At 61.9% G+C, this 67,791-nt stretch overlaps 3 protein-coding genes across 7 annotated transcripts; all 3 read right to left on the bottom strand.

Moving 5' to 3' along the window:
• Positions 1–26,247: 26,247 nt before the first annotated feature.
• On the bottom strand, positions 26,248–53,072 carry IGF2 (insulin like growth factor 2). Of its 5 annotated transcripts, none has more exons than XM_036875787.2 (5): positions 52,820–53,072; positions 43,326–43,458; positions 31,591–31,753; positions 29,738–29,886; positions 26,248–29,376 (listed from the first exon to the last, which is right to left on the bottom strand). In XM_036875787.2, the coding sequence occupies exons 3-5, from the start codon at positions 31,751–31,753 to the stop codon at positions 29,137–29,139; spliced, it is 552 nt and encodes a 183-aa protein (XP_036731682.1). In that variant the 5' UTR covers positions 43,326–43,458; positions 52,820–53,072; the 3' UTR covers positions 26,248–29,136. The 5 variants fall into 5 exon arrangements, with proteins under 5 accessions (XP_036731682.1, XP_057362717.1, XP_057362719.1 ...); XM_057506734.1 differs by lacking the exon at positions 52,820–53,072 and adding an exon at positions 44,657–44,816; XM_057506736.1 differs by lacking the exons at positions 43,326–43,458; positions 52,820–53,072 and adding an exon at positions 36,806–36,935.
• A 1,176-nt stretch (positions 53,073–54,248) lies between these two features.
• On the bottom strand, positions 54,249–55,136 carry INS (insulin). Its single transcript, XM_036875789.2, has 3 exons — positions 55,099–55,136; positions 54,702–54,904; positions 54,249–54,420 (listed from the first exon to the last, which is right to left on the bottom strand). The coding sequence occupies exons 2-3, from the start codon at positions 54,886–54,888 to the stop codon at positions 54,293–54,295; spliced, it is 315 nt and encodes a 104-aa protein (XP_036731684.1). The 5' UTR covers positions 54,889–54,904; positions 55,099–55,136; the 3' UTR covers positions 54,249–54,292.
• A 2,313-nt stretch (positions 55,137–57,449) lies between these two features.
• Positions 57,450–64,631, bottom strand: TH (tyrosine hydroxylase). The gene is made up of 13 exons (XM_036875902.2): positions 64,542–64,631; positions 62,691–62,903; positions 61,819–61,993; positions 61,441–61,529; positions 61,132–61,199; positions 60,851–60,901; positions 60,501–60,646; positions 60,285–60,420; positions 60,071–60,140; positions 59,439–59,495; positions 59,126–59,221; positions 58,721–58,854; positions 57,450–57,841 (listed from the first exon to the last, which is right to left on the bottom strand). Exons 1-13 carry the CDS (start codon positions 64,629–64,631, stop codon positions 57,682–57,684), a joined length of 1,485 nt encoding a protein of 494 aa, XP_036731797.1. The 3' UTR covers positions 57,450–57,681.
• Between the last annotated feature and the right edge of the window lie 3,160 nt (positions 64,632–67,791).

The following is a 67,791-nucleotide window of genomic DNA, read 5'->3' as shown; positions in this document are numbered from 1 at the left end:
GGCCTTCCGAAATGTTTACTACATCAGGAAATTAATTCACTACGCACGGGCTTCGGTGACGAAGAATGAAAACACACACACGCTCACTTGGGACAGATTGAGTCCAGGCCTGGTCAGCCCTTGCCTGACCAGGGGAGGCGGGAAGGCTCGGGCCCGCCATGGTCACAGGCCATGAGCCAGGGGTCAGGCTGGGGGCCAAGGGCAGGACAGCGTCCTCCCCACCCCACCCAGGCCCCGCCAGAGCTGCCCGGGCTGCCCTGAGCTGTCACCATTACACAACTGCAGACTCTTTCTTCATTAGTGCCCCACTGAGGGGGCCCCCCCTGACCCGCGGCCTCAGGAATGTGTCTCCCGCTAGCCGGGAGGCTGCTGCACATGGACATGCCGGCTGGGGTGAGCGTGCAGCACTGGGGGCCACGGCGCCACCCACACTGGCCATGCTGGTGCAGGCTGAGGCAGGGGGTGACCAGCTGTGCTCACACAGGGGTCCAGGCAGGCTCTGGACCAGCAGCTGGGGCATGGGGAGCTGATGGGGATGCCAAGGAGGGGACCTGAGCCAGAGGGTGCGCAGACCAAGGGCAGCACCACCCCCTTCTGCCCCCATTGGCTGCTACCTGTGTGAGTCTGCTCCATAGGCCCCCCGTCAGTGGCTTACGGCTCCCGCTGGGCTGTCCACAGGCTCGGGCACGCACCCTGCCCGCCTTCTCTTCTGCTGTCCCAACACATCCACCCTGTATGCTCCCTCCTGCCTCTTGTATCTGCTGTCCCAGCCTTCCAAAATGCCCCTCCCCGGTCCCCAGTGAGGGCCCCCCAGCGAGGGCTACCCCCCACCATGGCACCCCTGGCTGCATCCTCAGGAGGCCAGTGCTCCTGGGGCTTCAGGCTCACGGCAGCCCCTGGAAGAACAGACAGGGAGCCACCTGCCCGGCCGGTAAGGAACCAAGGCGCAGCAGAAACAGACTCACCAAGTTGCTGTAGCCAGGGATGCTCAGCATCCTACCGGGGCCCCATCAGCCCTGGCTCAGGAGGTACCCGCAGCCTGCTGACCGAGCCTTGCCCCCATGTCTGATGGCATGGGTGATCTTTCTGAAGAACTGAGCCAATCACAGCCCTCCCCTGCCCCAACCTTGTCTGCCAGCTCCCAGGTGGCCTTCACCATAGACTCCTGCCTCCACATCTATCCTGCCCCTGACAGTCGCCCATCTCGGGGTCCCTGGCGCCTGCTTGCCCCTGTGCCAAGCCATCTCACAATGCCTGGGACCATATATTTTTGCCTGAGCTATAAGCTCCAGGGCTGAGGCAATTCACAGCCCCCATGCGGCCAGCAGTGCAGACCCACTGTGGTTACCCAAGAGGTGAGAGGCCTACTGGGGACCGTCCCCATGCTCTGTGGGTGTCAGAAGCCACAGGCTGTGCCCTGCAGGTGCAGGGACCCCACAGGAGGATTCACATGGCTCTAGCGGGAGCTGCGTGGCCCAGCCCTTCCCCGCCACGGCCTGCGGGGCCGGCAGGGAGGAGCCCAGCACTGAGCTGGTGGGGGAGCCTGGTGTTCACAACCAGACAGGGGCAGAGAGGATGCCACCAGCCTCGAGCGGGCAGGACTGGCCTCCATCTGTGGGTCCTCCCACCTGCCCACCACAGGCACGCCCAGCCAGCTGTGGAGGGAAGAACCAGGTGCAAAGGCATCTAGGCTGGTTGGAGGGAGGGGGGCATGTGTCCAGGCCCCCTGAGGCCCAGAGGCCCTTGGGAGCTCTCTGGAGGACCGAGTGGAGCAGAGGCATCAGCTCTCCCAAGAGACACGTGCCCCCTGCCTTCTCCACTTACCAGCCAGATGCTGGGGGTGGGCCTGGGGCCCAGGGCCGCACAGGGAGTGGCCTCCCTCTGCCCCCTGTGGACTGCCCGCCCCATCTCGGGTTCCAGCCCACCTCCCACCTTTTCATTCAAGGCCTGCCAACCCACCTCGGCTTTCAAGTCTCCCAAACTCCAACCTGCCTACCCACTGGAGGCCCTGCAGTGCCCCCCCAGGGCTTCAGGAAAATGGAACTGGTTTGTTTTTGGTGCTGAGGCGGAATCAGCCTTCTGGGTCAACCTGGCTGTGGTAGGACTGTCCGGGCTGGGCCGGACAGGCTGACCGAGAAGCACCTGCCAGGGTGCATGGCCTGCCACCGCCTGTGTGGGGCTGTCCCCAGCTGCTCCCAGTCAAGCAGAGCTGAGTGAGCCAGCGCAGCTGGGCACGCATGGGCCGACAGCTGGAGCCCAGCAGCGCCTGGTGGACCTGACACATGCCCCTGCCAGACACCCCTTTCCTCTCCTTGACCCCGTGGCTTCCTGCTGTCTTGGCCCCGCAGCCAGCCCAGCCAGCCGGCAGCCTGAGGCTCCCCGCTCTGCCCAGGCTGCTCAGAAAGCCGTCACCATGTTGGGAAATGTTCCAAAGCCCCAAACACTGGCTGTGGCCCTGTTTACTGCCCCCACATGCCAAGGGGCCCAAATGTGGCACAGGTCCACCTGGGGAGCCCCACAAAACATCTGGAGAGTCATTTGCAAGTGAAAAAAGGAGGTGTGTGTGTGAGTAACGTCTTCACTGCAGACACGACCCACGGCCCACGTCACACGCCCCGAGCAGGGCCACACAGTGATTCACGTGCATCATCACAGGCCAGCCAAATGGGGCCGTCCTCAGCCAGAGCATGGGGAGAGGCCACCCACCCATCCAGGCCTCACCTCTGCCCCACTGGCCGCCTGCCGCCAGACGCGCCCACCCCTTGCCATCCTGCCCACGCCAGGCTCTCTGTTTCAGGCTCGTGACCCGTCCCTCCTCCCTGGCCCAGGTCCCCAGACTTCAGGACACTCCTCCCCTCCTGGAGCCAGCTGGGTCCTGCCCGTGGCCAAGCCTCGCCCTCTGGTGGGTCTCCACCTGGCCCGGATGATCCCAAGAACGAACTCAGCCCCTGCCCTCTGCCCGAGGACCTCCTGTGGCCCCCGACTCCACCAGGGTCAGGCCTGACCCCTTGCCGGGACCGCCCACAGGCACCCCTCCCTCGAGGCTCAGGCCACATCCTGCCACGGGGCCTCCACCACAGGGAGCCACCCATCTAGAGCCCCTGCCCCTGTTCCTCCAGGGCCAGCACCTTCTGCCCCCCACCTCTCAGCTTGGGTCCTGCCTTCTTGAGGGGGTAGCCTCTTGGCCGCCATATTTCCTATGCAGCCTGAGCACCCTGGGCAAGTGGCCCAGCCGCAGTTTCCCCATCTGGGAAGTGGGAACACCGCCCCCTAGAAGAGTTGGGCTGGGGGTCGTATGAGGGAACAGAGGGCACCAGTGGCCCCATTGGACATGCAGTGAGAGGCAGGGGGCCCCAGTTATTCCCATGCCTGTGGGGCCGCAGCTGCCTGGGTGGGGGCATCAGGAGGAGGTGTGTTGGACAATGGGGCAAAAGTCAGCCAAGGAGGCAGGTGTCCAAGGCTGGGGACTAGCCCGCATTTCTGAGATCCAAGGAGTGTCCGGTGCAGGCCGGTCCAAGGGCCCGGAGAGAGACCCTGCCCTGGAAAGGGCTGGTGAAGGCACACCCCCCAGAACCAGGGACCCAAACCAACGGTGCCCTGGGCCACAGCCCCCAGATGTGTGGCCGGGAGGCCAGAGGGGTCTCTCCTCAGCGTGGAGCTGGCCCGGCTCCCATGGGGCCCAGCAGCCGGGGCTTCCCTGCTGGCCCTCTGTGGGCAGGACCCTAGGCCCTCAGCAGGACAGAAGCACAGGTACCGGCAACCGTCTTTGAGGCTCCCAACAAGCCCAGGAATGGGAACTCAACTTCCCACAGACCCTGAGCACCAGGGCTGGCTTGGAAGACCCTCCCCTCCTGGGAGGCACAGTCAGGGAACCTGGGGGTGGGAGTGGAGGGCCTGGCACCCCTCCCCAGTCCCCCTGGCCTAGTCAGGGGCAGGAAATCTCCCTAGCCCCGCGCCCGCGAGCCTCCCTTGAGTACCTCACAGCCACCAGCCGGAGTCCCGCCCAGCCCCCCCATTCGTTCCTGATGGTGGTGGCCCCTGCCCATACCCCAGCCCCAGAGGGTGATTTGTGTGCATGCCCCCCTCCCGCACCTGCCGTCACCCTGCCCTTGCTGCCAGAAAAGCCCAACCCTTTGTGAATGCTCTGGGCTCTGGGGAGCAGCTTGACTTCCCAGAGCCGAACCTGCCCCCGCCTGGCTGTCATGCCCTTTACCTCGGGGTGTTGGGGCCCTCTGGAAAGTCTGCCTCCCCCAGGGTGGGGCCCGTGGCACTCCCCAACACTTGGCCCCATGGGCATGGCCCCATACTTACCACTTTCCTTGCAAAATGTGATCGAACATCCCCACGCTGCCCTCCCAGCCAGCACAGGACACCTCATGGGGCATGGCCTCTGGGCGCCAAAGGGCCGTTTGGTGCCAGGCTGCTGGGCTGGGAATGCCCTGGCACACTCCTCTGCCCACTCACCTGCTGACCATGGCCCTCCCCAAGCACCTGAGGAGAACGTCAGGCCTGGCAGCCACATGTGCATCTTGCCTGAGCTGGTACCAGGCAGCTCGTTTGGCTACAGTGCCAGCAGGTGCCCACTCAGCTCTGTGTCCTCCCAACCAGTGCAGGAGCATGGGGCGGGGATGGGAAGGGAGCCCAGACTCCCAGGGCAGGTGTGTCCAGGCCACAGGACAGTCCATGACACCAGCGTCACTTCGAAGACCTGCCTGAGGCCGAGGCTGGCCCGACAGGGCTGGCGATGGGGTGCAGCCCTGCCCCCCAGCTCTGGGTGTTCTTTCCCAGGGCCCTGGTGCCTGACCTGTCATCAGCTTGCCCTCCACAGAGAGGCCCAGGCCCCAAGTTCCCCTCTTGCCCCTCACGGTCTCTACAATTTGCTGCTTTTCCTTAAGTGGGGACCCACTAAATCAGGCCAATCTTCACTGTTTTATACATACATTTACTGGCAGCTTCTGTGTGCTAGGCTCCAGGTCTTGTGGGCTAATGACCAGTGACAGCTTGGGCCTGGCACAAAGCAAAGGGTGCCAAGGGCAGAGCCCACGCCACCCAGGTACCTGCAAACGTGTTTTCCTCAACCCAGCCAGAAGCCTTCCCAAGGTCAGCCTTCCTGGAGTCAGGTGGCCTCCGTTTCCATGCAGCCCAGACAGATTGCAGCCTGAATGTGCGGAGCAGGTGCCAGCGCCACGCCTTGTCACCTCAGAAGCTGACATCACCGTCTGCAGGGGGCAGCAGGGGGTCACTTCCCGGAGCCAGACAGGAAGCCCGCCCAGCCTAGGGCGGGAGGTGCCGCCAGGCCCATCTCCCAGTCCACTCAGCCTGCAAAGCCAGGGGCCACCATGGTGTGGCTGGGCCCTGCCCACACCCCTCCTAGTATTATAAGCCACGTCATGGCCACGAAAACAGCTGCCGGCCCCACGTGCCTTATGAGCCCCCTGAATCTAGGTTTGGGGGAGCAGTTATCCCTGGGCCATAGGTCAGGGGTCCTTTTGGATGCCTGTGACCACCAGGTGGAGACAGGCACTGGGGGCTGCAATCTCTCGGGATGGCATGGGGGTGTGGTGGAAGGGGGCAGACTGTGCAGACACAGGGGACAGACAGGCAGGAGGGTCTGAGCGGCCTGGGAGGCTGGCGGGGGGGTGGCTGGGGTCTGACAGAGGGGCTCAGGACAGACTCTGAGCAGATGGTGCCCTTCAGAACCAGGGAGAAGGATCCGGAGCCTTCCGGAAGCTGGGCACACTGCCTTGGAAGGGGTTGCCTGGTGCTTGGAGCTGGGCTCCCAGACTCATAGCCTCCTCTCATGGGGCCCTGCCCTCTGACAGCCACTGCAGGCTGTCTCCCTGACCCCCACCCTCATAACCAGCTCCTCTGGCCAGCCGGCTCCCTCCTGCTCCCTCCTCCAAGAACCCCACCTTGGCCCACCCCTTAGCCTCTACGGGTTCCCAGCTACAGTTCTTCTACCTGGCCTGGGAGACCCGTGGGCTCCACTCAGCATACCCACTCCCTTCCAGTCACAATCACAGCTGTTCCAGGCCTGGGCATAAATTGCATGCCCATTCCAGCCACATCCAACTCCCTGCACACCCAAAATGCCAGTGCCTCTTCTGTTCCCTCTGCCTGGAATGCCCTTCCTGCCTCCATACGGCAAGCTTCTATTCATCCCTCAAAACCTATTCGAATAGGTTGAGCTCTCAGTACCACAACTATATAATTTATTGTCCAAACCAACATTCTTGAAAGTTAAGAGGGGACCCATAAATGCTTATTCTGGGACAAGTGACATAAATTTGGCTTGTTGGCCACCTAGCTGAGATCCAAAGCTCTTTCTCCCTCTAACATTCTCTAGAGAGTTCCAGGAGTTGGAGCACTGGAACTGGAGCCTGGGGAAGAAAGATTCCCTTTCTGGAAGGGGCTCCCTGGAAACAGGGCCCCTGGCTCAGCCACGCTCCACGGACAGACTTGGTGTTACCATTACAGCTCCCCCCTGGCACACGGGAAGTGCTGAATCAGGCAGATTCCGTCTCTCACTGGGCCTCACAGAGGTGTCAAAAACCCACTGGGCACAGGAGCAGGCTGGTACTAGGGGTGCTCCCTGACAGTCACGCAGAGCTGCAGAGGACCCTTCCCCCCCTGGGACCCCAGCTGCCATGTATGCTTCTGTCATCTGTGTCGTGGAAAACAGAAGATCTTGATGGGACAGTCCCCATGTCCTGGCCCTGGTCTCAGACGTGACTCATGATGGTTCAAGATCTACAAGCCACAGAAATGAGGCAGCATTTTGTTGCTTGGCCAAGGAATTTATTCAAGAAGTCTTCTTGGCAATGAGCTCCCAATTATCAAACCAAGATGCTGCGAAACTGTGATGGAAAGGCCGGTAGATGAATGGATAGATGGCGGCTGGATGAATCTATGGACGGAGGGGAGGGTGGGTGGGTGGGTGGGTGTAGTAATGACAGTTGTGGACATGAGTGGGAAGGTGGGTAGATGAGGGTTGGTGGGTACATGGGAGGACAGATGGGCAGTTGGATGGAGGATCAAATGGATCCTTGAATGGCATTTTCTTTGGCTAAAGGGTTATAACTTTGAGTCATGGAGAGGCTGCAAAGGAACCCTCCACCCTGTGAGTCCGTGGTTCTGCGCTGTGACTCCCGGAGCCACACACGCAGTGTGGCTTCTCAATCCCCAAATAAGGTGGACAAAGTCCACTCTGGCAGCCCAGGGGCAGGAAGCCGGGTGGGGTGGGAGGCCCTGCTCCCGGAGCTGAAGTCAGTTCCTTCTCTTCTAAACAATGGGCCTGGCCTGATCCTTGCCCTCCGCCGCCCTGCTCCACCCAAGCTGCCCCCACCGCCGATGGGGTGCTGGGGCCCTCAGAGCTGGATGCCGGGGAGCAGGGGCACTGAAGGCCCAGGGGGCTGCAGGGCCTGTGGAGCGCCCAGCTTTGGAAGCTCCAGCCTGGCCCCAGCTGCCTGGGCCGCCCCCAGGGCTTCCTGAGGAGGCTGGCCTCTCTGCAGGGGGCCAGAGGGGGCGGGGGATGCCTCCATTCCCCCAACCCCACTCCCCACCTCGGCCAGCGGGGACTGTTTCTTCCTGCAGGCCACTGGCCAAACAGAGTGAGTTCAGGCTGCCCACCCAGATGCCAGGGAGGGCGGCTGGTGGGAAAGGGGAAGCCAAGTCAGCCCTTTGCCCATGGCTCCCCACCAGCAGCCCCTGTGTTGGAATGCCCACCTGGGAATCTCTCGGGCCTGAGTCAGGCCAGTGTGGAAGCCCCGCCTCTGCCATCCAGGTCACGGCTCCTGGGGGGCTACCTGCTGCTGGGGGCCCATGCCCCAGGTCCCCAGGACGCCATCCCAACACAGGCAGAGGCCAAGCCCCCAGCAGGGTAGGGGTCCAGGTGCTGGTCCAGAAGAGCAGCAGGGTGAGGAGGCCACCTGCCCAGCCCAGAGCAGGCCCCCTGGGGGCAGGGGTCACAAATGAAGTATCCTTTCCAGCTCCTGCTGCCTGGGCACACACTGCCAGGGCGACCCCCCAGACCCACGGCCCCTGGGAGATGGCAGCCCTTCCACACTGCTGTTGAGGGAGTGGATGGTGGTGGGTGGAAGGAGGCAGGTGGGCAGCTGGACACACAGAGCTGCCTGGGAAGCAGAGTGCAGAGGAACGCCCTCCCCACCCCTCCCTCCTGCATTCAGGTGCACGCACACTCACATATACACACACCATGCACACACACCTCACAACCCACACAATGCACGCACACATCCATGCACTCCCACACGTGCACATTCACATGTGTGCATATCCACTCAGTTATGTGCACACTCATGCACATGTGCATGCACACATGCAGTGAGCCTCCCTAGTCAAGGCCCTCAGAGCTGTCCTTCCTCGGAGCATCAGCAATGGGGCAGCCCCAGGGTCCAGGGCCCCAAGCGAGAGTGCCAGAGTCCCTGAGCTCCCCCAAGGGCCACGGGGGTTTCCTGCTTGCCCCAGCAGGGAGCCGCGCAGCCCTCACGCACATGGCCTCCTGCACCTGCTAATCTCCTCTGATCCTGACAACTTGAGGCGAGGCCAGGGCAGCCACAGAGACCCCATGCAGCCAGAGAGGGTAAAGGAAGTGGGTCCAGGGCAGGCCTTGCTCTGGGGATGACCCCACCCAGTGCCAGAACCTGAGAGCCCAGGCATGGCAGTGGCCAGGCCCCCCAGCACAGGGTCTATGGGCCTGCTTGGCACCGCCACCCCCACCGCACCGTCACATGGCTTCAGGCCCAGCCTGTTGCTAGGATTAGCTCCCGGATTAGCCCACCGAGTTTCCAGAACCCCGTGTGTCAGGTTCCCGGTGCCATAGAAACCTGGCTGCACTCAGTGGGTGGGTCCAACTCCTGTGTGGGTGGTCCCTCTGGGCCAGCCTCAGGCCCCTCCTTGGGAAGGGCCCAGGGTGCAGGGGCAAGGCCCGCTCTGGGCTGAGCCCCCCATCCCAGCCCTGCGGATGCTCTGCTCTATAGAGCTCTATGCCCAGGGAAGTTTCAGGTTTCCAGAATCAGCTGTTTTCCAAATACTATGCCTGAAATGGAAAAGTGGAACGTTTTCCTATCCCTCCCCTCACACTCCTTAACGCAGGAAACGTAGGAGCTGATTTATCCCAGGGACTACCGTGCTCCTTGGAACTTTCCTACCCAACCCAGCCCCAGAGCAGCCTACACAAGCCCCTCTTCCCACAGCCTGTGCCCTGGGCAGTGCGTGGGGCCGGCATGCTGGCAAGGCAGCCAGGACGCAGGACCATCAAGGCCGAGGTTCTGAGAGTTGATGCAAATACCCAGGAGGCTGGCCTGAGGAGGGGATGCCCACGGCCTGAGGGACAGAAGCAGCCACCTGTCCAGGGACGGTTCTGTCTGCCTATAGTCCCCTTGTCACAGATATGCCAGGCCATCACGTGTGTTCCAGGTCCAGCCCTGAGCCCCGCTGTACCCTCCAGAGCCCACTACACCTGCTGCCTCTTCCTCCACTCTGTCAGAGCAACTCCATCTTTCCAGGGGCTTGGCACTGACCTGGGAGCTGTCCTGGGTCCCCTATTCCCTCAGCAAATGATCTCAGCTCCACGTTCAGCCCCACTAGGGAGCCGACCACCACCACCTCCTCAGCATCCAGAGGGTCCTTGAACACTCTGCTCCCCTGTCTGGAAGAAAAAGCCACATCCTTCTCAGAGCTTGCTGGGCCCTTATGGGGCCAGCTCCCCACGGCCTCTAGGACAGTCCTCCAGGCCACTCCTCCTTGCTCATGCTCCCCACCACACACCCTCTTCACCACTCCCCAGGGACACTGCACTGCTGCCTTACACAGCCTCTGCACTGATGCTGTGGCCACTGCATATTGTCTCCCCAGAAGTCCACATGGGCATTTGCCTGGGGATGGGCAGATGGATGGATGGGTGGATGGGTGGGTGGGTGGGTGGGTGGATGGACGGATGGGTGGATGGGTGGGTGGATGGGTGGGTGGATGGATGGATGGGTGGATGGGTGGGTGGATGGGTGGACAGATGGATGGATGGACGGATGGACGGATGGGTGGATGGGTGAATGGGTGGATGGGTGAATGGATGGGTGGACGGATGGGTGGATGAATGGATGGATGGATGGGTGGGTGGGTGGATGGATGGATGGGTGGATGGATGGATGGATGGGTGGGTAGATGGATGGGTGGGTGGGTGGGTGGGTGAATGGATGGGTGGAGTGATGGATGAGTAGATACATAGATTCATCCTGCCTCAGGCACCCTGACTTCACACCTCCATCATCTCCAGCTCTCTTCTCTTTGGCTGCACACCTGCCTCTGGCTTCCTAACCTCTGGAAGCTGCCCCCAGGTTGGCCACCTAGAGCACTCTGTTTAGCCCCTTCCCCATATCCCCACACACAGACCCAAACCTTTAGAAGACGCAGACATATCCTGCGCTTCTCCAACTTCCTTTCTCCCCTACCTGTACCACATGCTCAGCTCCTGAGATAAAGACCCAGACCCTCACGGAGTCAGGCAGGTCCACTTCCCTGCTCGGGAGACCCCTCCGCCCTCCGAGCCCCACTGCAGGCGCTCTCTCCTCTGCTCACCTGCCCCAGCCGCGTCGCACGGGGCAGCGCTGTCTCTCCGTGCTGATTCAGGGAAGCGGCAGTGATGGGGATGGGGTCTCACGCCCTTCTGCCTCTCAGAAATACCCCCCGCACCGCTGGTCACACTGACCGTTGCATGAGTGTGAGACCTGCTGGTCTTGCCCCTGACTGAGCGTCCAGCACTGGGAGAGAACAAGGCCTGTGTGGGGTCCATGCTGGATGGCGTGTTGATGAGAGAAACAGCCAGATCACCATCAGCTCAAGGCTGCTCTCTGGCACCGGGAGCTCCCCCTGCCATGGGGCCCTCTGGGGCTCCTTGGGCCCTTCCTTCCTCTCCCGCTGGTCCTCCCCACCCTCCTGCCCTGCAGCCCTGTCTGTCCCCTGCCCCCTGCCCCCTCCACTGCCCTTCCTGAACCAAGGGTGAGACCTCGCTACCCTGCCCAAACACACCCTCTCTGTCATCCGTTCCCTCCCACCCCTGCCGCTGATGACCCTTCCTACCCTGCCTCCATCCTGGAGATGGGCTCACTTCTCCCCAGCTCAGGGGAGTCCACACTCTAAGCTCTGGGAGCAGGGCCTGCCAGGGGCTCTGTTAGGAGGTGGCAAGTTTTTCAGGGTGCCCCCTAGACCCTGAGTCCCTCCACTCCCTGTCCTCCCTTCTCCCCCAGCCCCACCACTTTGGGCATTTACCAACTGTGGGGAGGAGGGAGTCCAAAAGTCCCTTGGCAGGATGGAGAAGGGCCTTGCTGGGGGGCCAGGACATCGTGGAAGGGGGAGTCAGGCATCAAAGGCCATGGTGCTGCATGGGCAGCTGCTCCCCTGCTCCTTGGCTGGGGGGACACCCCTTGGCTAGCACCTCAAGACCTCAGGCCCAGCTGCCGAGGCCTCTGAGGGAGTGGTGTCTGGCAGGGGTCTCTTCCCTACCTGTCCTGGGCTTGGGCCCCTGGAAGAGGCTGACACTGGCTGGCTGGCCTGGAAGTCCAAGCATCCAGCAGCCCCCAGATGTGCTGCCAGGTTTTCCCCTCCCCGAGCCCACCTGGCATTTGAGGCACTTCTCCCAGCACTGCCCCATGGCTGGGGGCCTGCTGACCAGGCAGTGGACGGAGAGGGCAGCTACCCCCCAGCCTGGCGCTCTGGCTCCCCCGAGGGCCAGTGCCGTCCCTGGGCCAGGCAGAGCCGTCATCACGGCCCCACTGCCCTCCCCCGGGAGCTCCTGGGCCGGTGCTGCCACGCATAGCGTTTAAAAGTGACGCCTGTTATGGCCCCGGGGCCGGACTGAGCAGGGTCATTTTTTTATTAAAAAGCAAAACCTAAACCAAGAAAACAAAGTGATTAAGTTTCTCCTGGGAACAGCAGGCCCCGCAAAGATGGGAGCGTCCGGCTCACTGGGTGCTTCGACCCTCAACCACGCACAGGAAAACAACCGAATTACTGACACAAACAGGATACAGCTGGTTTTCCCCAGCCGAGAGGGCTGGGCTGGGGTCCCCAGGGCACTGGCTGCGGAGCCACTGGGGCTGGAGCCAGGCACTCTGCTGGGTGGGCTGTTGGGTCCTCAAGGAGACTGCCAGGCAGGACCCCTGGGCTCAGGCCTGGCTGGCAGAGACGAGGGTGTCCCGGGAGGTTGGAGCTCCCAGACACAGCGTGCCCACCCCTGTGGGGCTTCAGTCAACCCTGCCGGCTGCTGTGACCCGGCTAAGAGCACGTGAGTTTAAGCAGGGGTTCCTCATGGGGCCTGGAGAGGGAGTGGCTTGGCAGGTCTGAGGCAAGCGTCCTGCAAGCCACTGGGGTCCTGGGGCCTGCAGAGCTGGCAGGGGTCTGTGAAAGGCTGACACCCCCTCCCCAAGATAACCCCTCCTACCTGCCTGCCACTCCGTTATATCCAATTCTAGGCCTGAAGAGGTGGGTTTCCACCCTCCCAACCGTGGGGTTCTGGGGTCTCTGTGGAACACTCAGCTGAGGAAGGAAGGAAGACTTGGGGGGCCCTCGCAGCAGACATGTGCTCCGTGGGGGAACCTACCAGCTCCCACCCCCAGGGAGGCTCCAGCTGATATGAAGGGGACACAGAGGGGTTCCAGGAGGAGGGCCAGGTGAGGGCTGGTAGGCAACCGTCAGCCTTGGGCAGTAGTGAGTTCCCCATCAACCGGAGCATGCAAAGAGAGGCTCACATAGAGAGGCCCTGGGGAAGCTGGGCTCTGCTCACTTGTGAGTCCCCCACGGCCCCCCTCGAAGCCTCATGAAGCACAGGCTGAGGTTTCCTAGCAGAGACCCTGGAGACTATGCGGCGCAGCTTGCTGGACACTTGGCCCTGCATGGGGACAGCTGGATGGACGAGCAGCCCGAGCCCTGGGGAGGGACTAAGTCTACGGGGGTGAAGGGCAGACACGCCTCCCTATTGGTTACACTTCAGTTGAAAAGTTAAAAAAAATGGAAAAGGGCTGCTCCCGTGAGATGGGGCCTCAGGCTCAGAGGGTGAGTCCCCTGGTGCCTGAGAGCCAGGGTCTCCTGCAGGCCGGGGGTGGCCGGGGGGCAGCAGAAGGCTTTCAGGCTCCTCTGCCCGGGGAGGGAGTCCCCGCAGCTGCCCGGAGGCCCCGCGCCGGGGAGCGGTCTTCCTGGATATTCCCACCAGGCCACGGGGCACCATGGGAGTATCCACGGCAGTGCCCACGCCAGCGGCTGCTTAGGATGTGGGTGTCTGCACCCCAGCCTGACTCCCCACTCTGAATCTCAGGGTCACAGTGGGCTGGGGACCCCGACTCCACCCTGGTGGTACTGCAGGGGAGGGGTCTCTCCGAACTGGGTTTGGGAGACAAGTGTCTTTAAAACCAGGGTGAAATAGGAGAGGTAAGTTTACGGGAACGTTGTCAAGCAGAAGAGCAGAAAGAGGCTTACGCTGCCAGATGTGAGAACACATCCTAGAGAAACCAGAGCTGCAACCACATGGCACTGATACAAGATGGAGCTTTTGTTCAGTGGGGGATGCATGGAATCAGGTCATAGACCCAAGTGCCCTTACAAAGAGCATTAAAACTGCAGAGAAAAAGAACATGACAAATTTAAAACAACATATGACCCAAGGAGCCCTTCCAGTAAAGGGATTAAAAAGGAATGGAATGACCTTAAACACTATCTTGGGATAATTGTTGGTAATTGGAAAGGAAATCAGAGAGAAAGACCTATGTCCATGGAAAGACACACAGATGTTTACAGCAGATTTATCCATAACAGCCCAAACCTGGAAGCAACCGAGGCGTCCTCCACAGGTGACGGACGGACTGTGGACCAGCCCAACGACGGGTGTTATTCGGCACTAAAGAGAGACGGACGCGCCATCGGGCCAGGAGAACACATGAGGGCCCTCCCACGCACAGGACCATGGGGGAGAAGCCGACCTGGGAAGGCCACGCGCTGTGAGCCCCTCTGTGACACTCTGGAAAAGGCAACACTGTGGGCGGTGGGGGGTCAGTGGTGGCCAGGGGCTCACAGGAGGGTGGGGATAAGGGGGCAATCTTCTGTAAACCTAACTGGTTTTACCCTGGTCTGAGGGCTGTCACGTTCTTGATGTCATTGCCAACTCCTGTCAAGGCATGGACTGCCCACACTGCCACTCTACATGACCTGCACGCTCCTACTGTCGGCACCCAAGCGTGCCAGGGTGGGAACCTGGAGCTGGCTGCTCCTAAGCCCAGGCTCTGGGACCTCCGCCCCCCAACATTCTGCATGGGACCCCTTTATACCTAAACATAAATGAGGATCCCAAAGAGCATTGTTGACGTTGGCTTGTAACCACGGAGGTTTCCCATGTTGGAAATGAAAACTAAGACAGTAAAATTTTGTAAATATTTTAATTTTTAGAAATTAAAAAAAATATGTTAAATGAATCAAGCCACAGCAACAATAAGATACTGCTTATTAACATAAATTATTTTTTATGAAAAATAACTGTGTTTCTCAAAATAAAACTCAGGGACCAGAGACGCATGCCTTACATTCTGCAAACCTCTGCGGATGGCTGGAAGGCACAGGTTGTCCGGGGGCATCTGCGTTTGGCCACCGTGGTGCATCCTTCCTTAGGCATCCGTGAGGAATGTGCCCGTGAAGCTGGAAAGAGGAGGGGCATCTGAAGGGCCTCAGACGCATGTGGGTTTCCTTCTGGTCCTACATTAAAGCTCGCCAAGGGGCAGCTTCTTAAAAGTGAGATGAAGTGTGGGAGCTGAAGCCTCATCTAAGGACCCAGATGCTGTTTTACTGAAAGCCATCCGCGCAGGAGATAAAGGAGAAAGACAAATCGATGCAACATGGGGTACTGGACTGGGGGCAGAAGGAGGACGGGGACAGGAGCGTTGGTGAATCCGGACGAGGCCTGGAGTCCATCTGAGGCCCTGGGCCCATCTCACAGACACCCGGTCCACACTATTCGTCATCATGATTAGAACTCAGGCATGTCGCATCCCCACCTGGCTTATCAGAAAAGTCTTCAAGGATTGGAATGCTGTCCGTTCTCCAAGGTTCTGCTTTTCACCTGAAGCTTGAACATGGCCCCAGCAGAGAGCCCCCTGGCTGCTCCTGGAAGTATCAGGGCGGCCTCGCTGCCTGGAGCCCCTCTGGAACTCGCCCCGGCCCTCCTTCCTGGGGCACCACTCTTCACACAGAGTATTGGAGACGGGCTCCAGGGTTGAGACTTTGTGGGCCTGGTATAGTTTATGGCTTCACAAGGACCTTGTTGAGTGACACTGGCGGCCTCAGTCACAGCACCGGGGCTGCTTCTAAGAGGGGAATCCCATGTGCTGGGAGCCCGGGCTCCAGCCCCACCCCAGCCCCTGAGCCTGCCAAACTCCCCTTTTGTAAAGGGTCCTAGTGGGGGAGCTGTCCCGGCTCCCCGCAGACCTGTCCTCTTCTCTGTGCCCTCCCCACCACCTCCTGATCCCGGTTTGGTTCTCCATCCCTAAGGCCCCTTCTGAGCCTCTCCTCCTTCAGGGAGCCCTCCCTGAGCAGCCCCGCCCAGAGGAACCCACTCTCTAGAGCTTCTAGACCCCAGATGTCCCTGCCCCCCAGCTGTGAACTTCTCTGGGGCAGGCCATGCCCCCACAGCAGGGTCATGCCCTGGCAGCCCTTCCCTCCTCACGGTCCGTACTGGGGGGGCCTCCCAGGGTCTCCCACGAGCCCTACCCGCGGGCCCCTCTACCTCACACCTGTCAGTAGAGCAGCCCTGTGCTTCTGGGAATTCCTTTGACCCCCTGGTGAACCACTGAGAGTGAACACTCGCCCGTCTGCTAATTACGAGCAGAGCACGGTGGCAACATGTGGCTCCACGCTGCGCTGGGCCCAGCCCAAGTTTTTCTACTGTGCAACACTCAGTAATGAACTTCCTAGAATGTCACCAGGAATTAGACCTGGGGGAGGCGTTTCCATGGACCCGTGGCAGGCAGTCTCCAGGATTAAGGGGCCACAGCCCCCAAGGGCTTCCTCTCCCAGGAGGCCTTTGGCGGCACGCTCCCCGGGGACCCTTCTGGCTGGAAAGGGGATCAAATGCTCCAGAGTGGGCCCCCCAAAAGCAGCCCCTTCCCAATGTGGGGGCAGGCACCCCACTGTGCCTGGAAGTGGCTCCTGCCAGGGCATCTCCCAGACACGCAGGACCCGACCGTGTGATGCAAGCAGGCAGGACCTGGTGGGGGGGGGCCTGTCCAGTGGAGAAGACAGACTGAGCCCTGCCCCAGGGCTGGGGGCAGACCCTCCTGGTGAGCTGTCTCCCTTTACAGCCCCCTTCCTCCTTTCTGCCCCAGGCAGCCCCCCGGCAGAGGAGAAGGGGACCTGGACACAGAGGCATACGACTCCCTCCTTCTGCAACCCCTTCTCAAGGCTCCTGGCAGTGTTTCCTGGCCCTGCCTGCAGCTGCCTGGAGAGGGAGGGGAGCAGGGCCCCGAGCAGTCTCTGCGGTGGTACCTTGAGTACTATGCTGCCCCCTCTCCTGCTCCTGATCCCAGTCTTCTCACCTGGACAAGGGGGCAGGTAACCCCAAGCCTGCCTAGGGTGTCAGAAGCACTGAAGACAGCATGCACAGGGGATTGGGGAACAGCTCTGGGCCACCCAACCCCACCTGGTGAGCTTGGGAAATGTGATGATAATTCTCACTCTTCATATGAGGGGTCGGTGAGGGGCTGGAGGAACAGGCAGTGGGTTCTGTTCACCTCCACATCCATGGCAGGGCCACCACTCAAAGCTGGAAGTGAGGCTGGCCCGGCAGGGCCTAGAGATCCCACCCCCATCCCCAATCACTCAAGCCCATGGACCTGCCCTGTGCTTGCAAAGAGACCCAGATTGAGAGCCAGAACTGAAGCCTGAAGCCCCTCGACCTTGGGTCAGCACAAGGGAAACGTGCCGACCCCAGAGTTTCATCTCAGGGCACCTTTCTGAGGTTGCGCTGCCAGTGGGCAGAAGGGAGTGAAGCTGCCACGCTCTGCCTGCACCTGGTGGAGGAGGGAGACATGTCTGTGGGCTGCATCTCTGGCCACCTGAAGAGACTGACCCACAAACATGCCTCGCCTTGGCCCAGGGATGTGAGAGAACATGGGCCTCCCCTTGGTGCCAGGAGCCCAGGGAGATGGTAGACTTGGTGGTGCATGAGCTCCGCGAGTCTCTGCAGCCTGTATTTAAGTAATCCCCTTGATGGTTGCCAGCCTTCCCTCCAGATGGGGAGCTCCCAGGGGAAGGCAGCTTGCCAGGCTGCGTGACGATACATAGCACATGCCCAACACAGGGCACTCAGAAGCAGATGAGGACCATAGACGGGACTCTGCTCCTTCCAGTTAACCATCTGTAAAGGGAGGAGTCGGGCTCCACCTCTGAGGATTAAATGATGGCACAGGTGCACACAAGGAGCAACCGAGCAGCCGAGAGATCATTCCTCAAGGTGGGGAGCCTGGAGGAAGGCCACGTTTGGGATGTGAAGAGTTTGGGGAGGAAGGGGGTAACCTGAGCAGACATGGGATCCATGCTCCCAACCTGGGGCAAATGGAACAAGGCATCTGTGTTTGGGGTTCTTCACGATGTATGAGCTGCCAGAGCTGTGGGGAAGAGGCCCTTGTGCAGGAAGGAAGGGAGGGGGAAAGGTGCCCAGCTCAAGGCAAGGCACACCAACACTTACAGGAAGAAGACCACAAACCCCCAAAAACATGGGCAGGGAAAATGGACTCCTTGGCCACAGTAGCCAAGAGGAAAACATGTTTGAGGCCTTGAAAAATGTTGTTCCATTGTCTGCTGGCCCCATAGTTCCTGGTGAGAAGTCTGTCATTTTTGATCCATCATTTCCTGAGATGTGAAGCCTGCTTTTCTCTCTTTAGGATTTCCCTTTTTAATATTCATTTCCATCAGTTTGACTTTGATGAGCCTAAGCATTATTTTTTTCAAATTGATCCTATTTAGGTCTTGCTGAACTTCTTGACACTGCAAGTTTATATTTCTAATCAATTCAGGAAGTTTTTGGTCATTATTTATTCCATATTTTTTCTTCACTATTCTCTTGCTCTGCCCCTTCTGGGGCTCAATTACCCATATGTTAGACCTTTTAATATCACACATATGACCCTGAGTTTCTGTTCTTTATTTGTTTGTTTTCCATCTTTTTCTCTCTCATCTTCATGTTGGATAACTTTTATTCACCTATCTTCAGTCTCACAGACTTTCTTTGGTCATCCCCATTCTGCTACAAATATCATCCAGTAGTTATTTTTTATAACAGAGATTGGATTTTTTCAGTTCCAAACATCCTATTTAGATCTTTTCAATATTTTCTGTATGTTGAAATTTCCTTTGTTTTCATTCATTGCAAACGTTTTCCTTTATTTTCATGAGCATAGTTATCATAGCTCATTTAAACTCCTTGTCTGTTAATTCCAACACCTGAGTCACTTCAGAGTTGGCATCAGTTAATTGTTCCCTTGAGTGGAAAATGCATTTTTCTGAAACATCCAAGAGGTGGCTGAAATCTCAATTCAGACTTCCTTTAGGAACCTGGGCAAGTAAATACATAAAATTCGGGATGCTCCCCCTCTGGCTCCTTTTGAGATACCCATCCCATTCTCCAGTGACCTAGATTACCCATGGTTCCTCCAGCCTAAAAAATGGCAAGGTTTCTGTTGGGATTTTAGCTTCCCACACCATACTGTGGCCACTTTTCCAAAAATGTCCTGCTTCCACTAACTCTCTAGAACCCTTGGAGAGTTATTTGTTTGTTTGTTGACCAGGGTTTATAGTTGTTATCTGTGGGAGGGCTGGTTTGTTAGAAACTTACTACTCCATACAGGAAGCAGAACCAAGAGAAGTTTCAGGATGGGTGTGTGGGTAAGGGTTGGTAGCAGCAAATGCCCCTGACAGGTCATATCTGATAAAGAAAGAAGTGTCTGTTGAATTTGGCTATAAGAATGTTGGTGGTGCTGATGAAAAGTGATGGGATGGCAGTGGGGGATGAAGGGTGGTAGGGTGACCAGTAAATATCTCCTCTTGTGTTAGGGAAGCTTCCTTTTATTCACAGCCTTTTGTTCACAATTTTGTCCATCTTCTATGCTTGAAAATTTTTGTATAGTATAGGAACGATCTTAAGTATAAAAAAAAAACTTGCCCATAAAACTCTATGGAACAGACATTATAACTGGGAATGCATGTTAGATTTTTTTTTCCATGCTCAGCTGACAATTTATTCAAACCCTAAATGTCAGTCCATGTTAGATTTTATTAAATATGGTTTTGGCACCTATCAATATTATCATATGGTTTTTCTTCTTTTGGCCTATCAACATGATGATATTAATGGATTTCTTAATGATGAGTCATCCTTGCATTCCCAGAAATAAATTCCACTTGGTCATGGTGTATTATTATTTTAATTCAATACACTGCTGGATTTAATTTGCTGATTTTTTTTTTTTTTTACAATTTTTGCGTCTATCTTCACAAATGAACTTGGACTGTGGGTTTTTTTCCTTTTTTTTTTACAACCATGATTGGACTTTGGTATCAGGGTTATGCAAACATAGAAAGTAAATTGGAATTTTGTCCATCTTCTATGCTTGAAAATTTTTGCATAGTATAGGAATGATCTTAAGTATAAAAAAAAACTTGCCCATAAAACTCTCTGGGCCCTGTGCCTTTTTCTAAGGTAAGATTTTATGACTTTCAGTCAACAAGCTTTTTATTGACATTTTCATGTTTTCTAGGTCCTCTTGAAACAACTTCCAGATATGGGTTCACTTAAACAACACCTTTAAATTCCATTTAATCAACATAGCTTTCAACCCCTATTATGTTTCAGACTCTAAAAGCAGAATATATTACTATCTGCATATAGAATTTTTATGGGAATAGATATCCCATACATTTCAGTCTCTTTGCTCTCCTCCCTCATCCCCCACTAAGACTCTCACAAGTGAAAACACAGGTAGATATTTGTTGACCTACACTTGCTTTGTACCTATACACGTATCCTTCCATCCATCCATCCATCTACCCATCCACTCACCCATCCACCCATACATACATACATACATACATACATACATACATCCTCCCAGCCATCTAGCCATTCATGGAGCCATTCACTGAGTCTCTACTCTGCACCAGGCACTGCTCTAGGTATTGGGTCCATGACTGGGGGAGATAAACCAAATGCCTAAATGCTGGAAGACCAAACCAAGGATCAAAATGGCCCCTTCAGGCTACAACTATGAATAGAATAGAACAGGATAAGATGCTGTGCTGGGATCCGGGAAACCAGAGATCCAGAGGGAGCAGATCTGAGTGACTAATTTTGGGTGTGCCACCTCCAGGCTCCAAACAGGGCTGGTCCACCACAGGGCTCACAGGAGCAGGTAGGGGGTGCTCAGCCGCTGCTTGGCAGAGGGCAGCCTGGACGGGGAGAGGACCAGGGTTCCGGCTTAGGAACCCCCAGGTGGTAACTCCCTCATGTGGTCCTTTGAGCAGGTGCCACCTTCAGTCCTCTGTCTCTGTTACTCCCGAGTTGATGCACCCATTTCCTCCTTCACTATGACCGTCTTGAGAGCAGGAATGGGACTCTACGCATCTCTGTGGCTCCACAGCTTTGCTCAGGGCCTGGCGTACACATATGCTGGGTAAATGAGGAGAGAAGGAAGGGCTCATGGCTGGGAGGTAGTGAGTCCTCAAGTGGATGAGCTGAGGGTTCCTGTGCTTGAACACACGGGACCCAGGTCTGGGGGCAGCCTGAGCTCACCCCCACCTGCCGGGCCTCGCCAGCACCACAAGAGGTCTGGAAAACCTTTCTTCCCAGAACGGTCCAACTAGGGTAAGACCCTGGCTGGGGAGCATCCCAGGCCCCCGGGCATGGGGAAGGTGGGGGTGGGAGCTGCGGGTCCTTGCTCCTCCCCCTCACGCTTTGCTGAGACCCAAATCGCCTTATCAGAAACTCCCTGAGTGACTGGTTAACCAAATAGCTAGAATTCCTGCTCAGAGGCACATCTGTTCCTGATCGAGTGGAGGCCAGGGATGACAGGGAGGGGAGGGGGAAGCAGAGGTACAAGGCCAGACCTTCCCAAAATGATGCTCTGGCCAGGCAAGGAAGCTGCCAGCCTCTCAGGAGCAGAACCTGCAGGGCCCCGGGCAGGACCAGCCCCCAGCCTCCATTCTCCACACTAGGGGGCCAGGACCTGCCCACTGGGGTTGGGGAGGGCCAGAAAGCCCCCCCACCCCACACGCTGGGCCACACTGAGCTCTTCCCCCTGCTCTGGCCCCTCCACCCCGAACACCCCTTCTAACGCCCAGGCTCCAGTTCACCCCAGCTTGGACCATCCTTCTATAACCGCGTTTGAGCAGGCCCACTCTCCCCTTGAAAATCCTCTCCTGCTTCCCAGAGCTCTCAGGGTCAAGTGCAGCTTCTTGGCTCAGCACTCAGGGCCCCTCCTGCCTTGCGTGCCCCTCCACAAACTCACACCTGTGCTTTGCTCATGCAGAAGGGCAGGGCACTCCAGGGCCACCCATGCTGTTCCTCCTGCCGGCAGTGCCCTTCCAGCCCTTCTCCTCAGCCAGCTTCTGCACGCGCCAAATGCGATGGGTGTCTCCCCGACTGGCAGTCTTCCTCAGGTACAAAGACTTCCAGGAGCCTTTGCCTCACACCCACCGGTGAGTTTGAGGATCTACACCCCCTGTCACCAGTGCCCTTGGCCCAGGCACCCCTTCTCGGGCTCTGGCTTCCAGCATCCGCCAGCTCAGGAATGGAGGCTGGAGCACAGGGGAAGGAGAGGGATGGGAGGATGTGCGGGGACAGCAGAGGGGCAAGGGAGGCTACGGAGGGACTCTGCACGTGACAGCGCGGACCAGGCCTGGGGGGCTGCAGTCTCCGTGGGGAAGGACTCAGTCCCTCTCCCGTCCCTGCCACTGGGCTCCAGCATGTGCCTGGCCGGCTGGGCCTGGGAGAGGAGACCCCTTTGTTCTCCCCCAGTCTGGGCCGGGACAGCCAAGCTCTGCACCTGCTACCCCACAGACACTGGCTTTTCTGGAGACCAGCCCCCAGGGCAGAGCACGCGCACCCCCAGTGGGCCCCACCGCTGAGCTGAGCGAGGAGATGTGGGCCTTGGGTGTTAGCGTGGGTTAGGGATGGGAGAAGGTGGGCAGTGCTCAGGAAGGAAGGCAGGCAGGTGGCCGAGGGCCCAGGGATCTAGGCCTGTCACCCACGTGTGTGTGTGAGAGGTGGGGGCTGTGAGGCCAAGGACAGACTTGGGTGGGGGCTCCCTTAAAGGGGGCATCTGGGGGTGATGTGTCCCCACCTTCTCCCATCTGGGGCCATAGGGGATCCCCCTCCAACTAGATGGAGAGGCACTCCAGTACTCCCACCCCCAGCAGGCCCCAGTCACCAGCACCCCGGGGAAGCTGCCCTCCTGACACCCAGCTTGCCCGCCCCCCATTGGCCAGGCCCCACACCCTCCTGGGAGGCCGCCCAGCATGGGGGGCACGGCCCAGGGGAGAGGGCTGGGCTGGCAGGCAGGAATGCTTCGCAGCCAGTGTAAACAGATCAGTTCTGTCTGCCTGGGGGGGTGGGGGAGGGAGTTGTCTTGAGCTTTGTTATGTTCCGAAAAAAAAGGCAAAAAATTTGGGTCACAAACCACAAACTGTTTTGCTTTCGGCATAGCTGGCATAAACAGGCATTTTCTCTTCGGTTTCTGGCCCGCTGAGGCCTGCGCTGGCTGGGGCTGCGCAGGGAGAGCTGGAGGCCGCTCTAATGAGGCCTGAGGCCACGGCCTGCCTCCAGCCGGAGGGGGCTGGGCAGGTAGAAACCAGGCCCCCGTGGCCCCTGAGCACAGCCACACCTGGGCACGGGCACCAGCTGGGAGCCAGGCCCAGCCAGGCAGGTGCGCACGGCTCGGTGAGGGCCAGGTGAGCCCACCAAGGCGAGGAGGCCTCAGGGAGGATGGGGTTCTCTCTGGAAGGAGAGGGAGAGCAGAGGGGCTAGGGGGCGAGGGGCCCCAAGGGCGGGCGTGATGGGGTCCCCTGTGTACCCCCGGGACCTTCTCCCTGGCCAGCTCTGCGCTGTGGGCCTCTCAGAGTGCAGCGAGCTTGGGAGGACCCGATGTGGGCATGACAATGCCCCTGGAGTCACTGTCATGTCTGGGGGACGGGGGACAGAGGCAGGGGCTGAATGCCAGACCAGCATCCACACGGGAGTGGGGGGGACTCCTGAGACGACTGACAGGGTATGTCAGAGAGGATGCCAGGGGCCCAGGAGAGACAGCAGCCAGTGGGAGTGAAGCCTGGGGCTGGGGGCGACCCCTACACCACGAGGACTCGGGGGGCCAGGTGCTGAAGACCCCAGGAGAGCCTGGCCTGGGGTTTGTGCACTACCTGGTAGCCCGCAGGAGCCACGGAGGAGCCTGGGGGGTGGGCTGCGGGCCAGAGGGCAGCAGTGTCCAGGGCTGGAGTCAGAGGGCCCTGGAGTGGCACAGGTACACTGGGTCGAGGGTCTGCAGGACATAGAAGGGGCTGAGGAGGCCACAACAGGTGCCATGTGGCAGCCCAGGTGAAAATGCCAGATGGAGACCCAAGCGGTGTCAGCTGCGGGGACCTAAGCCCAGGGTCTGTAGCTCAGCAGTGGAGCCGCCCCTTCCAGTTGCTCACAGCCAAGCCACAGCTCCGCCCCCACTGCCCTCCCCTTATCCTGTCACCCAGCACACAGCTGGGGGACACATAAACTCGGATTGTCCTTGTGAGAGGGAGCAGCTCAGCAGAGTTTGAGTTGATGAGAGGGACCCAGGCAGATGTCTGTGGGCAAGGTGGTCCAGGCAGGGGCAGCCCCTGCAAAGGCCCTGAGGCAGGAACACACCCGTGTGCACTGGGACCAGGGGGTCACAGTGAGGACCCCACTTGTCTCCAGGAAAACAGAGCAGATGTGGGAACCTCCTCTGGCATCTTGAAAGACCACCTGGGCTCCGTGGGAAGGTCAGGAGTGGACATGGGCGAGAACACCCAGGTGGGAGGTGGGGGACAAGCCCCTGGCCCAGAAGCTCAGGGGTGGCCTCGCCACCTGCTTGGCTCCCTGCAGTGCCCTCTGCACCTGTGATGGGGCCTCACGCACTTAGTTTCCTGGGTGACCATGAACTGGGAGGCTTCACCCAGCAGAAATGCATCCCCACTGTCCTGGAGGTGAGTCCGAGACCAGTCTCACTGGAGTGAAGTCTTGGGGTCACAGGCTGGCCACTCTGGAGAATCCAGGGAGGACCCTGCCCACCTCCTCCAGCTTCTGGGGCACCAGCGTTCATCCCTGGGCTGTGGGTGTGTCCCGGGCTCTGCTCCACCATCACATGGCCTCCTCCATGTGCCCTTCTCCTCCCCTCCTCTCCAGGGACACCTGTCGTAGGACTTAAGCCCCCGCAAAGCCAGGAGGACCTGGTCTCAGATCCTACACTTGATCCCATCTGCAGAGTCCCTTCTCCCAGACAAGGTCCCATCCATGGTTCTGGGGGTGAGGACGTGCACATGCCTTTTGCGGGCCTCTGTTCAGCCCACCACACATCCTTTTTGGTGGGAACACTGTTCAGCCCTCGATTGTAGGGTCCATGAATATTTGTTGAATGAATGACAAAGGGCCGCACAGACCCCATCAGACCCCATCCCCCACATGGGCCCCTCCCCCTGCTGCATCCCCCACTCCACCCCAACCCCAGACTCCTTGGGGCCTCCTTCATCCCTCCTCTAGGAGGCCCCACCGCTCCCCAGGCCTGCATACTGGTCACCTGCTCCCTGAGGCCCTCAGCTTGAGGGCACCCTGACATTGCCCCATGACACTGAGCCAGGCCGGCCACATGTGGGGACGCTCATCCCGTGAATAAATGGATGGATGCATGAGTGAGTGGAGCCCAGGGACAAGCCGAGAGGGTGCCCAGCAGCAGGACAGGGGGAAAGAGGGGTGGAGACAGGACAGGCCAGCAGCACCTGGGGCTCGGGGGCGCTGTGGGAAGGGTCCAGGCTGCAGGAGAGCTCGGGCAGGGGCTGGCTGTGCCCTTGGCTGCTGGGGGTCTTGGGGAAAGCTGGGTGCGGATGGGTGTGGTGACTCTGGGTGAGGCCAGTGGGGCAGCTGGGGTGAGCATGGGCTGCCCAGAGCTGCGGGGAGCACCAGGGTCCGAAGGGTCCAGGAGGGGACGCCGAGCAGGGCTCGCATGGGGTCTCTGGGAACTGGGTGAGCAGGGCTGGGGTGGAGGGTGCTGACCCCCACGAGGTGTACCCCTGCGGCTCCTTAGGGGATAGGTCTGGCACTCTGCCCTGCCTGTCAGGCCCCTGGCTGCCCCAAGAGGGGCACATTGCCCCCACCCACCTTGCTCTTTGCCATTCTCCTCACCCTCGGAGGCTGACCCTGCCACCCCCAGGCAACCCCCCAGCCCCCCGACTTGGGTTAGTTCTCAGTGAGTGTGGTCGGCAGCTCCCCGTGGATGCCTCTCCAGACCCCCAGTTCACGGCCCAGCACCAGGCCTGCAAGAAATTCTGGAGATGGAAGGAAATCAGGCTCAGGGCGGGAGACCCAGGCCGGCCCCCAGGCACAGACCCTGCTTCCTCAGCCCCCACCCCCAAGGGCCGCGCTCCCCGGCGCGGCACGCCTGCCGGTGGGGAGGCCGGACCAGACCTCAGGCATGGTGGATGTGGACACCAGACTTGGGGGCATCCGCCCAGCTCAGGAACCTGGAGGTCAGATCAGGGTGGGCCTGGGCCACGGCTTCGACCTTGGGTGGTGAGCGTGCCTGTGCCTGCAGGTGGAGGTGCAGCTGATGTGACCCCCCATCTCCAGCAACAGCTGGTTTCCATCCTTTCAGAGCCTGGGCAGCCCCCAGCCCCTGGCAAAGGCAGTTTACTTCTCCTCAGAGAGCTCTCCTGCCCCAGGGGCAGCCCGTCTTGGAGAATCTAAGGGCTGAGTTGTCCCAGAGGTCGTGGCTCCACACAATGGCCACTGTCACCACTGGGAGGCGGTGCACAGGCTTTTGGGCTATTCTCAGTGCACTGTGTGTGGAGATGGGGGCAGAGGGGGCGTGTGCACCTCCAGGGCTCCCTCCCCTCTGGCCCACCTGCCCTGTCGCTCCCCAGGATCCAGACCTTCCAGCAAGGCCTCCCTCGACCCATAAAGGAGCAGGAGTCAGAACAAAGTAAGTTTGAATGCTTTATTGGGATTGCGAGCGTTCAAGGTTAAAGACAAAACCCAAGCAATGGATTTTGCCAGAAATATCAGCATGTTAAAGGGGTCGAGTGGAGGCCAACCTGGGCCACTGCCAGATGGGCGGGGACAGAGGCAGGGTGACATTCTTTTCTTGGCATGTGGGTGTCTTCAGGTGATGGTACAAGGAGGGACTCAAGAGGAGTCCTGCTGAAGACACTTTGGGGGAGACTTGGGGAAGAGACCGGATGGATGGCCACACCAGGGCACAGGAGACCAGAAGGGCAGCCCAGATCAGATGGCAGATGGCCGGCAGAGAACTGCTTGCTGAGGAACACAGGAGCATCAGCAGATGCCCCGAGTACCCCCATCCCTGGTGAGGCTGAACATAACCCTGGGCGGGATGGGCGTCCATCTGAACAGGCATGCAATTCAGGGCAAATCGAAGTCTTTCTGAATCTCAGGCCGGCCTCTCTGGGCTCTCCAATGAGGACAATCTGCCTCTTTGGCCTTCTATCCAATGGTCCGAATGGCCCCTTGCCCAGGTTCTTGCCAAGGGACCCTCTGTGCTGCAGGCGGGCTGGCTGGATGGCCCCCGGGGTCATGCCAGCCCCATCACCAGGGCCTAGGTGCCTTGAGCCTCCAGGCTGCTGTGCAAGGGGACTGTGCTGGGGGCAGAAGTGGGGGTGAGGTAGACCTCCCAGCTGCCGGGGTCCCTGCTGCAGCCCTAGGTACCAAGGTGGTAGCGATTTGGTATCACCAGACCTGTGGGCCTTGTGGCCCCAGAGAGCCCAGTTGATGGGCCAACCTGGCAGTTCTCTTGCTTTGCGGGGCTGGTGCCCTCCTGGCCTCTGCTCCTCCCCGACCTCACACCCCCGGCCCCCAGGAGGCCCAGCGGAGCTCCAAGCCTCCTGGGGGTAAGGCAGGGTACTGAAGAGGCAGGCAAGGTGTCACCAAAGGGCTGGTGGTGGACTCCCCAAGTGCTTGGAAGGGGACCGCCTGCTCCGGCCTGACGGAGGGAGCCCTTCTGCTCACACTTCTACAGCCCCCTCCCCGACCCCAGCCAGCCTCAGGTGAACTGGGGCTCCATTCTGGTGGCTTCCATGCACCTTCCTGACACCCGAGGAGAGGCCACTGTGCCCCTCCTCCACCCCCATGACCCCTGGGGACCAGCCACTGTTCCTGGAAGCCAGGCCAGGCAGCAGCCATCTCTATTCCCCTGACTTCTCCGTGGGGCACAGTATCCAGGCCCCACAGAGGTCACTCTCAGCTCAACCCAAGCGACAGGGACAGATGAAAACAAAGACCAAATCGAGGGTGATAAATGGCAGAAAGCAGGACGTGCGGCTCCGCGCAGAGGCGCGACGCTGGCTTGGTGCCCTTGCCTTGTCACTGCTCCCCATTACAGGGACAGGGGTAAGTTTAATTTGGTTTACGAGCGCATGAAAAGCTAAGGAGGGATCCACAAAAAAAAAAAAAAAAGGAAAAAAGCCCCAGGAGAAACCAGTTAAAGGGGGGCAATAGATAATTGGCGTCAATTTGGAGCCCTGATTTCTCTAATTCTGCGAGCGTCACTCACTCCTCCAGACTTCTCTGCCCCAAACCTCCATGGACCACGTCCTTCCCCAGGGTGCCCCCACTCAGCCCCTGCTGCCCCCCACCCACCCCTCTGGCCGCCAGACTTCCCACACTCCCCATCATCTCAGCCAGCCTCCTGGGGGCCCCCACTCCTGGTAGGCATTCCGGGAGGCTGGCCCAGACGATCCCCAGGTGTGCTCGGGGCGGGGGGTCCCCAGACCTGTCTCACAGGGGCACAACAAGGGGCCAGTAAGGCGTGTCTTGCTCGGTTATGCCACCTCCAGTCTGGTCAAACCTGTCCCTTGCTCTACACGGTGATGGGATGCGTCTGGGGGCATCAGGGTTCGTGCTTCGGGGAACGTGAGGACAGGCCCCAAGAAGGAGGGGGCACCTCCCTTACCCTGGAAAGATCACCTCAGCTAGGACGCATGCCCTGCCACCCTCAGGCGCATCCCAGGTGGGGACTGAGATGTAGGATGCTGGGGGGAGGGGTGTTTGGGTGGGGAAGATGGATTTTAGGGTATGTGGGGTTTCTGCCAAACAAATTTTATTTGCAGGGATTTTAGCTTTCACACTCCGCTTCCCCCACTTCGGGCTCACTGGGTTCCCCCAACCAGCACCAGGGTGACTGTCGGGGATGGGAAGCCGAGGGAAGAACGAGTTCGGGTTGGCTGTCCTGGGAATGGCCAGTCACACCAAAGGTGTCCGCCTGAGGAGGGAGGTGGCTGAGGAGCAAAGACATGCCTACTTATCAGGTTTTGGGGTCCCTTCCTTCCTCCTGGATAGCCCGGAACTGAAGCCTGTGTCAATCTGACTCGAGGTCCGAGGGGAAGAGTGGGAAGGCGGGGGTGTGGCAAATTATTTTATTTTGCCAATTGTTTTTAAGCCAAATCATATTTAGTATTTTTTCAGCCAATTGGATTTTTCCGGGTTTTTTTTTTTCTTTACAATAATTAGCTTTCCTGGTGTTTCTAAAAAGCCAGTTAGATTTAAGAGGGCTGGTCTGTATGTGATTCCAGGGGGCATGGTTTTGAATTTTCGTTGTGTAATTTGGGGGTCGTTTAAAGTCAATTGGTTTTGTACGTCTTTAAAGATGTTGCTAAGATTCCCTCTGCCCGATGAAGGGGGCAGAAGAGAGAACAGCCTGACCTGGGGGGGTGGGGGCCCGGGGGTAGCGTCGGGGACGCCCGCTGAGGGAAGACGGTACAAAGCGGTTTCAGAGGCATGACCTGGTGGAAAGGCCCCTGGTCAAGAGAAGGGCACAAGGTGGACGGTGCCATCTCACAGAATCACGACAATTCGTCTCACTTCCGATTGCCGGACACCTCGGGAGAGGCGGCCCCGTGGGCAGTGGGGTGCTGGGCGGGCAGGGCGGCCATTGGGTTGTGGCGCTTGGCCTCTCTGAACGCTTGGAGCTCCGTGGTGAGCATATGACCCTGGTGGGCACGCAGGAGAGCCGGCAGGCCCCTGCGCAGGCGTTGAGTTGACTGCTTCCAGGCGTCATATTGGAAGACCTTGCCCACAGGGTATCTGGGGAAGTTGTCCTGAGGAGTGAAGGGCCAGTCAAGGGCAGGCCTGGCTGCCCAGCTCCTGCCCCCAAGCTGCCCACCCTCCTGTGTGGACCTCTCGATGACTCACAGTGGAGGTTTGTCCCCAAACCTTTCATGGTGCCCGCTAACATGTATGCAAGGATAACACACTTGGCCCAGCCACTGGCCAGCGTCCGCAGTGTGGGGACAGGTGGCAAATGTGTGAGTCACTCTAGCTAAGGAGCTAGCTGTGCCCTGGTCGCCTATCAGAGGTGACAGCCCTAAGGGGCTCCAGAGAGGGGAGGGTTTTCCTCTCAGCGGTCAGCCACCCTGCTGGACCGGAGCTGCAAACCCGGAGGCGGGATGCCCGGCTTACCGGGAGCACGGTCGGAGGGGTCGACACGTCCCTCTCGGACTTGACGGGGGTAGCACAGTAGGTCTCCAGAAGGGCCAGGTCACAGCTGCGGAAACAGCATTCCTCCACGATGCCACGGCTGCGGCGGCTCACGCGGCTTGCCGGCCGGCCTGGAAGCCCCACACGGGGGAGAGAGCCACACTTGAGCCCCAGAGCCAGGCCCCAGGAGGCCTCCCTGGAGAGGGGTCTCTAGCCAGACCTGGGCCCCCCATGGGAGGCAGGGGAGGAGAGAAGCACCCTGCCCTCCGGACAGGCCTCACAGGACCCTCCATCACCCCTCAGGGACAGCCAGCCTCGTGGTGTGAGGTGGAGCAGCGAGAGCGGGGCGGACAGGGCGCCCCAGGAAGGAGACAGTGAAAGTGGGCAGGCGTGCTCGGGGACCTCTGGCCTCCTGGCCCCATGGTTTGGAAAACGTTCAGGGTGCGAGCCCAGCTCCAGGGCCTCCTGAGAACGGGTGCTACCCCTGAAATGACCCAGGCCCTTGACGGCCCCCGGCCCCCGAGACGCGGCCAGCAGGTGGGACTGGGGGCAGAAGAAGAAGACGGGAGGAGAGGAGTGAGGACCCTGCAGCACCGCGCCCTCCTCCCCTCCCGTCCTCCTCCTCCCCTCCACGTGCTCAGGCTCCGGACCGCGCCCCAGCGGGGGAGGGAAGAGCCCCCGGGAAGGGGCTCGGCCCAGCCCTCCTTTCAAGGAAGCCTGGTGAGGGCGAGACGCTCCCCAGGCAAGAGCCAGCTGGCACCAGACCCTACAGTGCCCCTTCCTGCCCCCAAACAAGGCCACAAAGAAAGGGCACGTGAGGCCAGGGGGGGCAGGAGCTTCAGAAGCGTCCAGAAGCAGGAATGCTTTTCAAAGAGAAACTCTGAGATGCCAAGACTGGCGTCTGCAGGCCCATTGCAGGGAGGGTAAGTAGAGTCTGCTGAGGAGGATGCCTCCTGGGCAGAGCTGGGCCAAGTTTGACATTTATGGCCCTCACCGCCTTGCCCCAGCCATGTCCCCACCCGTCCTGGGTGGTGAGGGGTCTGGGCTCCTGGGAACTGACAGAGGGGGCTGAGCCCAGGGGAAGTACAGTCTCCACCTTTGGGGTCAGGCTGGGTGTGCCCCCAGCTCCTCCATCAACTGGGTGGGCACTCCCTAGGACCAATTGCCCCATCCTACAGAGGAGGAAATGGGCCCAGCTTGCTGGGAGGTGCAGGCATGGGCGCAGGCCCCTGAAGGGCAGATCAACTCCAACTGGGGGTCCTGCTCTGCTCTCTGGCACAGGGGCAAGGAGAAACAGCACAGTGTGCCAGGTGGCCAGCCCAGAATAGGAATCTGGGGAGAAGTGACAGGAGCAGCAAAGCCCTCTCAGGCTGGCAGGTGGGCACCCTTGGGTAGAGATCCCATCTGCCCTGGGCCCAGACACCCCAGCCCTCAGTAGCACTGCAGGTGGTCAGGACAAGCCCAGCCTCCCTGCAAGGGCCTGGGTCACCGGTCAGAAGCCCTGCCTCCAGCTCCCCACCTGCTCTAGTCTGGTGCCTATGTAGATGCCACCCGGCCTGGGAGGGGAGCACGTTATGATCCATTTTGAGTCATGCCATAGGAGAATCAGCAGGGTGAGCAGCGCCGGGCACAATGCCCCATAAATGTGCTCACAAAGGGCTCGGGGGCTCAAAGAAAAGGCATGGGGGCATTGTGGCCAAGCCCGGCCCTCATGCCAGGTGTCCAGAGCCCTGCCCAGGTTTGTGAGGAGCAGGGAGGAAGACTCCAGCATTCCCCAAGCACCTGCGGCACGCGCCCGCACCCCGCCCCGCCCTGCCACACGCAGAGCCACTTACTGAAGTAAAAGCCGCGGTCCCCACACACGAACTGGAGGGTGTCCACCAGCTCCCCGCCACACAGAGTCTCACTGGGGCGGTAAGCAGCAAAGCAGCACGAGGCCAGGGCCCAGAAGGCGAGCAGCGCCAGCACCGACTTCCCCGCGGGGACCCCCATCGGCATCTGGGGCGGAGAGAAAAGGCCAGTCAGGGTCCAGGGGCCCCTCCCACGCCCTCCAGCCAGGGCCTCCCCAGCCCCCTGGGGACACAAAGCCCAGCGTCTCCTAATCTGAAGCTCAGTGGCAGTATTAAGCGTGGCTTTCTCCTGAATGTCATGATTTAAATTGCAGAAGGGCATATGCTAAATTGCAAGGCAAGGTGCAAAATCACCCCGAAAGTGAAAGGAGGGGTGTGAGGCCCATCTTTGACTGGCACCAGGTGCTGGTCATTAACTTCACGTGGGATGACGGTCCCCATCGTCATCAGGCAGGGGCTCAGCCACACCCAGGGCTGCAGGGGCCAGTGCTGGACACTGAACCTGGCCCCCATCCTATGATGTCATGGGGGCGGGGTCAGCACAGGGCAGCGGCCACACGTTGGACCTCCCAGCACCAGCCAAGATGGCAGACAGCCTCGCCCCACCGCAGAGCATGTGCACCCCAGAGGACCAGTTGCACAGGGGTGTCCAGGAGGACAAGCCCCCCAAAGCAGCAGAGGGTCCTGTGGGGCCAGCCCTGCCCCTTCCCTACCCAACTGCCTTTGCCATCTTCCCAGTCTGTGGCAGAGCAGAGCTCAGGTCAAAGATCCAGTGGTCAGTGTGGTGGTACTAGCCACACTCCCAGGGGTCTTGTTCTCCTGAATCACCCAGGCCCCCGACTCCAGTCTGCCCACAGCACCCCAAAACACACAGAAAAGCCAGAAGCCACCTTTCCAGGCCTTACATCATACCACCCAGGGCCAGGGACCTCACCAGACCCTCTTTCTATTGGGGTACCAAACCCCACCCCAGAAGCTGGAGAGAACAGGTCAGGCCACCTGGAGGCCAGACACCAGGTCCCTGAGCGCCCAACACTGAAGGAGAGGCTCACATCTTAGGACACACCCCCCTGCACCAGCTGTGTGCCTGCAGGCCCAGGGCAAGAGTTAACCAGGTTTCTTAAGGGGTGAGGGTCTTGGGGGGGGGGGGCTCTGCTTCTCTTTAGACACAGCAAGCCACCCCTGCCCCTCCAGAGCATGAAAGCCCACCAGGCAGGTTGGCCCCAGCCTGCCATCGGCAGGCCCATGTACAAGCTCCTTCTGGGGGGACAGTCATGGCTCAGTGCCTCTGAGCCCATTGGCACCCTGATGCTACCCAGCCAGGGGCTGGCAGGCTGCCCAGGTGTGCCCCCCCCAGGCTCTGCACCCAGTGGGCACAGGGCACCAAGCAGCATGCCCTTCCCAGCCCGGGGCCGGGCTGCTGGGGATTTTGGACGCAATAAATCACGCAGGAGCCAAGGAGGAGCAAGAAGGAAGCCCAGTCCTCCTTAAGCTCCCCAAAAGTCTCCTCCGTCCCCTCCTCCTGCCCCAGCCTGGACCCCGGCCCGTCTCCTGCTGCCCCCACTGCCGTCCCCTTCCGAATGCTAAGAACGCATTTGGCCAGCTAGCAACTTGGCGCCGGCAGAGCGGCAGCTCCGTCCTTCCTCAAGCCTGGCCACTCTGGTGTGGGGGCCAGTCCAGGGCACCAGCAGAAAGCAGAGACCGGACAAGAGGCATATGCAGAGGTGCAGGCCAGGTGAGCAGGCCGCCCAGGGAGGGTGGGCAAGGGTGAGAGGGCCAGAGGCAGAGAGGAGAGCCCGGGGGGGCCGAGGCCAGAGGCCAGAGGCCAGGGCAGCGGGGCAGGCTGGAGCGGGAGGGCAGGGAGGCCCTCGCTGCACAGCCCCGGTTACCTGCAGCTGGACAGAAGGCTCGCTGCGGCTGGAGAGGAGGAGGCTGGAAGGCTGCCTCCCAGGAGAAGCTAATGTCCAGTTCGCTGGCCGGTCAGGGCTCAGCTTTTATGCCTGGGCCGGCTCCTCCCAGCCCAGCCCCACCCTGCCTCCCACCCCTCCCCCTGCGGACCACGCCCCCCGCCCGCTCCCGCCCCCACCTCCCTCCAGCCAGCCTCTTCTCTCCTGAACCCCCAGCGCTCCAGCCCTGGCCCGTCCTTAGCCAAGTGCCAGGAGGGGGGGCTCACCCTGCACCCCCGGCCCTTCTGAGGGAAATGGGGGTGCCGAGAGGGGAGCCCTTTTCCTCCCTCCTTTATGGAAACTTCCATCTGCCCACCGGGGTAGGGGCAGCTGCCCGCTCTGGGCTGTACATCCCTGTTTTTCTGAGCCACAGACCAGCCCTGCTCCCCAGATTACTGGTTGGAAATGTTGGGGACACGGAAGGGAGGCCCTGGTGGGGGGCACATCACAAATGCGGCCTCTGGTCTTACCCTTTTGCCAGCTGGGCCCCCCTCGCTCCATCCCGGCCCCGCCCACCCCGTTTTCCTCTGTCTTGCTGGCACGAAGTCAACATACCAGGGTGGGTTTCTGAGACTTGCGCCCCTCCTCATTACCCAGCACCCTGGGGGACACAGCCCTCCCCCACACAGCACAAAATTCCAGCAACAGCCCCTGGCACCCACAAACTGACCAGGAAGTCGCCTTTACGGACAACTCACACCTCCCGTGGCACCTCCCGAGCCCCTACCCACCCCCACCCGCGGGGCAGAGCGGAGCTCGGGAAGGAAACCGACCCGCCGCCCCCGGGCCCAGCCGCCCCGCGCGGCGGCCCGCAGCAGCTTACCTGGAAGCCGGCGCAGCTGCCGCCCACCTCCCTGCTGCGTATGGCAAACCGAACAGCGGGCGTTGGCCCTCCTGCCGGACACTCCTCTGCCAGCGCCGCTCTGGCCGAGTCGCGGGGGCCGAATGTGCGACGGGGCAGAACGGGGAGATGGCTTTTTTTGGGGGGTGGGAATTCGTCTGTTTGGGGAGGACGGGCTGTCTGAGGGCCGGGGCGGGCCAGATGTTGTACTTTTAGGGGGGGAAAGGGTATCGGGAAATGAGGTCAGCTGTTGTATCAAGAATAGAGGGGGGCAGAGATAGTGAGAGACAGAGAGCACGTGAGGGGGGGGCGAAGAGAGGGCGGGGGAGGGAGAGGACAGCGAGGGGCGGGCGGGCGCGCAGCGGGAGAGAACGGCGCGGGGAGAAACAGAAAGCGTATAATTAATCCACTTCGGGACGGCGAACGCGAGAGGGCGGGCGTGGAGGGGGAGGGAGTCGGAGGCCGGGGGCCGGGGGCCGGGGGCGGGGGGCCGGGAGGGGGCAGAGGGAAGGTTGCGGAAGAGAGCGGGGCCGGGGCCGGAGGCCGCGAGGGGAGAGGGCGCGCGGGGAGGAGAGCGAAGGCGCAACGTCGGGGGCCGGGGGCGGTGGCGACGGGGGCGGGGCGGAGAGTCCCCGGCCGCGGGCGCCCCGCTCGAACTGGGCCGACGGAGCCCTCGGCCGTCGCTAGCCCGGGCCCGGGGGGGGGGGCGGCGGCGGCGGGGGGCGGCGCGCCGGGGAGGGCTGGGGGGTAGCGCGGGGGGATGACAACGCCGGCGGCCTGCGGGCCGGACTGCCTGCGGGGGGGGGAACCGCCTCCTCGGGCGAAGCGGGACGGGCGCTGAGGTAGATGAGGAGGAGGTGGCGAGGGATCCGCAGGCCCGGCGGAGCACGGCCCCGCCGACGGCGCCCAGGACGGGAGTCAGCAGCGTGGCGGCGGACGGCGTCGACGCGGGGCCGCCAGCCCGGTGGAGGCGCTGGCGGGCCGAGCGGGCAGGCGTGGGCCGAGAGGCGGGGGCGGCCGGAAGGGGGGGCCGGGGGCCGGCCTGGTCTCACGCAGCTCCGCCGGAGAGCAGGCGAACCGCGGGCGCCAACGCCCGGCTCTTATAGCGGAGCCAGCCCGCGGCCTGCGCCCGCTCGGGCCCCGCTGGCCGCGCGCCCGCGCCAATGGGCGCCTGCAGGGCCCTCGCCCCGCCCCCGGACCGCCCCCGCCACTCGGGCCCGGGGGGCCTCGGGCCCGGGGGGGGCCCGGGGCGGGGGGCCGTGCGGTGCGCAGGGACGTGACTCGGTTGGGGGCGGGGAGCGGCAGAATTCGAAAGAAATCTCGAATCGCCATTCTGAAGTGTCCAGGGCCCCAGCTCGGATTCCGGGGTGCCAGCGATCCCTGCGCGGTGCTCGGAGGACGCGCGGCGGGCAGGGTGGGTGGCGTCCCAGTCCTAGCGGCGACAGGGGATCCCGCGCCGCGACGCGGTAGAAGCGGCGGGGCCGCCCCGTCGGAGTTCGGGCACAGGTGGCTCCGCGATGGATCGGGGTCCCTGAGTCCCGCTGGGAGCTGCGGGTTAGGAGGGTGTCCCTGGAGCGGACGGGGCGAGCAGCCGCCACCTGCACGAGCAGGCGCAGCGCCTGGAGCTGCAGCCGGAGCCCGAGCGCCCCCCGGTGCCGCGAGGGAGCCGGGGAGTAGCCCCGGCGGCCTCCAGGTGCGGTGCGTGGGGAGCATGGCCGAGCTGACCCGGGTGCGTCTAAGCAGCTCGCCTTTGGGGCCCCCCAAGATATCCGGAGAGCGGTTGCCCTGTCCTCAGTGCGTTGGACTTGCGTAGACTCGGGTTCGGCCCCGGGGACCACCACCACGTTAATTTGGGGGTCTGGGGGAAACCATCTCCTGGAGAGTTTGGACGATGTGAGAAGCGATTTTTGCCAAGTCAAACCACGCACAAGCCCCGGCGCCCCGCCCGCACCCCGGAAACCCGGTCGCCCGCGCCTCTCCGAGGGGAAGAGTATGCTGGCGGCGGGAAGCCCGCACCCGGCTCGCCCCTCACTCCGCCATCAACCACTTCGCTCGCGCACGACGCGCGCCCCCCGGAGTCTTCTGCCCAGAGGGCTGGAGGTGCTGCGCCGCCCGAAGGGGTGCACCTCTCCACGGCGTCACCCCCGGCCCAGCGCCCTGCCCACCCGGCTTTGGGGCCGCCAAGACGCTTTCCCCACGGTTGTGATCTTTGCAAAGAGCAAACGAAAGCGGCGCGGGTTTCGGGGCGCCGGGCCCCAGCGAGCGCGGCCACCGAGGAGCAAGCCCGCAACGGGCTCCCGCGCCCCGCCCCGGTCTCCTGGGTGGCCGCCCGAGGAGAGCGCCCGCCCTGGCAGGACCACGGCGTGTGCGGGCAGGGAGCTGGGCCGGGCGGCGGAGGCGGCAGGGAGCTCACCGCAGGCTGGAGGCTGCGTCCGCGGGCGCACTGGGAGCTGAGGCAGCCAGCAAGAGCTCTGCGGCGGACGGTGGACGCTGCTGAAGGTGAGAGAGACCCCAGGGGGGCAGTCCTCAATGTCCGGGGGCAACGCCCAATCCTTTGGAAGACCCGGGGACGATGCCCAAATTTGGGGGAATCTGGGGGCAATGCCCAGATCTCCTGGACGCGGGAAAAGCACTGCCCACGTCCTAGCGGACGCGCTGCAGGGCCAAGTGTGTTGGGGGAACGGAGAGAAACTTCCCAAATCCGAGGAGCTGGGGCGTGGGAGGAACTTCGTAGGAGACTCTGAAAGGCCTGGAACCGGTGCCCGTTGTGCACGAGTTGGAGGAGGTGCGGAGGGCCACCGGTGGGCCAGGAGCAATTGCCCAGATATCCACGTCCACAAGACAGAGCTCTGATTTGCGGGCGGAGAGAATGCGTGTCCCCAAGTAGGAGACTCAGGGGAGGATCCGCTGACGTGGAGCACTAAGGACTGATGACTAAATGGAGGCTCAAGAAAGAGTTCAGGTTGGGGGGGATCACAGGAAACTGCTCCCTGTACTCCCGGCTCTAAAACTTGGGGGACCCAGCATCCTGGTCGTCAAGTCTGGAGGGAACCCGAGATCAATGAGTGGGGAGATAGGCTTTTGGGTGACTCAGGGAAAATTCTCAGCATGAAACTTGGGAGACCCAAGAGGCACATTGTCCCCATAAGGGGGAATAACAATGGACACATTTGGGGGATCTAGGCAAATTCTCCCGAGGGGAGGAAAGTAGAGATTAATTTTCACAGTTTAGAAACGCAAGTTAGGGATGGATGCCTGTAGGTAGCCTCCATGATGGTTGTGGCTGCGGGGGCAGTGGGCGAAACTCAAAAAGCACTGTCTGAATTTGGGGGGACCTGGGGTGTGATCACATTTGAAGAATACAGAAAAATCAATGTCCTTTTTATATTTTAAATTTTCAACTGATATCAGTTAGTTTATTTTTGTTGAACAGGAAAAAAAAATCCTGTTTGCCTGGGTACTACCTGCATTTGGGTAGCTCTAGTAAAACATGGCCCAAGTTTGGGAGAATCCATGTAAATTGTCCAGTGGAGATTGTTATCTAAATTCCAGAGACCCTGGTTTAGTATCGAGGAAGCTTGTAGGACACAGGCTTACAATGCCTGGGATTTCTAGGAACTGGGGATATTTTCCAGTCCCTGGGCATTTTCATTTTAGGGGATCCACAGAAAGTTGCCTAAATTTAGAGGGACTCCAGAAAGAGTCATAAAATCAGGGGACCTATAAATCAATGTTCACAAAAGCTCAATTGTTTTGTGGAGGAACAAGAAAATCTAGGGGGGTGGCGGTTGTTTTTGTTTTTTGGAGGGCTCGGAGACACAGTACCTCAGTTTGGAGGCCCCAGGAAAATAGTTTTTGCATCTGGAGACTCAGAGATTGCTCAGTGTCCTCAGAAGAAGTGGGGATCAACATTTTAAATTTTAGAGAAAACACATTGAGAGTTCCTAGGTCATGGGGCCTGGAAGGAGTTTGCGGGATGTGGGAGCCCCAGGAAATATGGCCTACATTTGGGGTGGCTCAGTGGGCACCTAAGAAATCAGTGCTTTCGTCTAACCCCAGTAAAAAACTGAATGTGTCTGGGTGGCCCAAAGTGCAGTACCTAATATTTGAGAAAGCCTAATATGTCCAGATATACGGGATCAGGAAAAGGGTCCAGTGTCCTCCAGGGATTTGGGAGCAGTGTCTGAATTTTAGACAACCAGGGTTCTTGTTAGTAAGCTAGTCAGACCCAGGGAATTTTTTAATACTGAAAATGCTATGATACAGAGAAAATGATCAGAATTTTTGGTTACTGGGGACACTCAACAGAGCCTGGTTTGACAAGATACAGGCTCTGTGCAAGGGTTCGTTTTGTGCCTGATGTACAGTCGGTGGGGGGCCTGGGAGACCATGTGCAATTTGGGAGAACCTGCATGATTCACAGCCACAATTGAGCACAGCTCGGGTAATTCCTCAGTGTGTTTCCGGCGCTTGGGTAACAGCGTCTAAACTTTAAGGAAACTGATTAGTGGTCTGGAAGCTTGCAGAGCCCTGGAAATGAATGGCCTAAATCTTTGTGCCCCCTCCTCTGCCCCCCCTACTCCCCCCCACACAGATACTCAATGAGTTTTGGGGATCAGAAGCCATCCTCTTAATTTTGCGGGACTCAGGAAATCAAAGTGTGAACGGTTTCTGATTCAGAGAAGGGTTTGGTGTGCCTTGGCTCTAATGCCTGAACTTTGGGAAGACACAGGGAAGCAATGGGCAAACAGGATTCCGGGGACACTGCTTAGTGTGTTTGTGGGATGTGGGAGTCTTTGTGTAAATTTTAGGGAACACAGGGTGGAGGCAATAAATTCGTGACACCCAATGAATAATGTCTCAAACTGTGGTGCCCCAGGAGAACAGGGCTTTGGGTGCTGGGGAGCCAGATCAGGGACAGGAAGCTTGGGAGGCAGGAGCTGAATGTCCGGAATTATCAGAAGGGAAAAAAAGAAAAAAGAAGAAAACACTTGTTTGGGGACCGATGCCTAACTGCCAGAAAAACGTGGTCCGCATTCTGGTGAGCCAGGCAAATCGGTTAGCATGATCCGGTTCAGGTTTAAATTTCAGGGGATAGGGATTGGCAGTGTGTAAATCTGTAGGACTTGGGGTTTGTAGGACTGTAGGAGCTGGGGTGTGTGTCTGTGTGTGTATAAAATCTTTAAGAGCCTGGGAGAAAATACCCAAGGCATTTGGGGACCCAGGTCATTAGTGTAAATCTGGGGAAGCCAACAAGGACTTGATATGTTTTCAGGTCCCAGGAAATTGATGTCTGAGAACATTTTTGTGACCTGCAGAAATGACGTATTTGGAGGACCTGAAAGCAAAGCTTAAACGTGGGGGGGGTATCCCATAAAAAAATCCTGTCCGCGGGTGGGGTGAGAGGGGCAGTCGTTGGGTGGGTGGGGACCCCGGAGACGGAGGGCTGCAGCTGGGAGACCGAGCCTCCGGCCGGCGGGGAGCTGCCACCGTCCGGGGACCGGCGCGCGGAGCAGGGGCGCCCTCCCCAGGGGACGGCGCGGGCAGGTGGCGCCCGGCTTACCGGGCGCGCGCCGGGGAGAATGTTGCTGCCCTTCCTTGCGCCTTCTCGCCACGGAGAGCGCTGGTGTGGCACCAGCCCGGCCTCGCGGGCGTCGAGCGGAAGGGAGGGACCCGGAGCCTCCCGGCCCCCTGCCGGGCCGCCTCGCCTGCGGCCCGCGGGCTCCCCGCCGCCGCGCCCCACGCGCTCCCGCGCCGCGAGCCTAGGCGAAGCCGCGGCCGGGCTGCCGCCGCGGGCAGGCTTGTCCCCCGCGCGGCTTGGGGGCCGGGGAGCACCCCCGGTGGCCGCCCCCGCGCGTCCCGGCGCTCTGAGAGCGCCCTTTCGCCTTGGCCAGTCCCCAAACGACGGCGAAACCAATGTTGTTTTGGTAAATACGTTAGAGGAGAGAGAATGGGGACGAAGAGGAGGAAAATGGGGGCCGGGCTTCAGGCCCAGGACCGGGGGTCACCTTTCGACTCATCAGAGACTCTGCGCAGACCCTCCCTGCGCTGGAAAGCCCAGCTCGTTAAAGGCAAAGCCTGAACCCCGCGCAGACGCAAAGCCCTGCTGGAGGGAACAAGGGCACCCCTCGGAACTGGGCAACGTTGGGTGCGGGGTGCGGTGACCCCAGGGTATCTGCAGGGTGGGGGATTGCCAGAGAGGAGACGCTGCTGGCGGGGGCAGTGGAGTGGTGGGCATCCTGGGGCCAGTATGGTAGGCACCTCTTGTCCCCACTGTCACACACACACACACACCCCGAGGAAGAGTGGGGCAGCTCAGAGCCTGGCGCTCTGGGAGCGCAGGGGTTAATGCCGTTAGACAGGTGTGGGAACCGGACAAGGCTGAAGCAGCCCTTTCACATTAGCTTGGCAAGACAGAGAGGAGCCCCCCAGGAGCCCCCAACCCCCACCCCCATGAGAAGCAGAGCATTTTCCACCCAGAGCCCAAAGCACGTGGGGAATGTTCCCCCTTCAAATTCCAGTCCACACCAGTCACCCCCGTGTCCCATTCCAGGAACATCTGGCCTGTCTCCCCCCACCCCTCACGCCTGGGTCCCCCCACCAGCCTTCTCAGTCCTGCACCCCAGCGTTCAGGCTGCTGCCCGTGCGCCTCGGGGGCCTTCAGGCCGCTCCTCTCTCCCTAGCGACTTGTCAGTTTGGGGTGGGGACCATTGAGACTGCCTGTCTGCAGACCGCGGGCCCCTGGGAGCCCAGAGCAGCTGGCAGAGCCTTGGTGGGCGCCTCCGTGCACCAGCACAAGTGCAGGGCTCACCGTGGCTCTGCTCTGCTTCCCACCTTTCCTCCAGGCCTGCTTCCCCCGCCGCGGGGCAGTGGGCCGGACGCTGAGGGGAGAGCCCCGGCTCAGGGTGCGGGCCTTTCCCAGTGGGGGTGCCTGGGGGCAATCACGCCAGAGGCCCAGCCGGATGCCCCTTTCCTGCTTTCTGCCCCCCACGTGCCCACTCTGGGGAAACCTCTGCACCGTGCTTGAAGATGCAACTGGACCCTGGAGGTAAGAAGGCTGAGGCCACCTTGGGGTGCCAGGCTGAGCAGAGAGGGGGCTGGGTAACGTGCTCTCCCTCCCTGCTGGCTGCCTGCTGAACCCTCACCTTATTTAGTCAAAAGTGTGGCTAAAGGGGCAGGCTTGGTGGGGGCAGATGCAGGTTGCCCTGGGGCTCAAAGGGGCACTGGCTGCCCAGGGTTCCCTAACTTCCAGTCCCCCAGGGTAGGAAGGAAGGGCCCTGCACAGCCCCAGCATGTTGGGGGCTCTTCTGCTCAGGCCTGGCTGGCAGGAACGCCAGCTGCAGTGCCACCCTCCCCAAGTCCTGCTCCAGCACGGGGGCAGAGCGAGTGCCTCCCCTCTGGCTGCTGAAACCCATGTCCAAAGAGAATAGTCATCTCCCCAGAGATCCGGACTCGCCCCAGTGAGCTGGCCCCTGCACCCGGCCTTCCGCCCCACTCTCTCACTCCCTGCCCTGGGCCCTTCTCCCTCTTGGTTTCCTTTGGGCACTGGCCCTGAGCTGGCCTCTCCCCACTCCCCGGGGCCAAGTCCATCATTTTACAGACGCACCTCCATCCTCCGTGGGCCCTCTGAGCACCCCTCCCTCACCCTGTTGGGCAGGCACTGCGGCGGTGAAGTGGACCTGGACCACTAGCTCCTGGTCAGCCCTGCTGGAACCGCCCGGACCCGATGGCCCAAGCCACCCAAGGCACAAGGCACCCCAAGCCCCTGATGAACCACCCAGAACGGAAAGTATGTACCGGTCGGGGTGGGAGTGCGAGGGAGGGCCTGGCCAGGTGCACTTGGGAGGGACCCACGGGTCACCACAACTGTACTACTGTATTTAGTATCTGAACTGAAGACACCTTTGAAAGGACATCCTTCTCTCTCGTCTGGGCAAACCGGCCTGCAAGGGGGTCTCCCGCGGGACCCCTCCCTGCAGGCCAGAAGGGTGCCTCTGTTGCTTTTGGATCAGGCAGAAGGCTCAGATGCACCCCATCCCCACTTCCGGAGTTTCCCACTACCCCTGGAGGGTATCGCTCGTCCAGGGCATCTCCCCGGTGCCCCACCCCTGCACCTGACGAGTGAACCAGTATGGCTACCACCGAGGAGCTTGTTCTAGAAGGGTCCTGGGCAGCTCTGGACCCCCGGCCTTTCTAGCGGCCCCCCACCCCGACTTCCACCCCCAGGAAGCCCAGGGCCACCTAACACAGTGGGGCCATCACACCAGCACCTGTAAGGCCTCCCCAAAGCTCAGGACGCCTCTGTGTCCTTCGGCCATTGCCTCACTTGGCCCTCAGAGTTCTCAGCAGCCAGGCGGATGATGGGGACACAGACGAGTCCAGCCACTGGTGTGAGGCCCCACAGCCGGCAGCCAGGGGTGGGAGGACGTGGGTTTCATGTGCCCAGGGGAGACCAGCCTTCGGGGGTCTCCTGCTTCCCCCGGTGACGTCCTCGCCCTGACCCCTGCTCTCTCTGGGCTGCTCCCTCCCACCTTCTGCCTTTCTTCTGCCAGGAGCTCCCCTCCAAGGACCTCAGAGAAAGTCCAGGCTGCAGGGAACCTGCTGTGCCCACTGCTGAGCCCCCCAGGACAGAGGCCCCAGAGCAGCAGCAGGAATCCCAGATACCAGCTTCAGGACTCTGCAATGGGCCTGCACCCCCCCCCACCGACCCTCACCCCCAGCCTTGACTCCTCATGAAAGGGGGGCTTCTAAGAGCCGAAGGCAATGAGGCCCCGGCACGGAGCCTGACACATGGAGAGCTGTAGCCACCGTGGACACCTCGGCCCTGCCCTGGGGATCCTGAGACGCTCACCTCTGTGGGATGGGGCTGGCGGCGGGGCTCGGCTCCGAGGGGTAGGGACCTCGGGATGGGGACACGGCAGCTGGCAGCTCACCTCCGGGCTGGGCTTTCCGGCTCCCGCTGGGGCACAGGCTGGGCAGGGCGCTGAGCTGGGCGAGATGCGGAGCCCTGGAGTTGGGGGCTGGAACCCACCTCCTCTCCACCAGCTCAGCAGGAACTCTTCGGCCCTGGGGAGTAACAGGAAGGTGTTCCTAAAGGATGGATTTTGAAACAAATTCCCCCAAGCCAGAGTCCCGGTCCCCTCCTCCCCTGGCTCTGTCATAGGGAGCCTGTAGGTCACCATGTCAGTTTAGGGTGGTGGCTGCCTGGCTCTTCCTGTTTCAAAGCGCAGGGGAGGGACGAGGCAGCGCATGGCTCACCTAGGGCTGGGCTTGCTGGCAGCCAAGGTGCCCGTGGACAGGCAAGGGACCCCTCTGTTGGACAGGCTGTCCTCTTCCTAGCTGGGGTGGGCTTCTGCCTGGGCATGGGGGTAGAGTCTGCACATGGGGAGCCTACCTCAGGGGGTCACAGTACCCAATAAAGAAGTCTCTCCCCCACTCCACCGGGAAAGCAGCTGGAGGAGGGGTGGTCTGAACTTCTCTGGGGAAATGAGCCCCCTCCCCACAAATACCACAGAGGGAGGAGCCTGGGACCCTGCGTGAAGGGAGAGATGCTTCACGCGCAACCTAATGCCCTCCAGAGAAGCTGCCCAGGCCCCCGCGCTGGGCTCTGTGGCAGGGGAGGCAGGCAGGGGCATGGGGCCAGGCGCACAGGACAAGACAGCGTACGTCCCAGTCCTGCTGTTGGAGCAGCGAGGGGCACTGGCCCCACTTGGACCTTCTCACTCTCCTTTCCAGTTACTTAATGGGATTCTTTGGTGCTGGTCTGGAGGGTTGGGTGGGGGGAGAGAGGGAAGCTTTACATTTAAAACAGTATTAAAAAAACTGCTCCAAAATCTTGGGCCCATGGACCCTCTGTCCAGTGTCCTGTTTGTCTTTGGTTGGGGCTGAAGACGGGGGCGATGCAGCAAGAGAAAACGTCACAGAAAAACCCTGCCTTTTACATCTTCAAAAACACCTGTGCTCTCCCGCTGAGAACAGCAGCTCCCCCGACCCCCCGACCCCTCCCATTGCACCTGGCGGATTAGTGACAGGAACCCATTTTCCATGCAGGAGCCTCTGTGACTCTGCAGCCCTACAGAAGGGCCCCCTCCCCACCTGTCTTCCCTGCCCCGCCAAAGCTGGAGCTGCACTTAGGAAGCTGGCCTGGGCCCCTCCCTCGCAGCAGCAGACTCTCTGTCCGCTGCCCCCCTACCCCTGAACACTGAGAACTCAGCTTTTCTCACACACTCAGAGGGAGCATCGTGAATGAAGGAAGCCCAGATACCTGTACTCTATGTGCTGCGTGGTCCCCGAAGCTCCCAGCAGGGGATAAAGAGGACTGGGGAGTCACTGGTCAATAAAGAGGGCAAGGCTGGCTGCCGAAACTGCGATGATCCGCTGGTCGGGGCAATACAGACAGACTCCGCCAAAGCAGGGGTGCACTGGCCGCGGTTCCCAGACCTTCCAACCAGGCTGGTGCAGAGGAGGGGGAGAGGGGCATGGGGCTGAGGCTGGAGAGAAGATGAAGGGCACGTTCAGGGTGTGCATGATAATGGGCTCCTAGAAGAGGGAGAGCCTGTCCACCACTGGGCAGGGCGCCTGCTCAAATGCCAACTGAAATTACACTTTGGCCTCTCGCCTCCTCGTGCCCTCCAAGCCTCTCCTCAAGCCCCTCCAAAGTGGGGCCGACTTAGGGGTGCTGGGACAGCTGGCTGCGCAGGGCACAGTGCATTAGGGCGTGGGGATTCGGCCCACCCCTGACCCAGCAGAGAGGCGCCTGTGTGCGTGGGCATCGGCGGGAAGCGCTCCCTGCCAGCTCGGAGGTGGGGCTGCGTGGAGGGGGTGGGGCGTGGGCCCGGCTTCACTGGCTTGACCCTTGGCCGTCACTTGACACCCTGGAAGGCCGTTTGGGCGTGGCACGGGTAAAATGGGCAGGGGATGGGACGGAAGGGAAAAGAAGCAGGATTCAAGAACAGTCAGAGAAATCTTTCTTCAAGTGCTCCCAACACAGTTACAATGCAGTGCAGTCGTATCCTTTATCCCTTTAGGGGCGGGTAACTCATCTGGGAGCTTTCCCCCTTCACAGCCACATCTGATGGGGCCCCCCGTGCTGTGTGTGTGGTGCTAGGCACCAAGGATACTGCTGCCAGCAGTGCCCTGCTCACAGGCGCTGCTGAGCCGGATGACTGCGGTCCACAGCCTTTGGAGCCTGGTTGAATCTCCCACTAAGGCAGGACTGTCAGCTTCGAGGGGAGGGGCCCAGGTAGAAATGCCGCCTGATTGGACCGAACCTCCCTGGGAATGTAAAGCTCTCCCCTGAGCCTGCAGGGAGAGCAGGCAGTGGAGCAAAGGCTGACGAAGATGTGTGCACTTCCCAGAAGGCCAGCAGTCCTACCTCCCTGTTCCCCTGCAGCCCAGCGTGTCCACCTGACTCAGATGCCAGTTGGCCAGTAATTTAATTCTCCCTCTTCCTTTGTCCCTCAAGCTCCCCCCTGAATTCTTTATCTAGAGGGACATATCATCCAATGGGGAGAACAGGGCTTTGGAGGGCAGCAGAGTCAGACTTGAGGGGGACTCGGATCTGGTGGGGGTGTCCCAAACAGGATGCACACGCCCTGGAGCCACAGTACCCCATGGGAGGAGGGCTCTTCACTGGGCTCTTGGGTGGGGAGGGATGCAGAGATGCTAGAGGCCCAGAGTCATGCCCAGGCACAAGGGGGAGCATCACATGAAGCAGCCCACAATTCTTGGTGTGCAGCAGTCACCTGCTCATGCCAACTCTGGCTCTGCTTTGGGCTCTGTGGTGTGGCGGCTCTGCAGACTGTGGGACCCCCTGGTGTCTGCTGCAAGTTGCAAGAAACTAGGTCTCTTATGGGGTGATTTGGTTGGGACTTCCCAAGCCACAGGGGAGGGTAAAGGGCTGACCTCAAGCCAGAGATACTTGTTCCATGGGAGACCCTTGACCAAAGGGATGTCCCCAGATTGAGAAGGTGGGTGGCTAAGGGGCTGAAAAGGAAGCAGCCTTTCACACCCACAGACCGAAATGGAAATGTGGAGACATTTCTTGAGGCATCTTGAGTCTCTATTGCCATCTCAGCCTGGTCCAAAAGGGAACCATGTGGGGCTATTTCAGTCCACCAGAATCTTGGAACCCAGAGAGTTTAGGCAAGGGGAGGGGAGGACACATGGATGGAGGCAGGACTGAGGCATGGGGGTCAGTGAGGTGGCTGAGGGCTGTGACCCTCAGCACTGCATCCCATTTATCTTCCACAGTTTGGGGGCACATGGCTGATAGGGGAGGAAACACAAAAGGAACAGATTTTGGATGCAAGGATACCTCATAACTAAAACCTCATTAACAGCACTGTCTCTTAGACCTGGGAGAGGGCCATCGGCCCTGGAGTTCAGGGGGGTCCCCCTTTATGCCGGAGACTATTTGAGTGCCCCAGACACCCCAGCCCAGGTTTCCTCCACTGGCAGGTTAAGTGGCCTCATGCTGACACCTGGCGGCCACTTCTGGAATTACAGAAGCACAACCCGGAGGTGTTGGGGCCTTGCAGTTTGGGGCAGCGGGGGGGAGAAGATAGGTCAAAACAACATTGCTGCGCCCCCCACCGCAGAGTCAGGGTGCAGGTGGGCTCTACACCTTTGTGCTCAGATCTCATGCTCTCATCTGCCTCTGTCCTGGCACCTCAGAACAGGTGGCGGAGGGAGACTTAAGGGAATTCCTGTCTTTGGGGCCTCCCCAACTCCAGGGGTACATGGCCAGGTGGACGCCCAAAGCTGCAGGTTAAACGTGGGACGCCTGCTTGAAGCATCCACTGTACTCTGTGTGTTATATTTGCATCAGAATAGAATCAGATTATTACAGAAAGGCTCCAGGCAGAACGTTGGGACCCCTGTCCTGAGGCAGGGGCTCTGAGAGGAGCAGAGGTGGGCTGACCACATTCCAGTCCACCCCCCACCAGGGTTTTCAAATCTGGCCAGAGCCTGGCACCCTGTGGCCGCCTGGAGAAGTGCAGCCACAGCCTCAGAAAGCGCCAGGTTTCCTTAAGTCAACATTGCCACCAGGATAAGAACCAGGCCACTTCACCCTATCTGGGAGTTGAGAGAAGAGGGGGACATAAGCCTGAGCCCCCGTCCTGAACCCACAAGACCTGTCCCAAGAGCCTCACACCAGCAGGTGCCGTGGGGTCCAGCTGCCTCCACGTGGGCAGCCAGACCAGCCAGGCCGAGACCAGCACGGGCAGCACGTAGCCTCGAAGGCGGCAAGGCCACGTGGCGAGGGCCACGCTGTGGAGCTCACACGGCTGTGTGTCCGGCGGGTCGGAGGGGGAGGATGGGCAGGGGGCCTGGAGGCTGACTCTGTTCAAAGCCTGGCTCTGCCGCTGGCCCTGGGCTGCCGTTCACCCCCGGGCCCCCACACCTCTCCGACCCCAGGGGCTGGTCCTGGCGCGTGGAGGCCAGTGGGTCAGTGCTGGGCTGTGCCTAAATGCTAACAAATGCTTGTTACTGGGTTCTCCTGGTGTGAGGGTGTGTTTGCCCCTGACGTCCCTAACTGTTGGTACTGGAATATTCTTCCCTGGAGCCATGTGGAAAGGCAGCCTGGAGGGCTGGTGGCTCAGCCTCAGGCCTGGCTGCCCCGGGGCACCTCCCTGTAGAGGCTTCCCATCCCCCCAGGTAGCAGTTGACACCAGAGGGGGCTCTGGAGCTGGGGGCTGGGGTTGGCTGGGGTTCAGAGAGCTGCGGAGACATCTCCCCGGCCAGGGGTCTGGGGCCCCCAGGAGTCCCCAGGTGATGCTTCAGCCTTGCGGCCCTGTCTCTGCCCCTCCTCTCAGCCAGCCTCGTTCTCCTTTCCACCCATTCCACACTGTGCGAGCCCTCCACGACCCCGAGCCTGGGCCCGCTTCCCTGAGGAGCCTGTGGGCCATGCCTGGTAGCCGGGGGACTGCTCTGCTCCCATAGAAGACACCTCGGGGATCCCCTGCCTGCAATGCCCGCGGGAGAGCAGACCCGCAGTGCTGCCCCTAAGGCACTAAGGCCTGGAGAGGGACGCCGCTTGCTGGAGACACAGAGCCAGGAGGAATAGGGCGGGGACAGGCCACCCAAGGCCCGCAGCCCACCCTCAGCCTCCCACAGCAGCTTTTCTCCGCACCTGGCCCAGGAGAGCCGAAGGTGCTGCGTGCAATGACAGCGGCGTGGTAGCATCCGGGGCTGCCAGCCTGTCCTGCTGGGAAGGAGCTGGAGGCGCGGGGGAGCAGGACCTGCTGGCTGCACGGCCGCGTGCCTGGGGCCCCCACACGCACCGCCACACTGGACCCTCTCGGCAGCCAGGGCAGGGACCCCCTTCTGGTTAGGACATAGGCCCCAGCCCAGCCGGCCCACCAGCTCTCGCCCGTCAGCCCTGTTCCAGCCTAGGGTGGGACACACAGCTGGCACTGATACGCTCAGGGCGGGAAGAGAGGTAAAGCACCCTTGGAACCAGACCCCAGCCTGTCCTTTCTTTCCCCAGGGCCAGCCCACGCATGGCCACGGGGAAGGGCCTCGGTGACACCAGCTCTCTGTGGACACAGCTGCCACTGTGGCTCAGGGAGGGTGGCACTGGCCAAACTTGACCCCCAGCAATCCCTGGCTCACTCTGCATCCCCAGCAGTGACAGCCTGATGTGGACTCATCCTCAAGGTCAAGTGCCTGTGTGAGGACACAAGTCGCCTCCTCCAGGAAGCCTCCCAGCCTACCATCTGCTTTGAGTTCTGATTGTGCAAGTTGAGCTGGGTAGGGCCTTTCCTTTGCCTGGAACCTGGGTGCTCTGTCCCCTCCGTTCCCCCAGCTGGGCTTGGGTTGGGGAAGCACCCACAGTGGGGCCCAAGAATAGATCCACCTTTAATGCCTTGAGGGAGGAAGCCTGCCTCCCACCTGTTCCCTACGCCTCCCCTTGAAGCTTTCCTTGGACAGGCTGAGTGTGTCAGACCTCAGGAGGTCGCCATGGAGGGCCAGTGAGGGTCAGGGAGGGCCAAGGAGTGTCAGAAGGGCCAGGGAGGGCCAGGCAGATCCAGGCAAGGCCACGGAGAACCAGGGAGGCCATGGACGTCCAGGGGGGACAGGGCAGCCAGAGCCACGGGTTCAGAGCCTCAGGTTTACCCTGGAACCCCCAAATCCCCTCCCAGCCCCACCCCTGCCGTCCACAGCCACCACGGGGGTCTGCCTCACAGCCCAGAACCTGAGGCCCAGAGGGGGGTGGGAATCTGAGTGTGGGAGGGGCAGGCAGGGTGGCCCTGAAGGAGGCTGGGCTGGGCCAGGGCCAAGCTCCAGGCAGGGCGGACTTTGAAGAGCGGAAGAGGATGCTTTGAGTCCCAGCGTGAACGGCCACAAGCTGGCAGGGCTGTGGGGGCGCCGGCTCTGTTTTCCAAAAACACAGATGGGCTGGGAAGGGAGTGCGAGTGAGGCCTGCGGAATGTGCCCCCGGCCCCCACCCCAGGTTCTGATGACTCAGCAGCCTGCCCCCCCGTGCGGCTGGGGGAGTGGGGCCACCCCGGAAGCCCCAGGCTTCGGGGCCCCTGGCTGGGACCTTGAGGCCCATCTTCCTCCCTGGCAAACTGCAGAGCCGGGCATGGCCGGGAGCAGCCCCTCCTAGGGGAGCCCCCTGGGCATGGCGGTGAGGCTCAGGCCAGCCCCCAGGGTTCCTGTAACACTGACCCAGGGCTCAGCCTCCTGCGTGTAGACCTTCTGAGCACCTCTGAGTGCGGGGAGCCAGGCAGGCACCGCCACGCCCGGCCTGAGGAACTCCAGCCGCATGCAGCCAGGGGCCTGGGGCCCGGACCCTGCATCTCAGCCCGCTGCCTTGGAGGTTAGGGACTGTGGGGAGACCCTAGCATACAGACTCAAGCTCAGCTTTTGGGGGCAGCCTCAGGGACCCCTCTTTGGAGCCGTGGAGACTGTCCCAGGGATCTGCAGGTTAGGGATGGGAACCCCCCATCCGCCGGCAACAGAGGGACTCCGGGCCGATGCTGAGGGTTGCCAGGCCACCTGGGAGTGGGGGGTAGGGGGCTGAGGACCTGAGGGGCTGGGGGCCTGCAGCGCTTGGCGCCAGCACAGCCCAAGCAGACCGCAGGGGGAGCACCGAGGCACCTCATATTCCACTTTCGAAGGAATCTGCCTCATGTCCCTGTGCAGAGGCCAAAAACAATAGTGCCGGAGGGAGCAGGTCGGTGCCCCCGCCACCCTGTTTGTTATCTGCCCTTCCCAGCCCCTGTCCAGCCCCTACCCCCAAACATTCTTTCTGGAATTGACCTCTCAGCACTGGGACGGGACACGGGGTGGATATGGGGAGGAGCTAACCTCTGACCCAGCTGGGCCTCACCTGAGACCTCCTGGGCCCCCAGCCCTGAAGCCCCCGCCTCACAGAGCCTGTGGGTACAAGCACAGCAAGGGGCCACCTGGCCCGACAGTGACGACGCAGCCACCGGGTCCTGTGGGGCCCTGGCCACCCTCAGGGACGCCTGCAGCCGGGTGTGGGCGGCGGGTGCACCTCTGGCCTGGTCTGCTCTTCCACACACAGGGTGGAGAAAGTCACCCCCAAGGACCTCCCACCCCAAGTCGCCACAGTGGAGACTGTCCCAGGACACTGGGGACCCAGCACATATGTCCAGCGGCTCCCCAGGGAAGCCTGGATCAGAGAGGCTGGGTGGGGGCTTGATCATGGGGTAGGTTGTGGGGGTGCAGAGAACTTGGCCACCATCTCTCCTTCCTGAACCCCAAGGCCTCCGGTGTCCAGGGCGGCCAGCCCATTTGACATCCCCTGAAGCTGCCCCTGTGAGGGCTGGCAGGAAGCTGCAGGGGAGGGGGAGGGGAGACCCGACAGCGGACCCCAGCAAAGGAAAGAGCATCAGAAGTGGAGCTTTGGCGCCCTCTGCTGGTTACATCTGCAAATGGCCATTCCAGCCACCTTGCCAAGAGGACAGGTGCCTGCCCAGCAAAGCCACCTGCACCGGCGGGACCCCTGCCTGGGTCTGGGGGCAGGCTTCCCAAAAGTGTCTCCACTTGCAACCTAACTGGACACAGACAGCAGCCGGGTCTCAGCCTGGGCTCTGCCAGAGGTCCTTTACCAGCTCGGGTGCCTGGTTCCTGGTCTTGCTCCCTCTCCTGGGTGGGCCCCTGCCAGGCACCTGGCCCTCTAGGGAAGGAGGCCTACCCAGCATCCCCGAGTCCACCTTCCATGCCCCTCAGGGTCTGCTCAGGCCTGGAGAGCAGTGAGGGTGGTAAGTATTTACTGCCAAAAGGAGAGCGCAAATACTGCCCCAAGGGCCAGTTGGAAGGGCCGGTCCATCCATGCCAGGAGCAGGTGCAACTCGGAGGGCCAGCCTAGAGGCAGAGCCTCCTCAGGGGGTGGACACCAGAGGGACTGACTTCCTGGCTCCAGCCTCAGTCCCCAGCCTGCATGGCACATGCGATGCTGGGACCCAGAAGAGACGCAAGGACAGTGACCAGGGGCATGCTGTGGGACACGTTCGGTGGTGTCCCCGGGGAGACCCTGGCCCCCCAAGGAGGGTCAGGGGGCCTTCCTAAGTATCTGTTCCTCCACCTCCAGCTGCCCTGGCTGGGGGGCACTTGGGCCCCCACCCTCCACGCCGGGGTGACCCCTAGGGCTGGATGCAGTGGACTGCTGCTGCCAGCCCCAGGTTCCAAGGGCAGGCGGGGTCTGAGGTCGGGAGATTGTCCTCCCAGTTCCCAGAAGGGGCGGAGCGTGGCCGAGGCAGGGAGGGCAGGGCCAGGGTCTGTGGGCCCTGCTTCCATGGGGTGACCTAGAGGCCCAGGAAGCAGGTGAACCACCGATGCCAACTGGAACATTGGGTCTGATACCACCTCTGCCACCTGGGCCCCTGGACCTTGGGCAGCCACTTCTCCCACTTCTGTGACCCCCTCCGTCCTGGGGTATGGGGAGCCCCACGCTCCACCTTTCCAGCAGCAAAGCCACGGGGGCCGAGGGGCCGGCAGGAGAGGCTTGGGCGGAGGGTCCTGGGTCTCAGGGCCGAGGCAGGTCTCAGGAGGGAGAGGCCCCAGCCCAGGCGCACAGGGCCGAGTCTCTTGGGTGGGCAGCCTTCCACCCTCTGTGGGTGTGGCCCCTCTCTTAAGGGGTCCCCCGGGGAATGCCGTCCTTGAATAGTGCCCCTGAGCCCCCCAGCACCACCTGGGGTGTGCCACACTGTGAGTCCTGCCCACTGGGACGGCCCCATGTGCCCCTGGGCCCCAAGGGCTCCTTCTCCCCCTTCCACAAAGTCTGCTGGCACCTGAGGGAAAAGGGAAGCATCTGGGCCATCCCCTAGGGTCTTGCTGGTTGGCAAGGCCAGCCCGGACATAGGCTTGACCCTCTGGTGTCACCAGGGCAGCCTGGCCCCAGCCTGCCCACTTCCCGGGCCCAGCCATGCCCAGCCCATGGGCTCTCGCATACCTCAACTCCAGTGAGATGCCCGTCTCTGCCTCTGTGAAAGGGCCACCTGGGTGTTCCCAGAGGCAGCTTCTCGTTGGTCCCAGACACCTCCTCCCCTCCTCTTCCGGGTCCAGTGTCCGGCTGTCCACCCACCTGCCCAGCCCTGGCCCCCACTCCAGGGGCGGGGCTAGCTGGGGTCCTGTGACATCTCTGGGGGTGTCAACATGGTCATGTAGAGGGGCAGCCTGGGAGGGAGCTGCTTCTGGCTCCAAGACCAGCCTCCAAATGGTCTGCAGCCACAGGGAGCCCAGGCGCCCAAGCCCAGGCCCGGCCGGGTGGAGCCTTCCGGGAAGGTGTGGATTGGTTTGGCCTGGGGAGCCAGCAGGCTGGCCAGGCCAGGTCACCCGCTGACCTCCCAGGCCACACAGCCAGCCCTGGCAGCCCCCAGGCTCTCTGGCATGCCCGGTGGCGGCCTAGGGAGGGTGCCCAGTGGACCACCTTGGGCTGTAGAGGGCGCTGAAGAGAAAGGGTGTCAGGAGGCCTGAAGACCTAGACCCTCAAGGGACCTTGTCCTCGGGCCCGGATGGCACTTGGGATAAACGCCAGGTCTGGGGGCTCAGAGCCGGAGGGCAGAGTGCTGTGAGGAGATGTGGTCCTGGTCCCAGGCCCACGAGCTGTAGTCCTCATCAGGGACACAGCCGGGGGCCCCCAAGGGCTGGGTCTAAGGCCCCTGCCCAGTGCCTGCAGCCTGCAGAGTCTGTCCCCCAGCTCACAGGGGCCGTCTGGCCCCCCGATTCCTCCAGGGCATTGGTGGGTTCCTGTGGCTGGATCTCGGCTGGGGGCTGCGGCTGGGCACACCCAGAGCTGGGCATGGTGGGGGGCCTGAGAGAGGCCCAGACTCGGGCAGTCTCTCATGCCCTCTGTGTCCCCTCCCCGTGACCAGCCGCTTTATTCCGCAGGGCCTCCGTCTGAAACAGCCCTAAAAGCAGAGGCTCGCTGGGCTGGGTGGGGCAATTACTGGGGTGTTCTCATTCCCTTACCTCGAAAAGCTCTCTTGGGACTCTGAGAGCTCAGGGCTTGTGAACTAGGGGTGTCAGCCAGCCCCCAGTTCCCCAGCATCCTAGAGACCCCCACAGCACTTCTCTGTCCAGTCCTGGAGCAGTCGAGTCTGTAGAGGCTCCCAGTGCCCAGGGCAGGGTCAGCGGGCAGCTGACAGGAGCCTGTCACCTAGAGGTCTCTGCTGTGTGCCCTGGGTCCAGGCTGCCCGAGTGCCTGTGGCACCCAGTGAGCATGGGGAAAGTTTGGAGGGGCCCGTGAGACAGAACAGAAAGGGGGTCTCCGGACAGGAGCCCCATAGCCACCAGGTGGGCCAGCAAATGCCCAACCTTGCCCGGCTCCCTCCCCAGCCAGCGCCTCGGACCCCACGCCGCCACACAGACACACGACCAAGGCTCATCTGAGGGGTTTATTGGGTCACGGGGGGCCAAGGGCACCCTAATTGCAGTAGTTCTCCAGCTGGTAGAGAGAGCAGATGCTGGTGCAGCACTGCTCCACGATGCCGCGCTTCTGCAGGGGCCCCTCCAGGGCCAGGGGCTGCAGGCCGCCCAGCTCCACCTCGGCCGCTGCAGGAGAGCGAGGCAGGGGCCATCAGGGGCGGCGTCCCTGCCTGCCCCATCCCCACCTGCCGTGCCCTCTCCGCCCCAGGAGAGCCCCGCGTGGCCGCATCTGCCCAGAGCAGGGCCCTAGCGGGAATGGGACAGGGGCCCTTGGTACCCGGCACTGACCAAGGCGCACGTCATGTTTAGGATGTGATGGGGGGTGGTCACTGTCCTGAAAGTCCTGCCCGATGCCCCCTGGTGCCAGCTAGGGAGCAGGGTGGGCACAGGGAGATGGCGGGGCTCACCCTGCGGGTCCTCAGCCTCCCGGCGGGCCTTGGGTGTATAGAAGAAGCCACGTTCCCCGCATACCAGGTACAGAGCCTCCACCAGGTGGGAGCCACACAGGTGCTGGTTCACAAAGGCCTGGGCCGGAGTGGGCGCCCAGAGGGCCAGCAGGGCCAGCAGGGGCAGCAGGCGTGTCCACAGGGCCATGGCAGGGGTCGGAGACCTGGGAGATTCGCAGGGTTGAGCGCCAAGGGACACGTGCCCCGCCCAGGTCCCCCACCCTGTGCTCACCCCTGGATGCTCTAAGGAGCCCACATTCTTCTGTCCTTAAGAGGTGGGGTCTGGGGTCCAGAATGCCCTTGACCCCCCAGTGGTCAGCCTCAGCCCCAGGCTGATGTGAAGCCCCCCCGGACAGACCTGCGTGCTGACTGCGGCCTCGAAATGCAGCTGGTTCTGGAGGGCTGAGGGCTGGGGGGCCCTGCTGGCTTTATAGCCCCCCACCTGGCAACTGGGGGTGGCAGATGGCCGGGGGCTGAGCCTGCAATTTCTGGATCATTTCCCCGGTGAAGGCCCGCGGGAACATCACCTCTGCTGTCAGCACCTCTTGGGGCCACGGGGTCATTAGAGCGTTAATGAGGAGCCAGTGGCCTGCATGCCCCACTCGCAGCTGGGGGCAATCGCCTCCCCAGCCCCAAGCCCCAGGGGCCTTGCCTGCCCCGCATTTTCCACATTAGACCAGGGAGGGGTGGCTTTCCCTCCATGGTCCCGACTTCTGTCACCCTCAAGGCCCACATATGGTCCAAGGCCATGGGGTGGGGGCCACGAGAGGAAGCGTGGCCCCTGCTCACGGCCACACCCCACCGCACCCGCTGAGACCCCAGCCCCAGGGCTGCAGCACGGAGGGCCAACGTGGGGGCCGCCGGCCGTGTGGCCATCACCTTCAATGTGGGGATGGCAGACCCCTCTATGTGGACGTGGCCCCAACCATGTCCTGCCCAGGTGCCCCATGGCACCCCCACCAGAGCCCATGCCTGTCTCCCCGGTGTTGACCTCTCCCAGACCCGGCCCCACCATAGCCCTCCTCAGCTGTCATATGGGCCGATCCCCTGTGGTGTCCCCAGCTGCCTGGACAGGGGCCCAGTTCCCTGGCCCTGCCGCCTCTGAGCGCCTCCTGGCCAGAGGTAGGAGGAAAGGACGAGCTCCGCCTCCCCCGATCTCACTGCAGCCCCAGGGCGGGAGCAGCTGGGGAGTCCTGTGGCCTGGCTCCAGCACAGACCCCAGACCCCAGCCAGTAAGCCAAGAGCCGTGGCCCAGGTGCTGTCCTGGAGCCATGGCACCACTCAGGACCAGGCCCACTGCCCTGAACTCAGGCTTCCCCTGGGCGGGGTTCTGAGGAGAGTGGGTGCCAGGCTGTCACAAAGCCCTGTAGTCCCTCTGCAGTCTCTTCCCAACCCCAGGGAAGACCTCGGAGTCTCTTGAGAGGGGTGTGCGGGGCAGGAGGCCAGATTGGAGGGGTGCTCAGGTGAGGACAGAACCCAGGGGTGCATAAGGCCAGAAGGTGAGGCCAGCCACCAGCCCTTCCCCAGGGCCTCAGTGAAGCTCAGGGCTTCCACCTGCCAGGCCCCCACCTCAGAGCTTCTGGGGGCTCAATACAGGCTGGTTCTCAGGGGGGCAGGGCATCCAGGCTCAGAGGGGCCTCCTGTCTGGCAGGGGCTGCCCCATGAGGTCTCCCACAAGGGGGAAACAGAGAGGAAAGCAGACGTGAGGGGCCAGGGCTGTGGGGCAGTGAAGCTCACAGCCCTAGTTGGGGTTTCAGGGGCAGAAGGGATGTGGGCCCTGGAGGGCTGGGCTTAGAAAAGGTACCTGAGGCATAGGTGATGGGGGAGCAGACTGCCAGGGAGGGCTGGGGAAGAAGGCTTTGCCCGCGAGGGTCCTGACAGATGAGTAGGAGTTTGTCAGGACTGACATCCTAAGAGCCTAGAGCCAGGGCCCTGGCGAGGTGGCTGGAGGGAGTGAGCAGCGCCTGGAAGACCGGCTGGAGTCCCCCCGACCCTGCAGGAGCTAAGGAGCCAGGCACCTCCCAGGAAGCCCCAGGCTGCCCTCTCCAAGGGGCAAGGTGGGAAAGGGGACCCCTGGGCTGGGCCAGGCCTGGAGGATTCCGGGGCTCTAGCTGGAGGATCATGTCCAGACCCCGCGAGAGTTCTGGGGGTCTCTTGCAGCACCCAGATTCCAGCCCCCACCCACCTTGCTGGGGACTCTAAGGCCCAGAGAGGTGGTCTGGAAACCAGCTTTGCTGAACCTCCGTGAGCACACATGTCAGAGAACCACTCCCAGGCCCTGCTCAGGGCGGAGTGGGGTGCAGGGATCAGAGGCAGCTGTCTCTCAGGCCCCCGCTCCTCCACATGCTGTCACAGCCTGTTCCCCTAGAGCTCTATCCTCCTCTTCGTGGGGACACTGAGTTTCGGGGAGGGCCCAGCCTGCGGCCCTGCCCCCAGACCACCCTCCAGCTGTCATAGCTCTGGGCCCTGCCCCCCCCACCCAGCCCTAGCTGGGACTCCCACCTGCCAGGCCCCCACCTCAGAGCTTCTGGGGGCTCAGGAGGGCAGGGCATCCAGGCTCAGAGGGGCCTCCTGTCTGGCAGGGGCTGCCCCATGAGGTCTCCCACAAGGGGGAAACAGAGAGGAAAGCAGACGTGAGGGGCCAGGGCTGTGGGGCAGGCTGCCCTGAACGGGGCACACAGGCGCAGAGGCCAGGCAGCATCTCAGAAGGATTCTTTTATTGTGATGGTGGCCACGGGCAGCGCAGCAGGGCACGGACACTGGCGGGCAGAGTTGAGCAGCAGCAGTGGGGGTGGCAGGCACCCTCCGGCAGGGTGGCTCTCTGGCCGGTTCTTGGGGCACCCTGGGCCCCAGCCCTCTGTGGGCAGGGGCTGGGGAGCTGTGCGGGGCAGGGAGACCCCAGGGCCTCCCACCGGGGCCCCCAGGGCCATGCCCACTGCACCTAGCTGATGGCGCTCAGCGCCTGGGTGAGGGTCTGCAGCTCATCCTGGACACCCTCCAGCGAGTGCTGGATCGCGTGGGGACTGTCCAGCACGTCAATGGCCAGCGTGTACGGGTCAAACTTCACGGAGAAGGGACGCTGGATGCGGGAGACATAGCCCCTGAGGAGGGAGCAGCACAAATCCTCAGGGGTGCGGTGGGGACCTGGAGGGCCCTGGGGAGGCAGGGAGGACCTGGGCAGCTAGGGCAGAGTCTGCGGCCCCCATGGAGGCTGGAGGCCAGGGTCCGGGTCTCCTCCACCACGGCTGCCCAGAGCCCCCAGGACCTTCCAAGCTGGCTGGGCCTTGGAAACTCCTGCACAAGCACACAGGTAGGATGGGCACCAAGGCCTCCTCCCAGGGCTGTGATGGGGGAGAAAAGGCTTTCCAAGCGGGCCCCACCCTGTGCCCCGATCCTCGCTCCTCCCCAGGGTCCAGCTCCAGCCTCCTCCTCCAGGAAGACTTCCCTGGGTTGTGTGCCCTGGAAAGCCCCAGTTACATCCCTGTCCCTAACCATGTGTGGGGGTCCTGCCCTACCCTCCTCTCCATCCTGGGCACACAGTCCCTGGGCCTCGGTTTCCCCTGTGACAATAGCAGCCTGGCTGGAATATAAGCTCCTTCCCAAGGACATGTAGGTGGGGGTGGGCACCACCAGGTCTCAGCCTGTCACTCCCTCCAGGTGCCCCACTCTGCCCTGGACCACCCCAGGCCCTCCTCCACTGGCCCACCTCATGCCCGGGTTGTTCAGAGGGCACAGGGCTGGGAAGGACCCCACACCCACTTCTTACAAAGGTCAAGCTCTGCCTCCTAATAGCTCACATTGACCTGGCTTTGATGAGGCCCCCAACCCTGCAGGTCTCTACCTGCCCAAACCTTTGGGAGGGTCCTGCTGGGGATGGGTGTTGTCACCCAGGTGTTCACAGTTTCCTCTGTGAAGTGGGTTCACAGGCTCATGCAGTCTGGGGGTGCAGTGGGGGTCTCAACCCTGGGGCCCCAGCCCACCTGAACTTGTCCCTGGCATCGCTGAAACTCTCGGACATGAAGTAGACCGACTGGTAAGTCTGGTCCTGGTAGGGCTGCACGGCTGCCTCGTCAGGGTCGAAGGCCCGGACCTCAGGCTCCGCAGACAGGGCGTGCTGGAGGGGGGCCATCGGGTCACAGGATCCCCAGGCCTTGGGCCCCCAGAGGCAGAGTGCCGAGGCCTGACTCCATGGTGGGCTCTGGGTGTGGGCTCACTAACCCCTCCCGGGGTCCTGCCTGGGGACAGTGCGGGTGGGATGGGCAGAGACAAGATTTCCCCTCTGCCCCAGTGGGGTGGGCCCTTGCTCAGCCTCCCGGGAGGCCCAAATCCAGAAGGTGCTGCCAGGGTAACCTCCCTGAGAGGCTGGGGGTGGGGCCTGGTCTCACCAGGAGCTCCCCGTAGGAGGACAGCAGCCCGGCACCGTAGGCCTTCACCTGGCCATTCTGCTTGCACAGCCCGAACTCCACCGTGAACCAGTATAGCTGGGGAGAGCCGGCAGGCCAGTGAGAACCAGCTGCACCCAGCCGTGGCCCTGGGGCACCCCCACCCAGGCAGAGCCTTCTGGGCTCCGGGGGTCACGGTGTGGTGGTGACCTTCCCTGGACAGAGGCAGAGACTTCAGCCCGTGCAGGTGGGCCTGGCTGGAACCCAGGGTTCCTGAACCCACACCCCCCAGGGCCCTGCAGAGGGAGGAACCCACCGTGGACAGCTTCTCAATTTCCTCATCTGATGCCCCTAAGGACGCGAGGCCAATGTCCTGTGGAAGGAGAAGGCTGAGTGGGGGCAGAGGCTCAGGCCCCCATTGTTTGGGCACCTGCATGAGCTGAGGGCACTGGGAGTGTCAGCAGCTCCTCTGGGGGGCTCCTGGGCACTGCCCAAGATGGAGGAACCCTCCCTGGATGCCGGGACCCTCCTGGGACGCAGAGCTGCTCTGGGATCAAGCAAGGGCCGGGGACCGCTGCTCCTTCGGGAGCCGGCAGGTGGCAGCACAGGCCGGGACTCTCCTGCAGCTGTCCCCTCTGCCCTGGGGACCGGGCCGACCCTCGGAAAAGGGCTTTTTCCTCGTCATTCTTAAAAGGTGGTCTCCCAGGAGTGGGTTCTGAGCACCCTTGACAGCCCCACCCCCCTCCGCCATGGCAGGACGCCTCGTCTCCCTGAAGCCTCGCGGACTCAGGCGGGCACAGTCCACAGAGGGCTCAGGCACGGTGCTGGGGCGGAGTGGCTCCAGGGACAGGCCGCACACATTGCTGGCATGTCAAGATGGCAGCCCCCAGCCCCAGGCCACAGCCCCTCGGCTGAGGTCTGGCTCTTGGCCGAGCCTCCAGCACACACCTGGGAGAACTGGGCGAAGGTCCTGTTGGCCAGCATGGGCACGTGCCCCAGCAGTTCATGGCAGCAGTCCCTGCGGGGTGGGGAGAGGGGCTGGGATGGGCGCCAGCCGCCTGCCGCGCCCGCCCTCTGTCCTCCACTGGGGGCAGGCCTGGCCTGGGTGCTGGGCCCTCTGCCTGCAGCCGCAGGCCGGGCAGCACGTGCCGCCCACACTCACGGCTCAGGGGAGTGCATGGGCGAGGAGGCGTGGCGGATGTACTGTGTACACTGGAAGACACGGAAGGCTAGGCTGGCCAGGAAGTCCCGGGCGGACAGCAGGCCGGCCACGGGCCGCAGCTGGAAGCCCGTCCGCTCTGCAAGGACCGCGGGCAGTCAGGGCGCGGGGGGCCGGCACCGGGCCCCCAAGCTCCGCCCCTCCCGCGCCGCAGCACACCCTTCAGGAAGCGGGACACGTCCTCCAGCTGCGGGATGCTGTCTTCCCGGTAGCCGCTGAGCCGCTCCAGCAGCTCGAAGGCTTCCAGATGCTCCCGGCAGGCGTGGGCAGTGTAGAGGCCCCTGAGGGTGGTGTACACCTCCTTCCTGCAGGGGAGGGTCTCAGGGCCCCAAGTGGCCACACCCGCTCCCCACCCGGACCTCTGTGCCTGCTCCAGACCACCCCCAGGGCCTCCGGAGCCCCTCTTCACCCCGTCTGGTCGGTCCTGTTCGAGGCCACGGGGATTCTGGGGGGCCCTCCCTGCACCGCACCCCAAGGTCCTTCTCCAGCATCTGTCTCCAGGGCCTCACCAGGTGGCGTTCTCCTCGGCTGTGTACTCCACTCGGGGAATAGGGTCGCCGCTGCGGAGGGGGTCAGCAGTCAGCCAGAGCCCCTGGGGTGAGTGGGGGGGAGTGGACGGGGGAGGCGCGCCTCTGAATGCCCTGGCACACTGGCGGCCTCAGCTGGGACTTGGGGACCCCGAGCTGGTGACCGTAGTGGCAGTGAAGGCAATGGTGGTGACAAAGACTTCCCTCCCCTTTGCCCCGGGCAGCATGAGGCTGCAGGACAGCGTCTGGGCCCGGGGCCTTACTGCTTGTACTGGAAGGCTATCTCGGCGATCATCTTCCTGCGCTGGCGGTACGCCTGGTCCGAGAAGCCCTGACGGCAGAGCGGGCGTGCCAGTCAGGAGGCTGCCCCGTCACCAGCCCAGATGGGGCTGTGGCACCTGCCGCAGGGTCTGGGGCTGCAGGCAGCCAGCCCTCAGCGGCAACAGAGGAGCCAGGCAGCAGATGGACACCCTGTCCAGGGTCTAGCCCCGGGTCTGTGCCCACCATCCTGGCAGCAGGGACGGGGGGACACAGTGAAGGCCAGGAGGCCAGGGGTGGGGTCACCGGCTCACCGGGTGATCCAAGTCCAGGTCAGGGTCAAACTTGGTGACCAGGTGGTGACACTTGTCCAGTTCAGAGACTTTCCTTGGGAACCAGAGGACTGCATGAAACAGGGAGGGAAGAGCAGCCTGAGAGAGGTGAAGGGGCAGTAGGGGGGGGGGGGGGAGCCTGGCGGTGAGGGGAGCCCAGCCCCCAAGGGCAGAATGCTGGGGCAGTGGGCGGGCCCTGGAGGGTGGGAGCAGGGCCGAGCTGGCAGGAGGAAGCCCCCAGGTGGAGGAAGCCCCCAGGTGGCACCACGTGGTCAGGTCCAGGATCCCCGTGGGGAGCCTCTGCTCCCCAGCGTCTCCGGGTCACACAGCTGCACCCGAGGACAGAGGAGCCAGCCTCACGCTTGTTCTCCCCGGCGCTGCGCACATCCTCCGCCACCTGGCGCACGGAGCCGAGCAGGGCAGGCAGGTTGGCGCTGGGCAGCTCGCAGCGCACAAAGTACTCCAGGTGGGGGCCCCCCTCCCGTGGCCTCTGGGCCGGCCGTGTCTCCAGGTGTAAGATTTGGGCTTCAAACATCTTAGGGAGCAGGAGAGAGAGACGGGGAGGGGTGAAGACCAGGGGTCCCTGCGCCACACCCTCACAGCTGATGCCCCCACCCCTGGAGGCCACAGCCAGGGCTAGGAAGTGGGTCCTGGGCCCCTCAGTAGCAAGGCCAGGAAGTTGAGACCCCCACTGAGCATCCAGGGGCCTGGTGGGAAGGGTCCACTCCACCACCAGCTCCTGTCACCCAGCAACAGGGCACACGGGTCCTGACGGGCCCTCGGGCCACGCGGCCGTCTTGGGAGCTTCAGAGTCTGGCTGTAATGTCATTTTGGTGTCTGTGCTCCAGCCAGTCTCCCTCCTGCCTGGCCTGGTGCAACCAGAGTAGCTAATGCAACCAGCTGTCATATTAGCCGGAGCCCCACCGGGGGCAGGTGGGTGCTGGGGAGCCCCACCTCCCTGGTTGCCCACCTCTGTGTGAGATGGTGGGTGTAGTGTGTGGGGGCAACACTTGGGGGCCTCTGCCCCAGCGTGTGAGGAGTGTGGTGGGGGCAATGGGACCCCCAGAGCTCCCAGGGTGAAAGCCCCATGCTCAGGACCCCTGGGGCCTTCTGCCCTCACAGCCTTCAGGGGGCTGGGCAGCCGTGCTCCTGCCTGACTCCCATAGAGGGCCCTCCCCCTGGAACAGCCCGCAGGTGCACACAGCAGCCATGCTCCCATCTAGCACCCTCACCTCAAAGGCCTTCACGGCACGAGACAACACAGGGGGCTTGGCACCCCGCAGGGTGAAGAGCAGGTTCAGCATGGCCTTCCCATCCTTCTCATGGATGGCTGTGGCCTCCAGGGCCTCCCTGGACTCCAAGGAGGCAGCCGCAGCCTCTGCCTTCTCCCGCACCTTGCGCGCATCCTCAATGAGGCTCTGCCGCCGACCGACGAAGCGAGGAGACTGTGGGGACAGCAGGGACAGGGTGCGCCAGTCCCCCTGCCCTGGAGTCTGACGCTGAAGCCCAGTGGCACAGGCAAGGGCCTGCTGTGTACAGTGGAGGGGGCTGGGGCCATGGCTCCCAGCAGCCAATCACCTGGGGGAGATGCTGCATCCCCCATCCCCAGGCCCACCCTGCCTGCATCCCCAGGCCCACCCTGCCTGCATCCCCTCAGTCCCAGGCCCACCCTGCCTGCATCCCCAGGCCCACCCTGCCTGCATCCCCTCAGTCCCAGGCCCACCCTGCCTGCATCCCCAGGCCCACCCTGCCTGCATCCCCTCAGTCCCAGGCCCACCCTGCCTGCATCCCCCGTCCCCGGGCCCACCCTGCCTGCATCCCCCGTCCCTGGGCCCACCCTGCCTGGTTAGGCAGCAGGAGTTGCGACTCAGGTTGCAAGAGCCGCCCCACGGCCCCCAAGATGAACAACAGCCAGAGGCCTGGGGAGGGCCTGGGGCCGTGACATCCAGCTCCCGGGAGGGACCCCCACCCAGTCCCACTGAGGGGTCTCTCCTAACAGTCCTCCCAGCCCTTCCCCACAGAGCAGGGACATGTGGCCAAACATCACCCTCTGGCTGGACACAGGTGTCCTTGTCCACAGCTGTCCCCAAGACCATGAGCACCCCCAGGCCTGGAAGAGGAGGAGCTGAACGTTTTACCCCTCAGAGCTGAACTTCCAGGAAGGTTCTGGTGACCCCCTGTCTTGGAGCATCGTGGGAGGCACGGGAGGAGCCCCTCCTGACCCCACATTCAACCCAATGGCTTGGCGGACAGAGCCAGAGCCACAGCCCTGGGCCGGGGAGATCCTGGGGGGGCACAGTGGGTCCCAGGCCCCCATAGGAAGAGGGCAGCTCCCTGGGAACCCGGTCGAAGGTCTCTACCCTACACCTGGCCCCCTGGAAAGGTGTCTGCAAATTAAATTTCTAGAACTCGATCCCTGTTTCCATTGAACAACTCATACTGAAAGCACATCTTGAATGTGGGGGAGCTGGCTATTCCAGGGCACCCCTGAGGACAGACTGGGGACCCTCTTACTGGCCAAGAAGACCCCAGTTCTCCAGTTTCATGGAGGGGCCAGACCAGTGGGTCTGCCCAGGACAGCCCCCCTTGAAGTGGGGGCTCCCAAGTGGCAGCCAGCGCCTGGAGGACCACCCGAGTGGTCAGGGAGGCTCAGGATTGCTGGGCAGGGGAGGTGGGATTCAAGACAGGAGGGCCACATGGGACCTGGAAAGCCCGGCAGGAGGGTGGGAGGATGGATGGCCAGGTGGTGGAGGGGAGCCGCCCCCTAGCCCAGATCCCCCTTGAGCTCCGGTTGGGCGTTCCCCAAAAGAACCGGGGCCTGGCAACCAGCTTGCCCAATACCCCCCACCATGAGCTGCTGTCAGGGCCTGGGACACTGTCAAACACACGCTGGTCCCAGCAGCACCCACCCACGAGGTTCAAACAGCCAGGCACAGGGGTGCCCGCAGGCTGGGCAGAGGACACACTCTCAGCCAGGACTCCAGCGGCCAGCCCTAGACGACCGGCCGTGTGGTCCCTGAGCTGGGGGGCGCCTGCCAGCCTTCGGGGTGCACCCCTGGGCTCCGGTCCATTCCCACTCTTACCATGATGGCCTCGGCCTGCTTGGAGTCCAGCTCCGAGACAGCCCTGCGGAAGCCCTTGGCCTGCGGCGCAGCGGCGCTGGGAGTGGGCATGATGCCGGCGAGGTGGGGCTTCTCCACGGCCCTCTGCTGGGCAGCCTCTTATAGGCTGGGCTGACGTCAAAATCCCTCTGGGTTCCCCACCTCCCACCTCCCACCTCCTTCGCCTCCCTCTTCTGCCTCTGCTGCCGGAGGAGAGTGGTGGGCGGGAGCAGGGCCAGGCAGGAGGAGGGCTCTGCCCCATTACATCTAATTGCATCCACTGACGAGGCCCCCAGGCAGGGTCTGTCCTGGCCCTGCTCTGAATCAGAGCCCCAGCCTGGCAGGCGTGCTCAGCAGGGCGGGGGGCAGCAGGCCCCACACCCCAAGTTGGGCAAAAGTCTGGATCTCAGCAGACGGCCCAGAAACCCCCAAGGGCAGGAGCCCAGGGTCAAGTCTGAGATGTCCAGACACCGGGAGGCAATTTGCCTTCCCTGCAGATTCTTCGCCCAGTTTCCATCAGGGTCCTGCAGTGCTTCCATTTGATACCATCAGCAGGAGTGTTACCTGCTTTCTGCCTCAGCCCTTATGTCCTAACCTCCAGGCGCATCCAGTGGACCAGGAATGTTCCAGAAGGGCCCATCCTCCCATGTGGTGGGAACTGGTGTATTGGGCTCAGGGGCTCCTGCCACTGCCCCCATGGTTCCTGCCACCCGTCTCCTCTGCCAGCAGCCCAGCCCTCTGGGTCCCCCCTAGATGTCTGCTGCCCCCAAAGCCCTCTGACCCCTTGTTTGGGGAGCACACCCACCCTGGGCATGGGAGGCCCAGGCCCCCACTCCTGCCCCTCACTAAAGCTCCCCACTGACCTTGCCCCTTGTTCAGTTGGTCTCTGAGATTGTGGGCCCCCCAGTGATCTAAGACAACCCTGCCCTCCCTCCTGGGCTCCATGCTCAGTGTCCACTCTGGGGTTCGTTCCACCAGAAGGCCAGGGAACAGAAGGGGATCCCCTCTGCAGCAGACAGGGGCAAGCCCCGCTGCTCGTAACCCTCCACCAGGCACCATTCCCCTCTTGCCAGGGGCAGCCTTGGGCGCAAGTCTTGGCCAGAGCCCACCCAAGGAATGGCAGTGTGCAGAGGGCAGGATGCTGCCTGGAGGTCTGCCTGGCTGCTCCGTCCCAGAGAGGGGGTGTGCCTGCTGGCAGCCTCTGAAGGCTGCAGCCCGGGGCAATGCACTGGACCCTCCCACCCCCCATCTAGAAGAAGCCCTGGACCTCCCCTCCCACGTCTGCACTCCCCTGACCGGTCACGTGGCAACTCAGTCCTCCTCCCCTCAGCACCTCTCAGTCCCCCAGGGACTGCCCACTCTTCATCACAGCACCAGCCACACCCCTCTCCTCCTAGACCTTCCCCGGACGCAGTCTGGCCATGCCACTCCCTTGCTGCACAGCCTCTGTGGCTCCCATTGCCCTCGGCCAGTGCAAAGGAAAACACCCCCCATCAGCTTCTCAACGACTGCTCCAGCCCCTGCTCCAGGGTTTGGGAGCTCCCAAACTTCCGGAGTGAAATACCATTCCTCCCCCTTCTCCAGGTGAGCTCCTATGCACCCCACCAAACCCAGCTCAGCCACCATCCACTCTGCAAGCCTCCACTGTCCTGTGCCTGGAGTGGTCCCCACTGCGCTCCCCTCCTGGCTGGTCCTCCCGCTCTGCAAAGCCCTCGGGGCAGGGTCCCAGCACCACGCTCCCTGCTGGCTCCAGCTGCCTGCTGCAGGCCCCGGCCTGTCTTATTTCCCAGACTGGGCTCCTGGACAATGCTCTCATGGCCTTTGTCTCTGGAGCCTGGCCCAGAGGTCTTCCCTAGGGTTGTGTTCTTCAAATGGCCTGAAAGAATTTGCTCAAAGAGCTTGCCCTCAGGCTGGTCAACCTCTGCTGGGTCCACTGCCCTAGGCCACAGCCTACCCACCTGAGCACGACCCCCAGCCGTGGCCTGTTGCAGGCTGCCTACTCCTGGAAGCCCCCCGAGGCTCTTACTGCCCTCTCCAGGGAGGGCTGCCAGGGCCTCTTAGAGATGTGGGTCCAGGCCTACCTGCCTGCTCAGAGCAGGCGTGGGGCAGGGGGGTGACCTATCTTCTAAATACCATGCAGGAGTCGGGCCTCTGCCGGGTGTGGATTTAACCTTTTGGCAAATGCCTTCTGCTGACACAAATATTGTTTTTTAATTCCTTTGCCTACCTGAGCAGTGCTTGCAAGGAAGCTGTGTGGGAGCAGAGCTTTCTGAATGCTTCCCTGGGGTCAGGCGACTTGCGAGCAGGGCCCCAGGCCTGTGCTGAGACTGGGAGTCTGAGGACACCCTTCGAGGGGAGGCCTGACCTCTGGCCTCCAGCTTCACACCTGACCCCATGTCCTTCTGTACTGGGAGCCTCTCCCACACACCTGCCCCACCAGGGGGCTGGCTGAGTACGCTGGGCCCAGGGCGAGGCTCCTGGAAGCATATGAGTGCCCCCCGAACCCCTTGCTTTGCCCCATGTGTGCTAGGCACTCCCTCCATCCCACAAGGTCGGGGACCTGGGAGGACCCCCAGTCGACCCAGCCAGCATCCCTCTTCCTGGTTAGGTCCCTCTTTCCCACCTGCCGATCCCCTCAACCTGGGCCTCCCAGGGGGAGGCCTGGGCCCTCCACCTGTGTATCTGCCTTTAGATGGCTGAGGCATTTCTGGACCCGCTCGGCAGAGGGGATGGGGGTCCCCAAGTGAGTGGTCTCCCGGGCCAGGGTTTGCCACTTCCAACACCCTGCTCTTCCTGGGACCCAGTGGTGTCGGTGGGGCGGCTGAGGGCCCAGACTGCAGGGGGAGAAATCTAAAGGGCTGCTGTTGCCAAGGCCCGCCCTGGGCAGGGAAAGACCCCTAAAGGGAGGGCAAGGCTGGAGAGGGGAGGAAAGGGAGCCTCGAGTGAGGGCTGCCCAGACAGCCTGGGGCCACGAGCCCATTCACTTGGGAGGTGAGGGGCCGGGCATGTAGGCTCTGCCAGCCCCTTGGTGGGCACCCTCTGGCCCTCTCTATGAAGCCCCCCTCCCATTGTGCTGAATAACCACAGCACCTGCAGCAATTAAGGAGCGCGGAGCTGAGGGCCTCTCAGCCTCCAGAGAACTTAATGGCCCATAATGACAGGCTGCCGTCCTGGCTTCACTCCGCCTGGCGGGGAGCCACAGGGCCCACCTTGCCCACCGTGGGACCCACAA

Source organism: Manis pentadactyla, chromosome 9, assembly GCF_030020395.1.
Source record: "Manis pentadactyla isolate mManPen7 chromosome 9, mManPen7.hap1, whole genome shotgun sequence".
Taxonomy (NCBI): domain Eukaryota; kingdom Metazoa; phylum Chordata; class Mammalia; order Pholidota; family Manidae; genus Manis; species Manis pentadactyla.
The sequence above is the reverse complement of the archived record's forward strand: the minus strand, read 5'-3'. Positions and strand labels throughout refer to the sequence as shown.

Coding starts and splice junctions, on each gene's coding strand:
- IGF2 (XM_036875787.2), bottom strand. CDS start 31,753: ATGCCGATGGGGGTCCCCGCGGGGAAGTCGGTGCTGGCGCTGCTCGCC. Junction 29,887..31,590: donor GGACCGCGGCTTTTACTTCA/GTAAGTGGCTCT, acceptor TGGGGCTTCCAG/GCCGGCCGGCAAGCCGCGTG. Junction 29,377..29,737: donor CCCCTCCGACCGTGCTCCCG/GTAAGCCGGGCA, acceptor TTCACTCCTCAG/GACAACTTCCCCAGATACCC.
- INS (XM_036875789.2), bottom strand. CDS start 54,888: ATGGCCCTGTGGACACGCCTGCTGCCCCTGCTGGCCCTGCTGGCCCTC. Junction 54,421..54,701: donor GGAGGCTGAGGACCCGCAGG/GTGAGCCCCGCC, acceptor GCTCTCCTGCAG/CGGCCGAGGTGGAGCTGGGC.
- TH (XM_036875902.2), bottom strand. CDS start 64,631: ATGCCCACTCCCAGCGCCGCTGCGCCGCAGGCCAAGGGCTTCCGCAGG. Junction 60,902..61,131: donor ATAGCCTTCCAGTACAAGCA/GTAAGGCCCCGG, acceptor CCCCCTCCGCAG/CGGCGACCCTATTCCCCGAG. Junction 60,647..60,850: donor GCCGAGGAGAACGCCACCTG/GTGAGGCCCTGG, acceptor CCTCCCCTGCAG/GAAGGAGGTGTACACCACCC.